We start from the raw sequence: 72,089 nt of genomic DNA on the forward strand, positions 1-72,089 counted from the left end.
CCCATATAAGTCTCCAAATGCAGAAACAATGTCAAAAAAATAAATTCGAATTCTCTTCACGTAGAGAAATAATAAAAAAATTTTATTATAGCCACCTAAATTGAGTTTTATTATTGTTTTTTTTTTTTAATCTTAAACCAACAAATCAGAAATTTCTTTTTGCAATGGCGGTTCGCCATAGCTCCGAAAACCTGAATCTCACAAACGCATAGGAGGAACTAATCTGCTCCATTTGTAGCGATACTGTGCAACATGACCGAGTTGAGACTCCGTGCAAGCACAGCTATCACAGGCAATGTATAGTTAGGTGGATAGAAACCATTGCTTCTTGTCCGACCTGCAGAGAACCAGTTATAGTGTCAGATTTCCCAAACGCGTCTAGTATGAGGCAAATGTCTACAAACACGGGGGCAAATCTGAACAGACCAAAATTCAACCGATTGCATCGACTAATTACCAGACTGCAGCTAGTGCTCAAACGTCAGTTGTTGTTGTTGTACTAACGACAAAGACACTCCCCGAAGGCTTTGGGGAGCGTTTTCGATGTTGATGGTCCTTTGCCGGATATAGATCCTGTTCGGTCCTTTAACAAAGCACAATTAAGGTACTAGCCCAACCATCTCGGGAACGACTTATATGACCACATTACTATGAGGAGCTTAGGGTCGCCAGAGCCTCGTCTTTAAATGAAACAGGATTCGCCGCTGGTAGGTGAGGCTGAAAATTGGGTTGGAGAAGCTATATATTGCGCTGGCAACCCCTTGAGAGGGTTGCGCTACACAACCCCTTGACTCCAGTAACGCCAATCACCGGGGGGACGACTCTATGGTGCGTGGCTTAATTCAAGAATCCCTGAATTGCTTCCACGAACAAATGACATTAAGCTCTCTACTCGAACACTTAAATATAGGAATGTACCCACGGGAGATGCCGTTGAATGATCCGGAGGAGCTTCATACTCGACCAAAGTGACGAAGGATCTCTACCCCGGACCCCGGCTTGTTTGTGGCGACACCACCACCAAACGGGGCGACTAGGCTGGGGGGAGTTATGTGAAGGCTTGAGACAGACATATAAGAATCATTTGTGCGACTACGGCAGAAAGGAAAATATAAGACGTCGAAAACAGCGCCCTAAGGAACATTCGTCCATTTCTGGACGAAATACTTGCCATGAATTATCGCCTGCGCTTCCACATGTCTGATCAAGAGCTTATGGAAACCATAGTTAGGAATTTAAAACCTGATCTCAGGCACGAATTATTACATTTGGACCTAACCAATTTACTACATTTGGACCTAACCAATTTATCGATTCTCCGTAGGGAATGTCACAGGCATGAAAAAAGCAGCGACGACCTGAAATCTTTTCAACCTGACCGAAAGTTTTTTCACGTTCGATGCGGCGTATGAAGAATTTTTGGGCCAGGAAAAAGAGTTTGCGTATGTTTCTTATCTCAGCAATTATGTACAAATCCCCAGACAATAGATCATTTATACAGATAGGTATAAACGATGAGCAAGTGTTACCCTGATACTATGTTCAAACAGAGAAATAAATTGAGAAAATTTCGATTTAAATTGAGTGGTGTTCATAAAACTCAAGTTAGCTTACACAATAGTAATTTGATAGCTGGTTGGCTCTTCTCTATAGCAACAACATACCTTTGTTCAGACTGTCAAAATCTGCGTGTTGGTATTAGGCGAATGGAATGGAATGAGAACATAAAACTTTGAAATTTTTGTGTGTTGTAAGAAAATGTGTTCAATATTTTGGTTTCATTTTGAATTTGCCATCTTCTTTTGACAATCCCTACTCCAGTGAAATGAAAAAAAATAAAACCAGCTGATGAGATGACCAACCATATAGTTGAGCCATGCGTAACTGACGTTTAAATCTACTCAATAAACACACTTTACAAGGTTACATTTGCAGTTGAAACAATTTATTACGCAATTTTTTTTTTAAATTGGCAATGTATTATTACAAATTATTACATAATAAATTGCGTAATAAATTGCGCAAATTGTATAAATTGCCAATCTGGTGTGTGTTTGTACATAATATTACTAGACAGCGGTGCAAACAAAACCGTGATAGGAGGCCAGCTGGCGAAAACAATGAAAGTTAACAATCCTTCGCCAGGTTTTAATGGCCAAGTAAAAACAGCGGTTGCCCAACGATAACAAATAATCGGGACAGTTTTAATATCAGTTAGCTATAATATTCAAGCGAAAAATATAGAATTTTTGATAGTTCCGTCAATTGCTCAGTCAGCCATATGCGGTATGGATCTTTGGAATGAGTTTGGCATCAGGGTAAAGTTAGATTCGCAGTGCAGTCTTGTAAACTCGACACGGAACGATGCTGATGAAGTCTTGTCTTTAAATTCTCACCAACGGAGACAACTAAAAGGTATAGTAAAGTCATACCCTTATTTTGAGTGTGATGGACTGGGTCTGACAGATGTAGTAGAACATGTTATCGATGCAAAGCCAATCAAACAAAGATATTATCCGATATCGCCGGCCGTCGAAAAGTTGTTATGCGAAGAAATCGATAGGATGTTGGAACTAGGGGTCATAAAAGAAGCTCCTTGCTCAGCATGGTCGTCGCCAGTAGTTTTGATTGTGAAACCAGGAAAGGTCCGTTTTTGTTTAGATTCGGAAATTTAACGAAGTGACGTTGAAGGATGCATATCCTATCCCAATTATTTAGGGATTGCTAGGCATGCTTCCCCCATTCACTGCATTTCCAAGATTGACTTGAAATATGCATTCTGGCAAATCAGTCTTGAGAACGGGCCCCTTTATCAGTTCAAAAGAGTGGCTTTTGGATTGTGCAAGGCGCCACAAACCATGTGTAGACTGATGGACAGAGTGATACCATATAATTTAAAAAGTCATGTCTTTGTATATTTGCATGGTATATTGGTAGTATCATCCACATTTAATGAACACTTGGTCCATTTGTCTGAAGTCACTGCGAAGTCTGGCTGGACAATCAACATCAAAAAGAGTAAATTTTATTTAATCCAGGTCAAAGATCTAGGTTTTATAGTGAGAAACGGAACTCTTTAGGTAGATCAAGAAAAAATTGCTGCGATTGAGACTAACCCTGTTCCAAAGACCGTATGTCAACTTTGAAAACTTCTCGGCATGACCGGGTGGTATCCACGAAATATCGAAGAATATTCTTTTTCTTCCAAAAAAAATAAAAAATTTGCGTGGAATGAATACGCCCAAAAAGCATTTGATGGCCTCAAAAAGAAATTAACTCCCGTCTCCGTATTAACTCATTCAAATTAAAACAAACCTTTTATACTACTACAATGCGAAGCGAGCCAAGTAGGGATAGGCGCATATCTGTTGCACGAATACGATAACGGTCAAGAGCGTCTATAGCCTCTATGTCGAAGATGCTAAATAAGGCCCCGCGAAATTTTTATACTCCATTCACAATTTTTGGATGTGATCAACCTTTCTTTGACCTACCGCAGAAGAGTCTTTGAAATATTTGTGCGAGAAGAGAATGAGTAGTGAGGTAATTTACCCATGTGGATGGACCAAGAGTAAACTATATGCCAACTTTCCATCGAAGAAGACCGCATTACTCCAAAGAGAATGCTTTATTGTCTGATTCGAAGGCTGAAGCGACCGCATTACTCCGAAGAGTATACTTTATTGCCGACTCCAACAAAAAAGCGACTGCATAGCATCATTAAGTATGCTTTATTGTCAACCTCCACAAAAGTGAATCCGTCGTAGTAAGGACAAACCAAACGAATCCAAAATACGACATGAAACCACAGCTGCCGCGATCCATCCAAATACCCAAGGTAGGATTTTGAACCTGAATACAAGCATCATACGATGCATTGCATCAGATTACAACTGGCTTGTTTTACACCCTGCGGTACAGTTTTTAACGAACTATATAGGGCCGCGCAGGCGGTACACAGCGTCCAGGATTTAGGATTGGTTAGCCTTTTATTTTGTCACTAATACGATGACTTCAATTTGTTACGGTTACATGCCAACCTAATAAAACCGCACTGCGTTTTTTTAGCGCACGAAAACAACCGGCGTTTTTTGCCCTAACCCAAATAAGCATGCGTTGCGACAATGTAAATCATGTGTGCAAACGTCAAATCTAAATGACACGCAGAACAAAAATTGGAAATCGAGTTAGGCTTTCACGCAGCAACATGAGACATTTTTGACAGAAAATTACTTGCGTGCGTTTATATTAGGTTGGCATGTTGGGGTGCACGTTAGTTTAGAACAGCGATGGGCAAAACGGCTCGTATGAGCCTTTTACTCATACGGGCATGCTTTGCACATTTAAGTGCTAGGTGAGGGACGATCAAGTGCAGGTATGTGGGGCGAAGAACACAGGAAGAGAATAATATACAAACACACATAAAATTGATAAAGAGAGAGTAGTTTTGGAAAATAGAGCTCCCACCGCTCTTATTATGTCCAAATTATTAAGCGTTTTAGGATAAACTAGCCTTTACCGGCGGCTTCTCTCGCACTAAAGGCCACAAATATGTAATGTCGCTTTTGTGATTCACAACTCGAACTGAATTTTCAGTTGTAACTTTAAAAGTTCCTTTATGATTCAAATCATAAACAAAGCAAGATTTAAAATTAGAAAAATGGTCGCCGTAAATTAAACACACATGCAACACATGCTCCAACAATTTTTTCAGTGTGGATTTAACGATATATGTATGTGAGCTTAAGAAATTTGAAAATTCCTCCATAATTTGAAATTTATAAATGAAAGCAGGTATGTTTATAATAAAACTGGTAAAGTTGGTCGTTGTTTATGTTATTGGTACATTTTTTTTGTAAACTGATACATTTCTTTCTAGGCTCACGGCAACACTGCCATCAAGTCTGAAAATGGTTTCGTTTTCCGACGGTTGTATACGAAACGTGCATTAGTACGTTTTTCTGCTACTACTCTTCTAATGCTACTACTTTAAAAATACTTTTTTAAATACTTTTATGTATATATTGCAAAATTAATCGGCTTGCATATAATTAAATATATGTGAAGGCGAAATGAATGTCAATATTGCGCTGCTTAACATAAAGTCGACTTCAGTCTATGGTTATTCCTTTTTTCGTATTTCTTGCCAAAAAATGTATGTTTTTGTTTTCGTGCTATTGCAACACAGTTTGGGTATTGGTTTTCGAGGTGGAGAGAGAATATTTTCATTTCAGTTTTTTAGTGTTTCCGCAACATTCTTGCGGTGAATATCGTTTAAGACGAAGAGTACGATATTTCCAATGTGTTTTTTTACTCCCCTAACACCCCAAAACACACAAACGTCTCACCAAGCAAACGCTGGCACTGAAACTGATTTAGGAGCCGAAAATAGGCTCATGCCTGGTTTAGAATATGAAAATATTAATAATCAACATAAACTAATTTAACTAGCAGTACAGAGACCTGTGGTATTATGATCGACTTTTACGATCGGTATACCTATCGCGAGTATATTCGTGGCCCCTAGCCGGCAGCGGCGATACTAATTATAACAGAGAGATGATACAATTTAAAAAAATGTTAACTGTGGGGCTTAAACTAAAACTCTTGTATACGAGTATATAAATTTTAACAGAGAGCTGTTACGCTGCACCAAATTTTGTTGGGGCACACCAAAAGATGTCAGTGAATAGGAAAATTTTATAAAAAATGTTTTCATGCTTAGTGATTCAGGAATTTTACCAACAACATTATGCAATAGGCTCATTCCATTTCAAGACACCCGGTCCGCGGAGGACATGATTTGTGGTTTCGATGAAATTTTAATATGTTGCTCTTTAGTCAAAATAATGAAATGAATTCGATAAAATGCAATTGATATCTTATTCACCTATTTCTTCAACTGTCAAGAACTTTGTCAAATATTAACCTATTCTCATGATTTCTTCTTTGAAATGTTCGTTATTACTTTTACTTTTATACAAATTTATCAAAAATAGCATATAGTTTAAAAAAAATTTCTTTTAGTATTTAGTAAAAATTTATCACTTTTTTCAAAAATTAATTTCTCAAAAAAGGATATTTTTTTTGTTTAAACTTTTTTTGTATTGTGTTCATATTTCAACTTGGCCAAATGCCTATTAGCCAAAACTCGCTGTTTTCGAGATATGAATTTTTGAATGTTAAACATTTTTTTATTGATGCAATGCATTACAGTATACAATAACTTTGTCAAAAATTAACCGATTCTCATGATTTTTTCTTTGAAATGTTCGGTTTTACTTTCAATTTTATATAAATTTATAAACAATTGCACATAGTTAAAAAAAAATTATTGTTTTAGTATTTAGTAAAAATTTATGACTTTTTTTCAAAAACTGATATTTCAAATAACAGTTATTGCTTTTTGTTTAAACTTTTTCTTTATCGAGTGAGAAGTTTATATTTCAACTTAGATAAATATCCATTAGCCAAAACTCGTTGTTTTCGAAATATGAATTTTTGAATATTAAACTTTTTTTTCGCCATATATTTTTTTTTTTTTTTTTATTTATTTATTAAACATTTTCTTAATGCATATTTTAAATAAATTACAATATTGAAAGAGCACACTCTATTACTATATAGCATAAGAAAAGTACATGGCATTTTTTATATTAAATTTTAAAAAAAAATTGATGCAATATATAACAGCATACAAGGCGATCAATGCCATATGCTTAAAATTAATTAAAACATCACATTTATTATTGAAACATTCATTTGTTATTATTTTTCATTCGAATGACATGATTTAATGTCATTCGGTAGTTCATTATAGGATTTAAGACCTTTATAATACAGATTACATTTGTCTGCTTCAGTTTTATAAGCCGGCAGATTAAAATCATTGTTATTGCGAGTATTTACAGAGTGCATATATTTTACATATTTTATGTTAGTCCTCAAATACGCAGGCAAAGTTCCTTCTATTACGTTTTTAATAAATTTCATGGTATAATAAAAAAGTTGCTGTCTAATGCTAAGCCAATTAAGAGAGCATAGCATGTCTCTGATAGGTGTGTCATACCGTTTTTTGAGAATTAATCTCATAGCTCGGTTCTGTTGCTTTTGTAGCTTGTATATCTGACTATCTCGCAAGATGAAAAATATAGTTGGGCAATAAATAAAATGAGGTTCGATTATAATCTGTAGGCGATGATTTTGTACCTTCTATTTAAATATTTGCAGGTTCGTTGTGTAAAATATAACTTTTTCGCTATTTTTCCTACCGTATAATCCACGTGCTCGTTGAAATTCAGCTTATCATCTATTTTTATTCCCAAGTATTTTATGGTGCTGACTTTTTCAATTAGTTCGTTATTTACATTTAAGTTTTGTAGCTCATTGTTTTGAAAGTTGCGTCTAGATATAACCATAAATTTCGTTTTATTGACATTCATTTAAAGTCTGTTTACGCATAACCAACCATATACGCTGTTAAGATCTTCTTGCAGCTTAGCATATATTTCAGTAATATTGTTCCCACTTATCATCAGCAATGTATCATCAGCAATGTATCATCAGCAAACAATTTTCTTTCACAGTGCTTAATGGAGCTAGTTATATCATTAATATATATATTGAACAGTATGGGTGCCAGCACAGACCCGTGAGGTAGACCAACAGGTACCTCCCTCTTATCCGATACGGACGTTCCAATCACTGTTCTTTGGTATCTGTTGATTAGGAAGTCTTGAAACCACTTTAGTTCTATACCAGAAACGCCAATGTAAGAAAGCTTTTTCAGCATTAAGTTTTGGTCGATCGTTTCGAATGCACGTTTTAAATCCAAAAACACAGCTAATATGTATTTTTTCCTGCATAAGTCTTCTTTCCAGTTAGCTACAACCAAATTCAAAGCACTTTCACAGGAATGTTTCTTTCGAAAACCAGATTGTTGAGGTATAATAATTACATTATCTTCTAAATATTTTACCAGCTGATTTTTTACCACTGTTTCCAAAATTTTTTCATCACATTGTAACGCGTTAATAGGTCTTATCTCAGCTTCGGTGGTATTTTTAACTTTTCCTTATGGCACAACTATAGAAGATTTCCATAAACTAGGAACGAGACCTTTATCTAAGATCTCATTAACAAATTGAGAATAGAAAAAACCTGTACACGTTATGGAGTCTTTAACGACTCCTTCCGACACAAGTTTCTTCCCTCCAATTTTATTTTTAAACTTACTTACTATATCAACTGTTTCTGAAGTGGATACTTTCTGAAACTTAAAAACATTAGGGCCATTTTGCTCATCTATAGTACCTTCATTACTAAAAGAAGTAGGAATATTCATGTTAATTTCCAATATACTATCAATGAAATACTTATTCAAAGGCTGCGCTATTTCATTTTCGTCTGTGTAAAGTTGGTCGTTTATTTTAATTTTTTTAATACCATTGTTTTCTTTAGCCATGCTTATGGAATTTTTCAAGATTTTCCACATGAACTTACTATCACCAACACTATGGTTGATTTTGTTTCCATGTACTTGGCTTTTTTTATCTTAATTAGCCGTTTATATTGGCGTTTCGCCCTATAATATTCACTCCATTCTCCAGTGGATAGGCTGATCTTGTAAAGATTTAGCTTACGTTTATTTAAGTTAGGCAGCTCAAAATCATACCGCTTGTTCATAAGTTTGACACTGACTTCTTTAGAGTATGTCTGCGTGGTCATTGCGCTTGATAGCGTATTATATAGGAATGTTGCCTTATTTTCGATACTCAGATTTTCAAAGTCGGCGTAGTTAAGCTGTCGTAATTCATTAACAAGGCTGTCGCTTGTATAATTTTCCCAGGAAATTATTGTTCTCTTCGTTCTCATCTGAAATAGTTTATGTAATTTGATTTTGAATTTAATCGTTTCATGATCTGAAATCTGAAACTCTTCTAATTTTAAACATGATATAGAGCTACTATCAGTAAATAACAAGTCGATCAATGTATCTGTCTTATCGCCCTTTCGTGTATAAAAATCTATTTTTTGCTCCATAGCAAAGGATGAAAATAAGTCAACTAACTGTTTACTATAAGTTGTGCTCTTGTAAAGATTTATATTGAAATCACCCACAAAGATAATATTATCCTGTGTTACGCAGTAATTATTTAAAATTTCGTGTAAGTACGTTATAAATTCTGCATCACTCGAGCTCAGTGAGTTATATATCAGAGCTATTTGGTATTGGGGGAAAATATTTTTAACTTTTAGTATAATACACCAGATGTTCTTGTTTAATGTTCTGTTGTAACTTATTGAGTATTCAATTGTTTTATATATAAATATATTAGCACACCGCCTGTGTGCCTGCTGTGGGAATTGCAGCGTACAAGTTTATATGTTTGTATCTGTAGCTCTTGATTCGTATTTCTTCAGTCGAACAAGTCTCCGAACAAAATATTAAATGTGGTTTATGTACATCTATCAGACGCTCTAGTTCAGCTTTATTGGCGACGATACTGCTAATATTTAAATATATACAACTTAGCTCCTCTGGTATTCGTTGCTAAACTCGTGCCTTATTTCTTGGCTGCGAATAATTTTTATACGCAGGACAATCTTTGCTGAAAGCGTAATGGCTAACATCGACGTCAATAACTTGTTTTTGAACAATTTCGCTGCTTTTTAACGTTTAACAATGTTAGATGTGCACTCTTTGCTATCATGGGGTCCAGCACATTTGCTACAAGCTACTTTATTCGTGCACTCAGCTGCTTTGTGCTTATATCCCAGACATTTAAAACACCTCAAAACACTTATATGCTCGTAAGCGACGCAAGTATCCCACTCTATATATAGTTTCTTTTGTTGCAACACATTATCGAATGTTACCGCATCTGTTTCCACTAACGCAATGTAGCTTACTTCTCTACGATTGGTATTTTCATACAGTTTTAACACTTTAAAATCCTTTCCGTTACATGAGTCATTTTGCTTAGTTAAGCATTCTACCAAACGCTCATTGCTAACTTTTTCAGTTAAACCAACAATTTTTATTTTCTTTTTTATTTCATCCTAATTTTTTGTTTTCTCTGCTTCGTAATCGTTTCCAATACCTTCTCTTACCTTTAGCTGGACTTTTTCACAGGCGTCTTTATTTTTACATTCTACAATAATGGCAGCACTATTTACTTCTTTAACATTTTTAACAAGGCCTTCGGTAGGTTCGAAAACTTTTTTTTAGAGCTTCCCTGGTTTCCTTAGCTTTTTTGCCCTTCTTTTTCGATTTAATGACAATTTTATTCTCATTTACTGAAGCGACCTGAGCATAAGATAGTTTTTCTGGCTGATTATTTGCTACGCGTAAATCTTTAAGCAATTCATTGCTCTTTTTTAATTCATTAGATAAATCTTTTACTATCTCATTCTTCATTGCAATCAATTTTACTTCTATGTTATGCTCTAAAAGGGAGTTGAAGTCCGTAATAATGCTACTTTTAATCTGGGAGAATTTATTACAAAATATCTGCTCGACTATCTGTTTAATATCAACGGCTTTCATTTTTGTTTCTTCACATTTATTAATCAAATGTTTGATTTTCACAAATTTTGTTTTGGTATCCGATAATGCACATACATTACAGAACCATTTTATGTTCATATTATCTTCTATTATCTTTTTTTCATTCCTTTTAATATTACTGCATTTCAAGCAGAAACTATAGCCACACCCACCAGAGCATGCTACTATGTCTTCTACCTGAAGCAGTTTCGCAATACATTCTTTGCACTCTGCTGGCATTGTAAATGTATATCTTTCTAAGGAAATGTAAAAGACATGCAACTTTACATGGCAACTTTGTGATACACAACTTTAAATATTCGCAAGACAGGTTTAAAAAAATAAACTAAAAAATATGTATAAATATTTATTTTTCTACCGTGATGGGAGCCCTGTTTTTGCCTGACACTTTTCACTCCTTTATGTCTTCCACTTGCCCTTTCTATCATTCACCTTTGTAAACAAATTCAGTGCTTATCGGGCGCTAATTTTTCGCGCTAAGTTAATGATAGCAAAGAAAAGTCAAAAACACAAAATAAAGGTCACAATTAGTAGCGACAGTATAGCAACAAAGCGGCTTGACAGGTTATTGATATTCTCACCCGTACTCAGCGTATCAGCAGGCGTTTGCGTGAAAGAGTGCTTGGCGATGTTTGCAGCGCGCCAACTCCGGTAATGGCAGCACAGCAGATAGCTTTTGCAAATTACCAACCACCTAAATACTCCACTCTCCCAAACTATGTTTTTAGAGCGTCCCGCACCTGTTTTTAGATGTTGTACGTTTTTTTTTAGCGCTTTTGTATGTTGTTTACTATTTTTTTTTTTTAATAAAAACACGGAGCACGTATCAAAACGACCGTCTTGTTCTTCTCTTCTTCTATTCTTATGTTGTAGAATGCATACGCCCAAAAAGCATTTGATGGCCTCAAAAAGAAATTAATTCCCGTCTCCTTATTAACTCACCCAAATTACAACAAACCTTTTATACTACTACAATGTGACGCGAGCCAAGTAGGGATAGCCGCATATCTGTTGCATGAATACGATAACGGTCATGAGCGTCTATAGCCTCTATGTCGAAGATGCTAAATAAGGCCCCGCGAAATTTTTAAACTCCATTCACAATTTTTGATGTGAGCAACCTTTTCTTTGACCTACCGCAGAAGAGTCCTTGAAATATTTGTGCGAGAAGAGAATGAGTAGTGAGGTAGTTTACCGATGTGGATGGACCAAGAGTAAACTGCATATATGCCAACTTTCCATCGATGAAGACCGCATTACTCCGAAGAGAATACTTTATTGTTTGACTCGAAGGCTGAAGCGACCGCATTACTCCGAGGAGTATACTTTATTGCCGACTCCAACAAAAAAGCGACTGCATAGCATCATTAAGTATGCTTTATTCTCAACTTCCCCAAAAGTGAATCCGTCGTAGTAAGGACAAACCAAACGAATCCAAAATACGACATAAAGCCACAACCCCCGCATTCATCCAAATCCGCAAGGTAGGATTTTTAACCTAAATACAAGCATCATACGATGCATGGCATCAGATTACAACTGGCTTGTTTTACCCCCCGCGGTACAGTACAACGAACATGATAGGGCCGCGCAGGCGGTACACAGCGTCAGCTCTGCGAGTAAACATCGCTCCAGGATTCAGGATTGGTTAGCCTTTTATTTCGTCACTAATACGATGACGTCAATTTGTTACGGTTACATGCTAACCTAAAAAGTTAGGTTTTCACGCAGCAAATTCAATTTGGGTTGCTCTCATACAAGTTGTATGTACATGAGACATTTTTGACAGAAAATTACTTAGGTACGTGCGTTTATATTTGGTTGACATGTTAGGGTGCACGTTAGTTTAGAACAGCGATGGGCAAAACGGCTCGTATGAGCCTTCGGCCGCCCTTATTTAAATAACCCTGGGCTACGCCATGCCAAGTCCGGGTGGTTGCCTGAACCGTGGCAACATGCCACGTTACTCACTCTTTTGCGCGTTTTTAGGTACAGCCTAATAAAATTACCACAACCATGTTTTGAAAATGGCAATAAGGCCATACTGGCTTTATTTCCATTAGCAATTGGAAATAAAGCCATATGGCTTTATTTCTCAAACTGATTGGAAATAAAGCCGTATGGCGTTATTTCGTATGGCTTTATTGCACCTCACCGTCATCCAAAGTATTTCTGCGCAGAATACTTTAATACATACATAGCCCCTTAAAAAATAAGTATTTATTTTGTAACTTACGTTTAACTCACGCCGACATATCGACCTCATAATCATTTTCATCTTCCTCCTCTACAAGTCGTGGGTTGCATGGGTTGTAAAGGTTCCAAGCCATTTTAAAAAATGTTGCTAAAGGGTCAATATTAATAGCCTTGCAATGCCGCAAAAAAATAAATTTTGCCAAATAGCCGCAAAAGAATTGCTTTTTGCGGTGGAATTGGGGCATAAAGACCTCAGGCATGCCTCCATAACCCTTCGATCGTATTTGTATGCTGGCCAGTTTCGGGGTCTTTAAAGTTGAGCGAGTGGTTCACTTTAAAATGTACATAACCCTCATCCTGTAAGCAATCATATGCCTATAAATGATATACATAAATATATATTTATAAATGAATGAAATATATAATTATCAAATCAACGAAACTAAATCGGACACAACTATTCTACCGGGTAAAATCCATTCTTTTATGATTTGCAGCAAAGTATCTTTGTCCCTTTTCTCCACAGGTACCATAAAACATCGGTTAGTTCCCCTCTCCACCCCACCGAACACCCATTGCCCTTCTACACGATGACCGTGGTGGTACTTCCGACGACCAAACTTACTTTCGTCGATTTCAACAATCACCCCGTCCCCGCCAATCTTAGTCTTATTTATGATCATACCATCAAACACCACCTCGCGACAAAAGCTGCTCCAATCGACCGTCGTATGTTTTGCTATCATGAGCTCATCCATAATGAAATCGAGGGTAGTGTTTTTAATCCATAAAATAAATTGAAATAACGGTTTTTTTCCAAACATCTGTTAAGGTCCAGCTAATCTTCCAACCAACCTTATAGAAATCAATAAAATCGATTAATGGCGCCTTACCATAACGCCATATCGAATACATTTATTTCAATAAAATTGTTGGTTAACGCTATAGAAAATTAATTTAAGCTTTAAATACCAACGTATTAACGAAATATACATACACATACATACATATGTACAAATAAATAGGCGTAATTTACTTAGTAAATATAGCACTTTTAAACATCGAATTTTTTAAGTATTTTACGGGATAGGAATACAAACAGCATATCAAATGAAAGGTAATTTTACTACCTATACAATGAATTTTGAAAATCGGTTCGATACTTAAAGAGAAATTTAGATTTAAAAAATGCTTCATATGAACTTTGACCCTTAATAACTCCGGTTATTATCATTTGCCCACAAAAAAAATTGTGTAGTTATACTCACCTTGACCATGTCTATCAATCCTCATACTCCTTTTTTTGATTTTGGAATTGTCCGTATACTGCACTTAAGCCGAAATATTTCAAGTGCGGCAACCCACGTCACATTGCTCGTCATTGCAGCACCGGTCCTGGCAGTTCCAATATTTGGGCAGGCCATGGTTCTACACAAATTCGTTGTGGCAGAGATTGTTGATGAAGTCATATTGGGAGTGGACTTCTTAGTTGACCATGACATCAGGATCGATATGCAGTGAAGGATTATGCGTTATAAGAACCAGGATGTACCACTCAACTCCAGTTTTGAGAAAGGGTTCAGCAGTAAGCGAGTGCTGCTGGAGGAGATGGGACAAAGACCACCAAAGTCAAAGGCAGTAGATCGGGCAAAGGCCCAATAAAGCGAAATCGAAGGTACCTGCGAGAAAAACAAACACTGGCATTGACAAACCCTAATGGACGCATTAAAACGACTGAAAGAATTTTCCATAAAGAATGCAAGGGTGGTTTCATGCCAGGGCGCACTACTGTTGTGAAACGTCAACATGATACTGATTATGCAAAGTCAATTCTTTAAGATCAAACTCTACGAAGTGGTTCATTGGCCAAACAACAGAGTGTGAGGGAACGAACCAGGGTAATGAGTAGTACGATGAAACACAGGTACGACGAGAACAAAAATTCGGAAGGTTTCGGTGCAGTTGGGAAGGCCCGTACAAAGTTGTGAAGAAGATCAGTGATACCATCTACCGCATACAAACCATTGGGAAACCACGAAATAGAAGGGTGGTTCAGTTGGAGATGCCTGCATCGTTTAGATCGAGATATTTGTTTGATCGAGACGGTCAGATTTAGGTGGAGGGCAGTGTGACGAATATTAGCAACATTAAAAGACACTATCATCTCTAAGCCGATACTAAGCAGTGACTTGTATGCACATCATCAAATCAATCATTATGTCTACCCATATATCTATACAAGCAGCGGAGAGGAGCGCACAAACTCATGCATATATCTGAGATACTCCCAAAAGTAGGCAATCATCGGTGGAACAATCATTATATCTACACATATGCACGTACCCGCAGCGGAGAGAAGCGCACAAATACATGCATATATCTTATCTGAGATGCTCACAAAAGTAGGCAATCATTTGTGCAAGTGTCACTCACATATACACGCGCATATGAGAAACGTGCATCTGTAGATATAGCTGGTTAACAAATAGAAACGCCTAGAGATATGCAAACGAGGAACCCGAAGAGTATAAAAGCAGCACCAGCTGAAGCATCGCAATCAGTTTGATTTAGGCACGCTATCTGTTGAGAAGTAGAAGTGTTATTGTGAAAGTAGTCTAATAAAGACCATTTTGCATTATTGAATATTGGATTTATTTATTCAACAGTTTAGTGATTCGAACGTTAGCAGAAGGTTGCAAATAAGCGGAATTTCCCTAAATTCGTTACAATACATAGGTCTTTATTTAACAGATTCTTTGTTTTTATTTTAGTTGCTTTCAAAAAACCATGAAATCCCAAATTATGAGTTAACTTTTGTTGGAACTAACTAAATTTATTTATAACTATTCATGGAGAATTACTCGAAAATATTTTTGCATTTCCAGATATTATGCTGATTTTACGTACTTTATGTCTTGTGCTGAACAAAAAAAAATTAAATTTGCCCCAAAATTGTAACTAAAATTTTTTATATTGTCTTTTATGCAAATTTATTTTATTTCTTATTTTATTTTATTATATAAATTTTTATTTCAACTTAGTTTATTATTATTTAAATGCAACTTGGCTGAATCGGAAAATTTCACGTTGTATATTAAACGAAAAAACGTCTCAAAAACGTTTTTAATTTTAGGTCAAAACGGCAACCGGCATCATACCAGCCATATTGCATAGGCCGTATGTTACCTACTAAGTATCTATATATTAATACGCTAACCAAATTTACATACAATCAATTGATAGGCTGTTTCGCATATTTAGCATACGTAAAATCATATAAAAGTTATATGAATCGATTCGTATGGATCAGACGCAGTGCATAGGCCTATTTTTGTAAACAAATATTACTCTATTTGTTTATAATTAATAGAAAAATTTTTTTGTAAATTCGAACAATCTCCCCAAATATCCAAATTTACTTTCTTGCATAAAAGCGCACCATCTGTACGACCAATTGTGTAGGTGATTCTCTAAGTCGCCTTCATAAATATTTAGACGGCGTCAAAATATGCGTATGCGCAGCCCTGCGCGGCGAAGTGGAAAACCCCAATGAGCGACCACTGCCATCGTCGTCAACGATGTTTGGAAAAAGCAGTCTTGTACTATCGACGGACAATCGCGGACGCGCTCCTTTTTGCACATATACATTTATTTTAAATATCTACTTTGAATTTACCTTTACATACATTTTATATATCTTATTTGAAGTCAAGAGTTAAAGGTTTGACAAAATTCAAATTTATTTCTGTTGAAGTTTGCATGAATTTAAGTAGCTATTAATAAATTGGAAAACGGTGAATTTTATAACTTTTTAAAGAAAAAACAAAAAACTGTAAACCTTTTTCGAATCGAATTTTCTCGTTCACCAAAAAAAAAAAACAAATAAAAAAAAAATTCTAATTAAATCAATACAGTGAGTGCATACATAAACAAAAAAAAAACAGAGTGCTTGGTTCAAAAAAATACACACATATACTTGCATTTAAAAACAAACAAAGAATTGCGAAAAAATTTTTAAATTAAAACCAAAAAAAAAGAAAACAAGTAAGAAAGGCTAAGTTCGGGTGTAACCGAACATTACATACTCAGTTGAGAGCTGTGGAGACAAAGTAAGGGAAAATCACCATGTTGTAAAAAGAACCTAGGGTAACCCTGGAATGTGTTTGTATGACATGTGTATCAAATGGAAGGTATTAAAGAGTATTTTAAGAGGAAGTGGGCCATAGTTCTGTAGATGGACGCTATTTAGGGATATCGCCATAAAGGTGGACCAGGCCTGACTCTAGAATTTGTTTGTAGGATATTGGTATCAAATGAAAGGTGTTAATGAGTATTTTAAAAGGGCGTGGGCCTTAGTTCTATAGGTGGACGCCTTTTCGAGATATCGCCATAAAGGTGGACCAGGGGTGACTCTAGAATTTGTTTGTACTATATAGGTATCAAATGAAAGGTGTTAATGAGTCTTTTAAAAGGGCGTGGGCCTTACTTCTATAGGTGGACGCCTTTTCGAGATATCGCCATAAAGGTGGACCAGGGGTGACTCTAGAATTTGTTTGTACTATATGGGTATCAAATGAAAGGTGTTAATGGGTATTTTAAAAGGGCGTGGGCCTTAGTTCTATAGGTGGACGCCTTTTCGAGATATCGCCATAAAGGTGGACCAGGGGTGACTCTAGAATTTGTTTGTACAATATGGGTATCAAACGAAAGGTGTTAATAAGTGTTTTAAAAGGGAGTGGGCCTTAGTTCTATGGGTGGACGCCTTTTCGGGATATCGCCATAAACGTGGACCAGGGGTGACTCTAGAATACGTTTGTACAATACGGGTATCAAATGAAAGGTGTTAATGAGTATTTTAAAAGGGCGTGGGCCTTAGTTCTATAGGTGGACGCCTTTTCGAGATATCGCCATAAAGGTGGACCAGGGGTGACTCTAGAATTTGTTTGTACGATATGGGTATCAAATGAAAGGTGTTAATGAGTATTTTAAAAGGGCGTGGGCCTTAGTTCTATAGGTGGACGCCTTTTCGAGATATCGCCATAAAGGTGGACCAGGGGTGCCTCTAGAATGTGTTTGTACGATATGGGTATCAAATTAAAGGTATTAATGAGGGTTTTAAAAGGGAGTCGCCCTTAGTTGTATATGTCAAGGCGTTTTCGATATATCGACCAAAATGCAGACCAGGGTGATCCAGAACATCATCTGGCGGGTACCGCTAATTTATTTATATATGTAATACCACGAACAGTATTCCTTCCAAGATTCCAAGGGCTTTTGATTTCGCCCTGCAAAACTTTTTCATTTTATTCTACTTAATATGGTAGGTGTCACACCCATTTTACCAAGTTTTTTTCTAAAGTTATATTTTGCGTCAATAGACCAATAAAATTACCATGTTTCATCCCTTTTTTCATATTTGGCATATAATTATGGCATTTTTTTCATTTTTCGTAATTTTCGATATCCAAAAAGTGAGCGTGGTCATAGTCGGATTTCGGCCATTTTTTACACCAATACAAAGTGAGTTCAGATAAGTACGTGAACTGAGTTTAGTAAAGATAAATCGATTTTTGCTCAAGTTATCGTGTTAACGGCAGATCAGAAGGACAGACGGTCGACTGTGTATAAAAACTGGGCGTGGCTTCAACCGATTTCGCCCTTTTTCACAGAAAACAGTTATCGTCCTAGATTCTAAGCCTCCACCAAATTTCACAAGAATTCGTAAATTTTTGTTCGACTTATGGCATTAAAAGTATCCTAGACAAATTAAATGAAAAAGGGCGGAGCCACGCCCATTTTGAAATTTTCTTTTATTTTTGTATTTTGTTGCACCGTATCATTACTGGAGTTGATTGTTGACATAATTTACTTATATACTATAAAGATATTAACTTTTCTTTTAAAATTTGATTTAAAAAATTTTTTTTTTAAAAAGTGGGCGTGTTCGTTCTCCGATTTTGCTAATTTTTATTAAGCAGACATATAGTAATAAGAGTAACGTTCCTGCCAAATTTCATCATGATATCTTCAAGGACTGCCAAATTACAGCTTGCAAAACTTCTAAATTACCTTCTTTTAAAAGTGGGCGGTGCCACGCCCATTGTCCAAAATTTTACTAGTTTTCTATTCTGCGTCATAAGTTCAACTCACCTACCGAGTTTCATCGCTTAATTAATATTTGGTAATGAATTATCGCACTTTATCGATTTTTCGAAATTTTCGATATCGAAAAAGTGGGCGTGGTTATTGTCCGATGTCGTTCATTCTAAATAGCGATCTGATATGAGAGCCCAGTAACCAACATACCAAATTTCATCAAGATACCTAAAAATTTACTCAAGTTATCGTGTTAACAGACAGACGGACGCACGGACGGACGGACATGGCTCAATCGAATTTTTTTTCGATACTGATGATTTTGATATATGGAAGTCTATATCTATCTCGATTCCTTTATACCTGTACAACCAACCGTTATCCAATCAAAGTTAATATACTCTGTGAGCTCTGCTCAACTGAGTATAAAAATTTTGGAAAATTGTGTGCGAACTCATCAAAAGTGCACAAACACTTATAATCACAAAAATGTTTGAAAATTTCTTTTGCGGTACACTTTTTTTTTAACAAGGAAATATCTCAAAAAGAAAAAAAGCTGTTGGAAATTTTTTTTAAATACAAAGCAATAAATATTGTGACGAATAATAGTAACATTATCATCTCTAAGCCGATGCTAAGCAGTGACTTGTATGCACATCATTAAATCAATCATTATGTCTACCCATATGTCCATACGAGCAGCGGAGAAGAGACGCACAAACACATGCATATAGCTTATCTGAGATGCTCACAAAAGAAGGCAATAATTTGTGCAAGTATCACCCATATATACTCGCGCATATGAGAAGCTATAAACGTAGTTATAGCTGGTAATTTTATAGCTGATAACTAACTAGTAAATTCTAGAATAGAAAAGCCTAGAAATATGCAACGAGGAAACCAGACAGTATAAAAGGCAGCAACATTAGAGGCACGACAATCAGTTTGATTTGAGACGCTATCTGGCGAGCTATAGAAGTGTGATTTTGAAAGCAGTCTAATAAAGGCCATTTTGCATTATTAAATAGTGGAGTTATTTATTCAACAGCTTAGTGTATCGAACGTTAGTAGAAGGTTGCAAATAAGAGGAATTTCACTAAATTGGTTACAACTGGTGTCAGAAGAGGAATTGTTGAATAAATTCCAAAGAATTCGAATACAAACATGGCAAAGTGGAGTGAATTGAAGATCCAGCAACTGAAGAAGGAGTTGGAGGCCGTAGATTGAATACAACCGGCAATAAACTCGAACTTCAGGCACGACTACGAAAGGCAATGGAATTAGAGGCAATTAACGTGGAAGAGTATATCTTTCCTCTTGATGGCGAGGAACAACAAAAATTGAAGAGAAAAATTAAACATCGCAAACAGTTACGAGCACAGACTTGAACACGATTTTGGCTGCAATATCTGCTCAAACATCGACAGTGGCATCTCAACTGGAATCATGAGACACGTATAACATCAGAGATGGAAACACAACTAGAATCCCAGGAGACACGTATAATATCCAAGATTGAAACTCAAGTGGAAGAACAAAAGGCATATATGGTATCTCAATTGGAAGCGCAAGAAGCACGTATATCTGAAATGTCGGCAGAAATTTTGGAACAGGTATCATCAAAGCGGGAAGCGCAGGATGAAAAAACGGCTCAATTTCAGGCAGAAATAGATGATTTAAATGGTCGTATGGAGCAGTTGCAACTAAATCGCCAAGCTGTTTCAGCAAGCAATCTGAAGGTAAAAACTCCATCTTTTGATGGCTCTGTTCCTTCCCAAGTCTTTAAGCTACAATCTGAGAAGACCGCAATAGTGAACAACTGGAATACTGAAGATAAAGTTGCTGCACTGTTCATGGCGTTGAAACGGCCTGCAGCTGAGATTTTACAAACCATTCCAGAGGGCGAACGGAACTGTTATGAAGCATTGATGGGCGCTCTAGAGAGGCGATTCGGAACTGAGCATAGGAGACAGATATACCAAATGGAGTTACTGAACCGCTTCCAGAGGCCTGGTGAAACATTGCAAGAGTTTGCGTCGGATGTTGAAAGGCTGGCACATTTAGCGAATGCGGACGAACTCGTAGAATACACTGAAAGGGTAAAGATTAAGAGCTTTATAAATGGCATACGGGACGTCGAAACAAAGCGAACTACATACGCAAACCCAAAGCCAACATTCGCAGAAATGGTATCACATGCTCTGATTCAGGAAACAGCGTAGCTTCTGTGTAAGCCAGTTTTCAAAGCACGCCGTGTGGAAGTAGAAAGGCCAGAGTGGGTAGACGCAATTTTAGAAGCTTTAAAAGGAACGCAACAGAAGAATAATGGTGCAATCAAATGTTTCAAGTGCGGTACCCAGGTCACATTGCTCGTCATTGCAGCACCGGTCCTGGTAGTTCCAACAAGGGTGGTCGTAAACGCAAAGCTGGAGGAGACAAGCAAGAGCGAGTCGGATGTAAAGATCGAAAACTTGCCCCAGCTATTGAATGTCCTGTGGTATCTGTGTCGCAAATTGGAAGGAAATCAAGCAGTCTTACCGCCAGAGGGAATGCCGATCGCAAAGAACGTGTACTGACTGTAGATAAGGGCGCATCTTATTCCTTATTCCGATCGGATTTGGTCAATAGGAGACTAAAGCCATTACCTGGAGCAAGGTTGCATACGGTCACTGGCGAGTATAACCAAGTTCAAGGAGAAGTGGTATGTGAGGTATTAATTGGAAAGGTCATGGTTCTACACAAATTCATTGTGGCGGAGATTGTTGATGAAGTCATATTGGGAGTGGACTTCTTAGTTGACCATGACATCAGGATCGATATGCGGAGAAAAGTTATGCGCTATAAGAATTAGGATATACCACTTAACTTTAGTTTGGAGAAAGGGTTCAGCATAATCGAGTACTGGCGGAGAAGACTCGACAAAGACCACGAAAGTCAAAGGTAAAGGTTGATGGAACTAATGAGCCAAATAAAGGGAAATCAAAAGTACCTGCGAGAGAAACACTGGCAATGACAAACCCTAATGGATGCACTAAAACAACTGAAAGAATTTTCCAGAAAGGATGCAAGGGTGGTTTCAAGCCAGCGCGCACTATTGTTGTCAAACGTCAAGACGATACTGATGATACAAAGTCAATCCGTCAAGATCAAGATCTGCGAAGTAGTTCTTCATTGGCCAAAAAACAGGGTGTGAGGGAACGGCCCAGGGTAATGAATAGTAAGATGAAACACAGGTACGACAAGAACAATAATTCGGAAGGTTTCCGGGAGATTTGGTACCGTTATACAACCCTTACCGGCGGGAAGGTGTTCCATCCAAATGTTGGTGCAGTTGGGAAGGCCCGTACAAAGTTGTGAAGAAGATCAGTAATACCATCTACCGCATACAAACCATTGGGAAAACACGAAATAGAAGGGTGGTTCATTTGGAGATGCTAGCAGCGTTTAGATCGAGAGATTGGTCTGATCGGGACGATCAAACTTAGGTGGAGGGCTGTGTGACGAATATTACCAACACTAAGGGATACTATCATCTCTAAGCTGATTCTAAGCAGTGACTTGCATGCACATCATTAAATCAATCATTATGTCTACCCATATGTCCATACGAGCAGCGGAGAAGAGACGCACACACACATGCATATATCGTATCTGAGATGCTCACAAAAGAAGGCAATCATTTGTGCAAGTATCACCCATATATACACGCGAATATGAGAAGCTATAAACGTAGTTAAAGCTTGTAATTTTATAGCTGATAACTAACTAGTAAATTTTAGAATAGAAAAGGCTAGAAATATGCAACGAGGAAACCAGACAGTATAAAAGGCAGCAACAGTAGGTGCACGACAATCAATTTGATTTAAGACGCTACCTGGCGAGCAATAGAAGAGTAATTTGTAAAGTAGTCTAATAAAGGAAATTTTGTATTATTGAATAGTGGAGTTATTTATTCAACAGTTTAGTGATTCGAACATTAGTACAAGGCTGCAAATAAGAGTAATTGCACTAAATTCGTAACAATATTAAAAAATCAGCGTTACATGCAACCAAGCAGCAGCACCAACAGCAGGCTAAGCAGCATAATCATCAACAAGCGACCAGGCAACAACAACAATATAAGGAGCAACAAAACATACAGGAATTGGTGGATAGGTGGTTTTTTATTTTTCATAAGAAATATAAAAAATAATAAAACTTTTTCCTTCAAAAGTTAAATTATTTTGTAAACTGCAAAAAATATACATATACAAATATATCCACATATATATATATGAATATTGCGGAAATTTTCTTACAGTTCAGTTTCCTGCAAAAGTTTTGCAACCAAAAATTGGTAGAAAATATTCCGCTATACCAATAAGCAAAATCCGCCAATTATATATATATATATATATATATATATATATGTAAAAGTTTTCAGTGGTATTCAACCAACAAAAAATGCAGTTTACTTGCCACCTCAAACCCTATGTGCAAGAAGAACATCAGCAACAATTTCTTCTACAGCTGAATTTACCCCCTTGTGCGCACAGATCGTTGAACGTGGTGATACAGTTCAACTTCCTAGTCATTTTTTCTGCTTCGAAACATATAGAAAAGTATAATATTCATGCGTATGTACATCCTTACATACATGTACAAACAATTTCAAGTTGCTTTTCCAACATTCTTATTTATCCACTCTGAGAACATCATACGTGCTCACTCACACGTTCAAGTGGCTCTTCCAGCGACATTCTCCCAGCACGTATAGCTACATTAGCAACGAGAGTTGCCACTGTTGATCAGATTTCTCAACCTCTCTCACCTTAACAATTTTTTCATCTTTCTTTGCTGCACTCTCCCAACACTACAAGCAAGCGTACTTTGTTCACAAAAGAAACGCGACGTTAAAGCGACGAAGAAGCAAATCAAAACAAACCCTGTTTGTAAAAAAAATAGAGCAGCTTCTTTGATTTACGTGAATACGTTCGCACAAACAAACATATATACATACGTTTGTATATTGCGCATGTACATTTGTACTTATTCTAGCGCATAAAACTAAGTTTGAGATATTTTCGTCCCTATAGGAACTTTCCAAAAAATATTCACACAAACTTCAAAGTACATATTATTATATACCAGTAATTTACAAATACACGTTCATTTCCACACGTTCATTTCCACACGTATATTTACACGTATATATAAGTAAAAAGTGTTTGTGATTTTTTTTAAATTTATTTTTTTGTTTTTACAAAACATTATACATACGTCCCGTTGTCCCTGCTTGACTCTATTTTTCAAAAAAAAAGAAAAAAAAAAACACCGCTACCAATCTAAATTCCCTTTTTTAAATTTCTGTGGTACGAAGAATATTTCCTTTTTCGAACTTTGCGAACGTTCCCTGAGCGTACAAATAATTTATTCCGTTTTTTAGATGAAAACCCAAAAGTTTTACTTTAAATGCCACTCAGTCCCCCAAAAACATCCGAAACCGGGACAAAACCAAAAGATGGCCCAAACGAAGAAACGGTGAAGGAAAAGGCAACATCCCCCCGCACAAAATTCAAATCAATTGACACATCCTCGCAAAAGCTCATCGCGGAAAGTGACAGTCTCATGAGATACTGTGACAAATTTAACGAGGCACCGATTCAAGACCACACTGAATCGTATCTCATGATAAGGGACAAATCACTAGATGATCATTGGGTACGGTTTCAATCGGTTTGCGATCTGGTATTTTCGAAACCAGACGAAAGTTTCCCTGAAGGTTTCAAGAGTTCAGTACAAAGCAAACAATGCACTTGCCTTGATATGTGTGAAATAACCAAAGCACAGATTGCCGATCAACTTTCGTTGATCAAAATGATGGCAACGCCGAGTCCACCACCCCGCGTGGAACAAACTTCGGCTGATGCAAATATTTACCCCAAAGTCCCAGCATGCGACACTGAGACCTTTTGTTTTGGCTATGAAGAATGACCCGCTTTTCGCGATATGTTTACAGCGGTGTACATTAATCACCCAAGTCAGAAATTGTACCACCTCCGTTACAAAACGCAAGGCAAAGCCGGCTCCATCGTAAAGCAATATCCCTTGAGCGATGATAACTTTGACCTTGCCTGGGAAGCTTTACGGCCACGATATGAAAACCAATGCATCCTGGTTGACAACCCGATAAAGTTCTTACCGACTCTTGCCTTTATTACATCCGAAAACAGTGAGCTACTTCAGAGATTTCAAAATACAATCAACAATTGCCTATCAGTCCTTCACTCCCAAGGAGTTACGACAGAGAGTTGGGATCCGATTCTGGTGTACATTTGTTCATCAAAACTCCATGAAACAACCCTGACACTTTGGGAACAATCTCTCTCTTCTCGAAGAGATTTACCCTCATGGTCACAAATTAACGTCTTTCTTACCTCGAGATATGAAGTCGTTGAAAGAGTCAATAGGCTTCAACCAAGCAAACAAAAACCGGTCGTTCATCAAAGTTCGCCGCAAAACAGGTCCTTCAACAGGACGCAAACCCTAGTGGCAGAATCTAAAAAGGAATCTTGCCAATGATGCAAGTCCCCGCACCTTATTAGATTCTGTCCACAATTCAAGCGAATGTCTGTGCAAAACCGGACACATATTGTAAAGCAAGCTAAGCTGTGTAAAAACTGCCTTAGCAGCACGAGCAAGTGGTCATGTTCGACGTGTCATTAACGGCATCACACGCTGTTGCATGCGAACCCACAAGCTCCACGTTCCACTCCGCGAACGAATGCACCAAACGTGCAGCAAACAACTGCTGAGTCTACATCTCCCGCTCGACAAACGCAGAATAGCTCCGATTCTAGCGAGCTACGCTGTTGTTCAAAACACGCACCGGTTCAATCATTGCATGCAGCCAATGATAACCAAATTATCCTTCCTACTGCTATAGTCGCAGTCGAACACGGAGGGGAATTATTTCAACTGAGGCCCTTATCGATCAGGGCTCGGAAAGAACTTTCATTTCCTCGAAAGTTCATAAACGGTTGAAACATCCATTCGAACATTCAAAGTTCGAAATCTCCGGCATGCGTAGAAAAGTCGTACAAAAGTCCTCCAAGCTTTATCCTTTGACACTAGTTGCATCCAAGACTATGAAAGGGATAAAGGCTCATGCCATTGATTTGCCGCATTTTTCAAATAATCTGCCCACATCCACCATAAGTCGTAAAATCTGTGTTTAGGTCACAGACCTAAATATATCTGCTCCCCCTACCCCAGCGGGTTAGGTGATCAGAATATACCCGCGGTAGGTATGCCTGTCGTAAGAGGCGACTAAAATACCAGATTCAAGGGGCTGTGTAGCGCAACCCTTCAGGTTGCCAGCGCAATATATAGCTTCTTCAAACCCAATTGTCAACCTCACCTATCCGCGGCGAATCCTGTTTCACTAACAGACGAGGCTCTGGCGACCCAAGCTCGTGGAACTTGGGGGTGGGGAGGGAGGGAATGGCCTGAAGGTTTAATGTGGCCAGATAAATCGTTCCCAAGATGGTCGGGCTAGCACCTTAATGGTGCTGTGTTACCGGAGCGTACCGGATCTGTATCCGGCAAAGGACCATCACATCGATAACACTCCCCAAAGCCTTCGGGGAGCAACCTTATCGCTACAACAACAACAACAACAACATCTGCTCCCCCTCGTAACATAATTCACTGCCACCCACACATGTTTGCAGTCACTAGCACACAGGCATATGTGAGTGGTATTACGTATGTGTATTTTACATTTACCGCTGTGAGCCCGCGGTATAGCAACTTCGTTGCCGGGAAACACAACGAAGGTGCTTTATCGCGGGTTAATAGGTTTTGTTGCAAAGAGGTTCGTCATTGCTTCAATCCAGCAGCCAACGAAGCTACACGGTGTCATCTCACGTCACGCAAGTGCTAATTTTTTTGTAAGCCATACTTTTATATTTGGCGGCCACCGTGGTGTGATGGTAGCGTGCTCCGCCTATCACACCGTATGCCATGGGTTCAACTCCCGGGCAAAGCAACATCAAAATTTTAGAAATAAGATTTTTCAATTAGAAGACAATTTTTCTAAGCGGGGTCGCCCCTCGGCAGTGTCTGGCAAGCGCTCCGATTGTATTTCTGCCATGAAAAGTTCTCAGTGAAAACTCATCTGCCTTGCAGATGCCGTTCGGAGTCGGCATAAAACATGTAGGTCCCGTCCGGCCAATTTGTAGGGAAAAATCAAGAGGAGCACGACGCAAATTGGAAGAGAAGCTCGGCCTTAGATCTCTTCGGAGGTTATCGCGCCTTACATTTTTATTTTTATACTTTTATATTCACAACTTTTGTTAAAGAAATCTTTCTTAACGCTTGTTGGTTTTTTCCCTCAAAATATTTTAATAAACTAGCTTTATATATTGTCAGTGAATTAATCGAACTCCTTTGGGTGTTTTTATTTCATTTCTTCCTTTTTATTCCGCCTAAATAATCCACGAACAAATATGTGGATGCGCGTCGTTGCCACCACGCTTTTGTACATGGTCCATCTGCGCCGAAAATAAGAGAACCAGATATTTTACAATACAGTCCATTCCACTCCTTCAGCGAGCATCGAAGAAGCAGTTCATTACAATCGTGATAATATAAAAATCAGCCTTTGCACACAACAACCTTTTGGCAACACCAACATCAACAACAACTATATCCACAAACTACAAATTCTCACTACGTATCAACAATTAATCAAAAGGTACGTGGTTTATTCCGTGCTAGGTAGTGTTTTTTTTTTTTTTTTTGTTAATAAAAACCTCAAAATAAAATTATAGTGTATAATTGTAGTGTTTCTTTCTATTAAATAGGAAAAAACGCTTAACGCAGTTCTTAAATTTTGTGCACCAGGCCTTGTGACTATCCGGAACAATCCCCCACCCGCGGTAAGATTGTCCGGACACAGCTCAAGGTAGCACAACACTGCTCGAAAGGTTAACATAACCTTAAACACCGCTTTGCGCTATTTTCATTTTCCATAATTTTCATTTCACATATTTAAATTTTGATTTTTTAAGTTATTTAAACCCAACTTTAATTTAATTTACTTGCACAAATTCAATTAAACAAATTTTTCCACAAAATCACTTGCATTTACACCGGCAGTACGACTGCAATTTATTTTGTTGTTACAGTGCAAAGTACACTTATTTTTAAAATGCACATATGGTTGTTGTTTGGGTGGCCAATAGGCTTATTCCTTGTACAATTATTTAAGAAATTGAAGAATTATTATTCTCACTTGCGGCAATACACAAATCAGTTTTGACTGATCTAATTTTGTGATACAAAAGCTCACAGTCCTTGGTTAAATTACCAAAAGGTCCGTAACGAGTGTTTCGTTTTTCTTGTCACTAACACTATTTTTCACGAGCCATTACTTATTGGCTTAGACAAGTCATCAACAAATCTGCATTAGCACATTCTTTAACAATTACGTGGGTGCGCGCCGTTGCCACCACGAAATTGAAGATTCCTTGAACTTATCCCACTTAGCACACAAGCCTCAATACAGTCCTTTTTTCACTTTAGCCATAGCTAATCGGCTTACACAATTAATTGGTAAATTAGTGTATACATACGCTTACACCAAATCTTTTCACTTATCTTATTATCACTTCCAAGTTTCGGTCCTTTGGCAACATTTTCACTCACTACTCTCTGCAAGGGCAATTTCTTCTTAGTTTTTTTTATAAATTTATCGGTTTTCATTTTTATACACAATGGAGACCTATACACGCCAAGCAGATGCAGTGAAGGAGTATAAAAATGACTTCCACGATATGTCACCTTCACAACACAGTAAACACTCCCTAATATACCAATGGGATGAGTGAAAAAGTCTGGAATATTATGTGCGCGTGCCAGCGTGTGATACGGATATTTTCAAGGGAGACTATACTTCAAGGCCCGTCTTTTAGGGACATGTTCACTGCCATATATATTAATAATAGTAAACTCCATGCAGTACAAAAGCTATACTATTTAAGGCAAAAAACCCAAGGGGAGGCCAAAGAAATAGTGGAACGGTGTTCCCTAATGAGAGACGGTTTCGATACAGCGTGGAAAAATTTATGTGACCGATACGAAAGCAAACGTATCTTGGTCAATGCCCAATTAAAAATTCTTTTTAGTTTAAAAGCAGTTGAGAGTGAATGCGGTAGCTCCATTAAAAAACTGCAACGTGAAATAAACAATTGTATCTCAGCGCTTCAATGTCACAAGATTGACATATCAAACTGGGATGCAATTCTAACGTATTTGTGCTCCACAAAACTGCCAGAAACCACACTGGCTCTATGGGAACAAACCATAGAAAATAAAACAGAAATTTCAAAATTGGCAGACATGGATAAATTCTTATCCAGCAGATTCCAAACGTTGGAAACTGTCGTAGATATAAGAGGGGATACGATTTCAAAACCCTCTAGGCCACAAGCTTCTCGTTCCTCAGCAGATACATCGTCGAAACGATTGGGGTCGTAACAGGCTAGTGTAGCCAAACCCACGTGCAAGATGTGCAAAAGTTCCGCACAACGCTTCGCAAAATGCAGAAAAATTTCTGCGCTTAACGCCAAATAAACGGTTTGAGCAAATTAAAAGCATTCGCGGATGCTTAAACTGCCTTTCGGCTGGACATACTGTCACAAAGTGCACCAGTCAAGTGAACTGTGCCACATGTCATTTAAGACACAATACGCTGCTTCGCATTCCGAATCAGCCCAAAACCACAAATTCAGTAGATACGATCGGATCATCAACGTCAAGAAATGCTCAAACGCATCGCAATGCTGAAAAAGAAAACAGTTCGATTAATAATGTGAACTCATGCTTCGCAAATACAAGCAAAGGAGTGCTATTAGGGACAGCACAGGTAAATATTCATTTAAATGGTGTTGTCTATTCAGCGAGAGCCCTAATAGACTCGGGATCTGAATGCTCATTCATAACCGAGAAACTCAAGCGCAGAATAAATTTGCCAACTAAACGCATTTATGCCCTAGTTTCGGGCATCAATAATACAATGTCTGCACAAGTAAAGGAAGCGTGCAACATACAATTGCGGTCACCAACAGACCCATTAATCGAGATCAATACGATCATGCTGGTTTTACCACAATTAACAGGGAATCTTCCAACGTGGCAAATAAACGCAATGACTAGGCAAGCATTCCCTGACTTAGTACTGGCTGACAAAAGATTCTTTGTCAATGAGCCAGTCGATCTAATTCTGGGCGGAGACATATACCCCCAAATTATAATAGGCGGCATTAGGAAAGATGTGCTAAACACATAGCACAGAAAAGGGTGTTCGGCTGGATTTTGACAGGCCGGACAGATGCGGTTGATACAAATAAAACTCTGGTTTCATATTTCAACAACTGGCAGCCTTCTGGGAAATAGAGGAAATTCCAAAGAAGAGGAGCATGAATAACGATGACACTTACTGCGAGGAGCTACACAAATCCACACCAGTTCGGAACAACGATGGCAAATACGTAGTCTCCTTACCCTTTAGGAAAGAGTTTAACATAGGCTCCTCATTGAGAAGTGCGTGTTCTCAATTCTATCGCAACGAGACACAACTTGCGAAAAACCCAGTCCTTCAAACGGAATACAATAGAGTTGTATCCGAATATGAAACTTTAGGGCATATGCAACAGGTCAGTAATATCCCGCCAGACTTAACCGACTGTTAATTCCTCCCTCAACATTCTGTTATAAAGGAGAGAAGTACAACAACAAAAGTCAGAGTTGTATTTAATGCATCTTGTCCTACCACTAATGGCAAAAGTCTATATGATGCCTTATATCCAGGGCCGAGTTTTCAATCCGACCTAACAATTCTTATACTACGTTGGCGGCTCACAGTGTTTCGTGTAGAACAAGCTAGCTGGACAAAAACAAAGTTCTTATTCCAAGAAAAGTGTAATGAGAAATGAAAGAAAACAAACAAAATAACGGGATTTTTGCTTTTCTTTGATATGTTTGCTCATATATATTGAGTAATTGAAGTAAGAAGGCAGGAGTGGCCGTAAAATGCATTGAATAATTTGCAAAATTCTTGTTGAATAATAAGCTTCATATTTCTTTTAAGTGAACACTTGTATATATATTTTTGATGAATTCCAAGCTCGAAGGGAAGTAAAATTTTTTAATAGTAATTCTTTCGCAACTAGAGTATTTTCAATATATTTAACATTCCGTTATTAAGAAGAAATTGTATTTTTTCTCTATATTTTCAACTTTACGGAAAAAAAGTTACATACATCCGCGGACATCCGGGCTAAATTTTACATATGTTATAGTCGCAAGTATTCTCGTGGAAAGAAAAAACCATTGCGAATTCTTTGCACATTATTATTATTATTATTATTATTATTAAGACACAAGTAAGACAGAGTCTTTTAATGTGCCACATTTCATTTGATACAATACTTTCTTAAGATTAAGGATTAGGGATAAATGACTTAAATATACAAGTTATTTGAACTTTACAATAAATTTCAAGATACATAGATCAATAGCCAAATAAACATAAAAGGAATAAAGGAGAACATAGAGAAAGGAGGAAAGAAAGAAAGGGTGTATTCAATATTATTAGGTACACATGCAGAACTTCAGTGATATCATAAGTTGAATTTTGAATAATAATGGTATAAAAGTAGCATTCGATAGTATCTGATAATCACAATTGTGAAACACCCTGTTAAATTTAAGATTGGGATTGAATAGCCAGTTTGAATTGCCGTGGATTTGCTACCATTTTTAATTTGTTAGGCAGTGAGTTCCACAACTGAATGGCTCTAGCGAAAAACATTATTGAGGTAGCCGAATATTTAAAGTGTGGTACTATAAGATTGCATGTTCTAGTTGAGTGTGCAAAAGTTAATTTTGAGAAGAGATAACTCGGACAACGGGTATGGATTAGCTTATGTATAAATAACAATAAACGGCATTCAAAAAATTTTGATAAACTGCAACCAAGAATTTGTACGGATAGTTCGGATATATGGTCATATTTTCTTTTTAGGTGTACATATCTAGCTGCATTGTTTATTAGTAATTGTAATTTATTCATGGAACCCTTATCAAGGCACCCATATACTAGTTCTTGATATGAGATTATGGGCACTAATAGAGTCTTAACAAGTTTTAGCTTAATATCCAGAGGGATATAAGCTGCGGTTCTCCAAAGCTGTCTTAATACAGAATACGACTTAGAAATTGTTGCATTTATATGATCAACGCATGAGAGGGAGGTATTCAACCTAAAGCCTAGGGTTTTAACAGAATTCTCATATTTGATAATTGTACCATTCAGTCTAAGAGGAGAAACATCATCCATGCTATATGAACAATGAGATAGGGCAATAGCTTGTGTCTTGGACGCATTAAGGTTAAGCCTATTATGCTTCGACCATAGATAAATAGATTCCAGATCTTCGTTTATTCTGAACACCAAATCCTCTCTAAGCCCCAGAGGTGCAGATAGATATATTTGTGCATCATCAGCGTAAAGATGAATAGAAACATTTTTACAGCACTTAACAATGTCGTTGATGTATAGACTAAATAAAATGGGACCAAGAATAGATCCTTGGGGTACCCCAGCTGTAATTGGCACCAAATCAGAGCAACTATTTTTTAGTACAACCTTTTGCCATCTGTTCGTAAGATAGCTTGCAATCAATCCAACTGCATCGTGGTTAAATCCAAAGTACGCGTAAAGTTTTTGCAAAAGAATCTTATGACAAATAGTATTAAAAGCTTTAGAAAAGTCTAATAATGTAAGAATAGTAAGATCTCCTTGGTCAAAGAATGGTCTAATATCTTCCATCACTTTCAACACGGCTGTTGAACAGCTATGTCCCTTTCGATAAGCGGACTGATACTCAGATAGGAGTCCGCTCTCTGATAGATACCCTCTCATTTGATTTAAAATTAATCTTTCAAAAACCTTTGATAATGACAGGTGTTATATTAGCTACTTTCCAAATGTCAGGGAACCTTGAAGTTGTCAATGAAAGATTTAATATGTGAGTAAATGGGCCAATAATATAGGGCAGAATTAACTTTATAAACTTTAAACTGATACTGTCCTCACCTACCGCATTTGATTTAACTGAAAGTATACACGGTATAACTTCAGATTCACTAATATTTTTAAAACTAAATTTAATATCGCTATGAAGAACAAGTTCACAATTCTGTTCAAATCGAGCGCTATCAACAGGCATCTTTATTGAAAAATATTCGTTCATATCGTCAGGATCAACCATACACTCTGACTTCATTTCCGATTTTACCCCGAGACTTCTTAGATTGTTCCACAGCAGTTTTGAAGGAAGCTTGACGTTGAGTTTGCTCTGGAAGTAAGATTTCTTAGCTCTGCGGGTTGCTTCAGTAGCTCTGTTACGCATTAGTTTGAACATTATCCAATTCTCCTCAGTTCTGTCTTTTTTCCAAGCAGAATAACACCTGTGCCTCGCATTTATGGCTTTACGTACCCCCGTAGTGAACCATGGCTGCTTATTTTTACTTATTTTTTTTTTTTTTAAAGGGACTTATTTATAATAGAGGTAACTAACCAACATGCAGAAATAACCAACTTTTTCGTTTAAGTCAGCTAAAAACCAACAGTCATTCCATGGTAGGACGGACGCTTCAGTAGCTAGCTCATTAATATTAATATTGCGAAAATCACGAAAGTGTATGAAATCTGGTGGTCTGTATACGTGAGAATTCAACTCTATATTGTAATTTAAAAATAACAGGTCATGGTCGCTCACACTGCATAAAGAGAGTTGCTCAAAATGCAGTATGGACGACCCATCTGATACACAAAATAAGTCAAGCAAACTAGGCTTACATTTGGGGCCAAAATATTTAAAAATTTTTTTTTGTAGATTTAGTTATATCTACACATAAAATAGGACGTATGTATGAACCAGCTCGGACGAGATATTTGAACCTTTAAAGCTGATCTACAAACGGCAAAACCAATTCCCAGGTACAGGGAATACACACGTAGCCATAAAATACACAAAAATAAACGCGCAAGGTCAACAAGAGCACACCAAAAGCAAAAAGACGAAGATCACTGACTTCAACCTGCCACAACCTACCGCACCAGTCACCAAGGCATAAAAACAGGTACATACAAAGCAATCCTAATGCAGGTATAACCACACAGGAACGCTACACAAAACAAACCCATTTGGTAGCATCTACGCCAATACCTGAATGTAATATAAATACTGCACAACTGATAACAAATCAGAACGATCAACGACACTTGTTAGTTTATTGCCTACAAACTTGACGTATACTTTAATCAGCAAGTGGGGTTGCGATGGAAGCTCCGGCCATAGCACATATAAGCAAAAATTTACATGCAGTTCTGACACTGATGAGTTTTTGTTTATATTTTCTTTCGTTTCTCTTCAATTACAGGATGAAAAATTTAACATTGTTTGGCAGAATCCTCGACCATCTTCTACCATGTATTGTCGTCCAGTTAAATTTATTTTTTCTAAAGAAACAAACGATTTTATTGTTTTTGAAACGAACAAAGTTTTAGAGGAGAAAAATGCGTTGTTCCAACAAAGTACATGCTCGAACAATACGAAGTTTCCGTAAATCACAATATGCTTCTAACAATGATTGACGGAAAAGTTTGCAATGCTTTGACTGAAACTTCTTCCGCACAAAATTGTTATATTTGTGGTGCCACTCCAAAAGATATGAATAATGAGTTACCGTACTTTACGCCTAACCGAGATAATCTTGGTTTTGGTTTGTCTACTCTCCATGCATGGATAAGATGTTTTGAATGCTTGCCTCACATAAGTTATCGCCTCGAAGTAAAAAAATGGCAGCTTAGGAATGAGGCAGATAAAGAGAGTGTAAAGCTAAGTTCCAACGAAATCCAGAATAAATTTAAAAGTGTACTTGGATTGATAGTAGATAAACCAAAACTAGGTTCCGGCAATGCCAATGACGGCAACAATGCTCGTAGGTTTTTCCAAAATTCTGAGGCTAGTGCTGAGATTACGGGATTGGATGTAACACATCAAAAGATTCGACACTCTTCTTTGCGCATTAGCATCTGGGTAAAATATAAATATCCAAAAATTTGAAAAATTTGCAGTCGAGACTAAAAAACTATACATATATCTCTATGCATGGTTTAACATGCCTGTTACAGTTCATAAAATCTTAGTGAATAGTACTGATATTATAAAATTAGCAATTTTATCTATTGACTGACTTCAGAAGTCTTAAATTTACTGTCCCCCGATAATGTTGAGGAGTCAATAAATACCCCAGTTGTTTCAAGCTTCCATAGGAGTGTTGCTGATGCTCATGACTATTCCACAAGTGACTCATCGAATGAAAGTGATGATAGCGAATAACAACATAATTATAAAAGATAACCTACCCTATAACTTTTTGTTGGGTCAGGTTTTATTTAATTTAAATCTATTGTCTTTTCTACGTTGTATGATACTTTACTTTTAAGTTTTTGTAATAAGTAATTTTCACATAATTAATTAAATTATTTACATTGTTATTATTATTATTGTAATTCACTTTTACATTCCTGACTGGTACTATAAAATAATTTTGTAAAAATTGTAGTGCCAGGATAAATACTCAAATAAATACAAAATATGTATGTACATATGTAGAGTCACTCAAATAAATAGGTAGACACCCCTTTTTGGACAATTCTTACAATTTTCGCTTTCGCAAATTTATTTTAACTTATTTCCCATAAGAAAATTTGTCACGATCTATAAAAAAAACTAAATTATATTTAAAAAATGTATGAAAAATTCGACGAATATTCATAAAAAATTTTAATTTTTTTTCCCAATTTTTAGAATTTTTTAGAGTATTGAGATTTGTAGTCCATCCAATTTAAGTACCATAAAGTAATATTCTTAAGTCCTTTAAATTTTTTTGGATCTATGTCACTTATTCACATGAGTTACTGTATATAAAATAAGCAAATGTATGCATATGAAGTAAAATTTTGGAAAAAAATAAAAAAAAAGAACATATGACGTAGTTGTAATAAATGACTGCATATGAAACGGAAAATCTCATAAAATAATTTTGTCCAGCTAGCTTGTTCTACACGAAACACTGTGCGGCTGTGCAAATACGTATTTAGCAGCGACATAGAAAAATGTACCGCCAAGTATGGGTTAATGAAAATCAAATAAAATTCCAGCGAATTGTATTTCGCAACTACTCCAAGGATCCAATCAACTTTTATGAACTGAAAACAGTATCATTTGGAGTGAATTGCGCTCCCTACCTTGCGATTCGAATACTACACCAACTGGCTGATGACGTAGAGACCACGGATCCAATGGCAGCAGATATCTTTGGAAATTGTATGTACGTTGAGGACGTACTCGCCGGTGGACACAGCATCGAAACTGCGATAAGGGCAAGGGACCAGATATCATCGGCATTGCAATCGGCAGGTTTCCCATTGCGAAAATGGACGTCCAACTGCAAGAAAATTCTGCAGGGTATACCAAAGCCGCATTTATTAACAGAGGACTTCCTAGAGTTTGAAGGTACTAGTACGGTTAAAGAACTAGGCATTAAGTGGAACGCGCATTCCGACCTATTCTATTTTACTGCTAAACCTTTTGAAAACAGCGATGCCATCACAAAAAGGGTTATACTTTCTGCGATTGCAAAGCTGTTCGACCCTCTTGGCTGGCTGGCACCAGTGGTAATTGTAGCCAAGATTATACTGCAAAATATTTGGTTGGAAGGCACGGGTTGGGACGAAAACGTATCACAAACTACTCTAGATCGTTGGACCGCATTTATGCAAGAATACGGAAAAATCAAAGATATCCGCATACCGCGATGGGTTCATTTTACTCCAAAGGACAGCGTCGAAATACATGGATTCAGCGATGCTTCGGAAAAAGCATATGCAGCCACAGTTTTCCTGAGGGTTCAGACAAATGATCGAGTATTCACCAATCTGTTAATTGCAAAGACAAGAGTAGCCCCGGTCAAAACTATATCATTGCCACGGTTGGAACTCTGCGGCGCAGTCCTACTTGCAGAAATCATAGAGTCGGCCCTAGAAAATATGCAACTTTCCAATATTAAAGTAACCCTTTTGACAGATTCGACTATAGTACTGGCATGGATCCGAAAGCCCCCATGTTCGTGGTCAACGTTTGTGGCACATCGAATAACGAAAATCATCGACAAAGTTGGAGACAAAGTATGGCGGCATGTAGACTCCGCGTCAAATACTGCAGATTTGGCGAGCAGAGGTCTCCTCGCTTCGGATCTAATTGACAATCCTTTGTGGTGGCAGGGACCTTCTTGGCTACAAGAAGACAACGAAAATTGGCCAACACAAGAAGAGCATTATAACACAAATATCGAAGAAAAGAGGGTGAACGTTCATGCAATATTGGTCGAAAATAACTTTGATATTCTGGACAGGTTTTCCGATTTACCAAGGGCTTTGCGGGTTATATCCTATATTCTTCGGTTTTTCCAGAATTCGCACCCAACAACTAAAGCCTCCTTTAAAAGGGATTCTCATTCGATAGCTCCTGACGAAATAGAAAAAACTTTGAAATTGAAGTTAGGAAAGATAATAAATGGAAATAGTGAGATTTTACCCCAGGACCCATATATAGACGAAGAAGGCATTCTTCGAACTGGGGTGGCGGACTGGGGCATCCACAGACATGTCTCATAACGAAAGTCATCCCATTATCCTTCCTTACACTTGCAGGTTATCCAGACTTATAGTTCAATCCTCCCATAAGACCACCCTGCATGGAGGGAATCAGCTGATGCTACGTCATATCCGCACTCAGTACTGGATCCCACGCATTAAAATCATGATAAGGTCTGTTATCCACAACTGTAGGGTCTGTACTATTCACAGGAAGCGGACCCAAACGCAACTTATGGGGATCCTTCCGAAGGAGCGCACCACCTTTACGAGGGCCTTCACCAACACTGGGGTAGATTTCGCGGGACCATTCGATATAAAATCCTACCGAGGGAGGGGATGCCGAATTTCAAAGGGATATGTTTGTCTGTTCGTCTGCTTTTCCACAAAGCCATCCATCTAGAAGCGACAAACGACCTTAGTACCGGGTCCTTCCTAGCTGCCTTCGCCAGATTTGTATCCAGACGAGGCTGTCCGAAAAACGTTTACTCCGACAATGGTACTAACTTTGTCGGAGCTTCGCGATCTTTACGATCCGAGTTTAAAGCATTTCTGCGTGAAGCAAGGGACGGAACATTGAATAAATATAGCCATCACACTTTAGAATGGCATTTGATACCGCCAAGCGCTCCTCACATGGAAGGTTTGTGGGAAGCGGGGGTAAAAACTTTTAAGACCCATTTTAAAATGATCGCGTCCGATCATAAATATACCTTCGAAGAGCTAACAACCCTCTTATGTCGAATTGAGGCCTGCCTCAACCCTAGACCCCTCAGTCCCTCATCCAATGACCCCTCCGATCTGGAGCCGCTTACTCCAGGCCATTTTCTCGTGGGTGGACATCTTTTAGCCCCACCTGAACTCTATTGTAGTGAAAATCCTGCCTCAATCGTAAACCGATGGCAAAATATGAAAGCCCTTCATCAAACATTTTTCAAAAGATGGAAAACGGAATATCTCACCGAGATCCAGAAACGGTATAAGTGGAAACATCCGCAATCCAACTTAAAACCCGGGTACCTGGTCGTCATCAAGGAGGATAACCTACAACCGAATGAGTGGAGAATGGAGAGAATCGTCAACACACACCCAGGTTCCGATAACCGTGTACGTGTTGTTGACGTCCATACAATGAAAGGCCAAATTACGAGACCAATCGCGAAACTGGTACTACTTCCGCCCAACGACGAGAAAAATGAACTTTAATAGTCCATACTCCTCTATCCCAAACAACCCAGCTCTCGTTCATCCCGAACGAGGCCAACACACCGATAACCCAGCTCTCGTTCCCCGGAACGAGGCCATCACACCCTAACGCAGATAAACTACCTGCCACATACAATTGAATCAGCAATTGCAATCGGGAAACTGAATGGCATATAATTATACATTAAGATCACTTAACTCCAAAGGTGATTGGAAAACGATATTCAGTCCATTCTTTCCCTTGGTCTTTGTAAGTGAGGTTATACGACTATGTGGCAGGACTACAACCTTACATATTACTTTACACTATTTCCGAAGTTTATCATTAGTCAAGTTCTTTCCGTCATATTTACAAATACATTGTTCGAAAAACAGTGACAGAAGGAAGGACAAAAAAAAAAAAAACAAAAAATGTTTCCACCGGTCCCACCTTTTGCCAATAAACCTTCCAAGGTTTGAATACTAGCCTTCCATGATCCAATTACTATGTTCCCCAATGACGACAGAGATTTTGACACTCCCAAGTTTACAAATCTGAACGGGTTGCTTTACGAAGTAGGAAAAAGGGGGAAGAATTCAATCCTCCTCATGGAAAATTTTAGTAGAAAGGCACCTTAAGTAGTATATTAGTAGTGGCAATATATTTGTAAATGCCAACAGGTTTCAGAGGAAATAATTCATTTTCTAGTAAATATTTCGTGAATTGATAAAAGTTATGTTGCTTTAGAATTTTATCCAAAATACACTATATCAAAATTTTGTTTCAAAACCTCCCTATGTAAGCATAAGATCAATGTATTTTCACATAAGATGGAGTCGATGAAAGGCATTCTGAGATAGGGCGACAGAAGGGTTAAGCTTGGTGCGGTCCTGCCACGCAGGGAGTATTCAAATTTTGATTCTGAAATTTCGGAAAGCTTCTTCACGTTAAGTATTCATGGAAGTGTTCCGATTCCTCAAATTCTCAATGGAGATGAATGTTCCGAACATAAGAAATGCATAAGTTAGCATGGTCAAATGTACTCATATTTCGTTATGGCATATCTACTATTTACTAGTGACATTTTTATGTGAATCGGTTTACTGGCCGAGTATTTGACGTTGAACGATGAATTGGTTTAGGTTTCGTATGGTCTTAGGTTTACGCAAGTGCGCGATTCCTTAATGTCCGTGCTTTTCATAAAACCTATGTCCAGCCACACCAATAGATCTTGGCATGGTTAATAAATTCATCAAAAATTAAATAAGTGTGCTAAGGAGTTATTCAGTTCAGTATATATCGGTTATTCGTAAACTGATCGCTTTTTATTTCTACTACTAATATTTTGTCGAATAATCGGCATACCCATGGAAAGATCACCACAGATGACTGGAAAACAGTCTATATTGGTCTATATAGTCTCTCCCTATAGATACTAGATTCACAACCACTTGGTCGCAACATCAATAGTTCTCAAATGCACCAGAATTTAGGAAGTGCAATTGTCGTTACACGGTTGCGCATTTGTGTCTTTAATAGTTATTTATTGTAGGTACACACATTTGTATTTCGATTCTAACTCCAACAACTTAACAAATTTTAATTAAAAAATACATCATATCGGATTTCCGTTAAATTTCACTACTACCACCTAATCATTCTATGAGAGAAGCAAAAAATCGTTGCGGTGCATAAACTAAATTTCAGTGCTCTCTTTAATTCAAAATTACACAAAATATTTCAGTATTAAAGAAATATGAGTGATCCAAGGACACATTATGTTAGTTGAGATAGATGTATTTTGACGAAAGCGTTATGTCCATAACATTATGTGTAACAACCGTGTAAAATGTTACCTCTTAGCCGGAGCTTTGAATTTGACGCTTTCATACAACTATACATGAAATTTCATATATGTATACATGTAAGGTAGGGGTCCTCATTTGTCTCACTTATCCAGTCAGGTAAAGGTGTTAGTAGTTGATAAAAAGTGCCCGAGGCGTTTCAATCCACTTTTGGCTTCTAAAATGAAAAAAAAAAAATTCAGCGTTATTCCTATATTGGCTGAGATCCTAAAAGATTGTGCCAAACGAGGAACGAGCAGACGTAACCTCCAGTCCACCTTATGCATCATTTAAATCATCGTCAAACTTTAACTTACTTGGAGTTCCACCTTTTGTGTTAGAATAATTAATAAACGCCTGATCATGCTTAAAACGTCAAAGAACAAATGCAATGCATGCTGCACTACGTCACGATTGCCAGCGCGACATTTCTCCACAATGTTCTGGGTATCAAACACCACTTAGGCGGCCATTACAAACACACCGATATAGAGTTGGGCCACCTGAACAAAATATGATTGGAAAAACATACTGAAAAGGCTTAGTATTGCCATGGTGTTTATGACTCTGATTAAAAGTCCACCCAAAATAGGTATTTTCCACGTTCTGTTAATAATGCACCAATTTAGAGGGATAGTGGACAAACCCTTCATAGGGTGATAAGTCCAGACGATTAAAACAGGTATGCGCTCGAGGGTAGTTGTTAGTGTGCCCCCGTTTTCTATTGTAAACATTTGTGGACCGTTTGAGCCATACAACTCTTTAAAGCCATTCATTGGAACGCGTGATGTACCAGTCACAAATTGTAATAAACGCGAACGCATCTCATTTGAGAACGATAATACCGCACGCCAAAACCATTGAGTTATTATATGATTTTGATGATAGTCTCCCTTGTAAAAGTGTATTTTCACGCCAATCTTTAACATCAATATTTTGTATGCCACCCATCAGCAACTCCAATTCATGTTCATCAAATATTTTAATCAAATTTAGTGGAATTATTGAACCAAATCCATCTAAAAATGATGACATTTGTTCTTTGACTCGTGCAACAAAACGCATTCTATAACAAGTTTGATATGTTCATCTTTGTTTCCGTCAGTAACTTCAATATTAGAGCCACCTGGCTCTAATCGTGTTGACTCTTTTGGCCAACCGTGTGTTCATCTAATGAAAATGTCAATTCCAATTGTCTAGGAACATTCTCTTTTATCCACATTAATGAATTATAATACTCGGCATCAACTGATTCCATATCTTTTAAAGCGCTGGCCTTTTGCAGCACCATTTTATAAAATGGACGTATGAAAAACGCATCCAGCAATTTCCCATGATAAACAGCCATGCGAGCAATGCGACCAATGAATTTAAAATAACATAAATGTTCCTCCTGCCCAAACAGCTACCATTATTAATTTGTAAAGTATAGCTATCCATTGCTGAATACTCAAACAGTCCATAATACGGGTTAAACATTTCCTTCGATAATAAATGGAACCATTCCCTTGCAAGAATATACAGTATAAACCCGTTTCAAATTCTACCCATAACTTAGTTTTTAACAAATCTGTTATAGCCACATAGCTTATAATTCGATAGGCATCCTCCAAAATAGAACTGCACGTATTCGAATTGGACAAACAATTCTCCTCGCACTTTCCTTTTTTATGAAATTTTTGATTTCAAAGTAATCTCAGAGTATTTTTGTACAATTCGTTGGTTCTAGGTGTTTTCGTTTTTCTTGCCAAATCGGCATACATTAACCCCAATTCGTCCGGGCCAAAGGAAACTGGTGGAAGTTCCTGTGGCTTTGGTTAGAATATTGCTATATCGCGTTCAGTCAGTGGCTGAAATCCGGGTATATTACGAGCAAACTCTGCCTGAGCAAATTTTGTGTGGAATGCCGCCATCAGTGGCAAGGCTCAACAATTTCATAAATGTGCATTCGCTTGTTTAAAATATACTGATATGAATGTTGATTGTACTAATAATAACTGAAAATAAAAAGAGCAATTCATTAATCAAAATATAACCAAATCTACGAGTATACTCACAGCCGCGTGTTAGGTTAGGTTAGGTTGGGTGGTAGCTTCCCTGATAGGGGAAGCTCACTTGGACAACATGACGGTCCGTTGTGATACCACATATAATAAACTAAACTAACGGTGACGTAGATATAACTACTTAAAGAATCGTTGGGTAGCAACGATAAAGTTCCGAATGATCCCGATCTCAACCTTGGAGCTCCTCGGGAGATCCAAGTGAGTCACGACCGAAATACTTTCGCCTAGTTCTGGCAAAAGCTGGCCAGTCAAGCATAAAGTGATTTGGTGATTCCACCTCATCATCCTCCATACAGCTGCATCAGGATGGAGTTTCCAATATATTGAGACGTACCGCATGGATACCCATGGGACAGTGCCCTGTCAAAATCCCAATGACCATTGATAGGTGAGCCTTAGTGAACCCAATTATTTCAGCAGACCTCCTGCCATCCACTTTCGGCCAGAAAGGTCTTGATACCCTGCAAGACGTAGTGTCCGCCCAACGTTTGCTGAGCTGACTCGAGGCCCAGCTATGGAAGAGCAATCCACAAGTGGGGAGTGGAATCCCGAAATCCCTACAGCCATCTTCATCCGGTTCAGTTGTAACGATTCGGGCTAAGAGATCCCCTTGACAGTTACCCGGAGTATCACTATGGCCCGGGAGACCTCGCATCCAATGGCAGCAGATATCTTGCGAAATTTTATGTACGTTGAGGACGTACTCACCGGTGGACACAGCATCGAAACTGCGATAAGGGCAAGGGATCAGATATCATCGGCACTGCAATCGGCAGGTTTCCCATTGCGAAAATGGACGTCCAACTGCAAGAAAATTCTGCAGGGTATACCAAATCAGCATTTATTAACAGAGGACTTCCTAGAGTTTGAAGGTACTAGTACGGTTAAAGCTCTTGGCATTAGGTGGAACGCGCATTCCGACCTATTCTATTTTACTGCTAAACCTTTTGAAAACAGCGATGCCATCACAAAAAGGGCTACACTTTCTGCGATTGCAAAGCTGTTCGACCCTCTTGGCTGGCTGGCACCAGTGGTAATTGTAGCCAAGATTTTAATGCAAAATATTTGGTTGGAAGGCACGGGTTGGGACGAAGACGTATCACAAACTACTCTAGATCGTTGGACCGCATTTACGCAAGAATACGGAAAAATCAAAGATATCCGCATACCGCGATGGGTGCATTTTACTCCAAAGGACAGCGTCGAAATACATGGATTCAGCGATGCTTCGGAAAAAGCATATGCAGCCACTGTTTTCCTGAGGGTTCAGACAAATGATCGAGTATTCACCAATCTGTTAATTGCAAAGACAAGAGTAGCCCCGGTCAAAACTATATCATTGCCACGGTTGGAACTCTGCGGCGCAGTCCTACTTGCAGAAATCATAGAGTCGGCCCTAGAAAATATGCAACTTTCCAATATTAAAGTAACCCTTTGGACAGATTCGACTATAGTACTGGCATGGATCCGAAAGCCCCCATGTTCGTGGTCAACGTTTGTGGCACATCGAATAACGAAAATCATCGACAAAGTTGGAGACAAAGTATGGCGGCATGTAGACTCCGCGTCAAATACTGCAGATTTGGCGAGCAGAGGTCTCCTCGCTTCGGATCTAATTGACAATCCTTTGTGGTGGCAGGGACCTTCTTGGCTACAAGAAGACAACGAAAATTGGCCAACACAAGAAGAGCATTATAACACAAATATCGAAGAAAAGAGGGTGAACGTTCATGCAATATTGGTCGAAAATAACTTTGATATTCTGGACAGGTTTTCCGATTTACCAAGGGCTTTGCGGGTTATATCCTATATTCTTCGGTTTTTCCAGAATTCGCACCCAACAACTAAAGCCTCCTTTAAAAGGGAATCTCATTCGATAGCTCCTGACGAAATAGAAAAAACAACACAAATATTGATAACAATACGCCAAAGGCAACATTATCAAGAATAGTACGCAAAATTTGAAGTTAGGAAAGCTAATAAATGGTAAGAGTGAGATTTTACCCCTGGACCCATGTATAGACGAAGAAGGCATTATTCGAACTGGGGGGCGGACTGGGGCATCCACAGACATGTCTCATAACGAAAGTCATCCCATTATCCTTCCTTACACTTGCAGGTTACCCAGACTTATAGTTCAATCCTCCCATAAGACCACCCTGCATGGAGGGAATCAGCTGATGCTACGTCATATCCGCACTCAGTACTGGATCCCACGCGTTAAAATCATGATAAGGTCTGTTATCCACAAATGTAGGGTCTGTACTATTCACAGGAAGCGGACCCAAACGCAACTTATGGGGATCCTTCCGAAGGAGCGCATCACCTTTACGAGGGCCTTCACCAGCACTGGGGTAGATTTCGCGGGACCATTCGATATAGAATCCTACCGAGGGAGGGGATGCCGAATTTCAAAGGGATATGTTTGTCTGTTCGTCTGCTTTTCGACAAAGCCATTCATCTAGAAGCGACAAACGGCCTTAGTACCGGGTCCTTCCTAGCTGCCTTCGCCAGATTTGTATCCAGACGAGGCTGTCCGAAAAACGTTTACTCCGACAATGGTACTAACTTTGTCGGAGCTTCGCGATCTTTACGATCCGAGTTTAAAACATTTCTGCGCGAAGCAAGGGACGGAACAATGGTCAAATATAGCCATCACACTTTAGAATGCATTTTATACCGCCAAGCGCTCCTCACATGGGAGGTTTGTGGGAAGCGGGGGTAAAAAGTTTTAAGACCCATTTTAAAATGATCGCGTCCTATCATAAATATACTTTCGAAGAGCTTATAACCCTCTTATGTCGAATTGAGGCCTGCCTCAACTGTAGACCTCTCAGTCCCTCATCCAATGACCCCTCCATCCTGGAGCCATTTTCTCGTGGGTGGACATTTTTAGCCCCATCTGAACTCTATTGTAGTGAAAATCCTGCCTCAATCGTAAGCCGATGGCAAAAGATGAAAGCCCTTCATCAAACATTTTGCAAAAGATGGAAATCGGAATATCTCACCGAGATCCAGAAACGGTATAAGTGGAAACATCCACAATCCAACTTAAAACCCGGGTATCTGGTCGTCATCAAGGAGGATAACCTACAACCGAATGAGTGAAGAATGGGGAGAATCGTCAACACACACCCAGGTTCCGATAACCGTGTACGTGTTGTTGACGTCCATACAATGAAGGGACAAATTACGAGACCAATCGCAAAACTGGTACTACTTCTGCCCAACGACGAGAAAAATTAACTTTAATAGTCCATACTCCTCTATCCCAAACAACCCAGCTCTCGTTCACCTCGAACGAGGCCAACACACCGATAACCCAGCTCTCGTTCCCCGGAACGAGGCCATCACACCCTAACGCAGATAAACTACCTGCCACATACAATTGAATCAGCAATTGCAATCGGGAAACTGAATGGCATATAATTATACATCAAGATCACTTAGAGCAAGCACATAACTCCTTACATATTACTTTACACAATTTCCGAAGTTTATCATTAGTCAAGTTCTTTCCGTCATATTTACAAATACATTGTTCGAAAAACAGCGATAGAGGGAAGGACAAACCTTACATATTACTTTACACTATTTCCGAAGTTTATCATTAGTCAAGTTCTTTCCGTCATATTTACAAATACATTGTTCGAAAAACAGTGATGGAGGGAAGGACAAACAAAAAAACAAAAAATGTTTCCACCGGTCCCACCTTTTGCCAATAAACCTTCCAAGGTTTGAATACTAGCCTTCCATGATCCAATTACTATGTTCCCCAATGACGACAGAGATTTTGACACTCCCAAGTTTACAAATCTGAACGGGTTGCTTTACGAAGTAGGAAAAAGGGGGAAGAATTCAATCCTCCTCATGGAAAATTTTAGTTGAAAGGCACCTTAAGTAGTATATTAGTAGTGGCAATATATTTGTAAATGCCAACAGGTTTCAGAGGAAATAATTCATTTTCTAGTAAATATTTCGTGAATTGATAAAAGCTATGTTGGTTTAGAATTTTATACAAAATACACTATATCAAAATTTTGTTTCATAACCTCCCTATGTAAGCATAAGATCAATGCATATTCACATAAGATGGAGTCGATGAAAGGCATTCTGAGATAGGCCGACAGAAGGGTTAAGCTTGGTGCGGTCCTGCTACGCAGGGAGTATTCAAATTTTGATTCTGAAATTTCGGAAAGCTTCACGTTAAGTAATTATGGAAGTGTTCCGATTCCTCAAATTCTCAATGGAGATGAATGTTCCGAACATAAGAAATGCATAAGTTAGCATGGTCAAATGTACTCATATTTCGTTATGGCATATCTACTATTTACTAGTGACATTTTTATGTGAATCGGTTTACTGGCCGATTATTTGACGTTGAACGATGAATTGGTTTAGGTTTCGTATGGTCTTAGGTTTACGCAAGTGCGCGATTCCTTAATGTCCGTGCTTTTCATAAAACCTATGTCCAGCCACACCAATAGATATTGGCATGGTTAATAAATTCATCAAAAAATTAAATAAGTGTGCTAAGGAGTTATTCAGTTCAGTATATATCGGTTATTCGTAAACTGATCGCTTTTTATTTCTACTACTAATATTTTTTTCGAATAATCGGCATACCCATGGAAAGATCACCACAGATGACTGGAAAACAGTCTATATTGGTCTATGTAGTCTCTCCCTATAGATACTAGATTCGCAACCACTTGGTCACAACATCAATAGTTCTCAAATGCACCAGAATTTAGGAAGTGCAATTGTCGTTACACGGTTGCGCATTTGTGTTTTTAATAGTTATTTATTGTAGGTACACACATTTGTATTTCGATTCTCACTCCAACAACTTAACAAATTTTAATTAAAAAATACATCATATCGGATTTCCGTTAAATTTCACTACTACCACCTAATCATTCTATGAGAGAAGCAAAAAATCGTTGCGGTGCATAAAGTAAATTTCATTGCTCTCTTTAATTCAAAATTACACAAAATATTTCAGTATTAAAGAAATATGAGTGATCCAAGGACACATTATGTTAGTTGAGATAGATGTATTTTGACGAAAGCGTTATGTCCATAACATTATGTGTAACAACCGTGTAAAATGTTACCTCTTAGCCGGAGCTTTGAATTTGACGCTTTCATACAACTATACATGAAATTTCATATATGTATACATGTAAGCTAGGGGTCCTCATTTGTCTCACTTATCCAGTCAGGTAAAGGTGTTAGTAGTTGATAAAAAGTGCCCGAGGCGTTTCAATCCACTTTTGGCTTCTAAAATGAAAAAAAAAATTCCGCGTTTTTCCTATATTTCCTGAGATCCTAAATGATTGTGCCAAACGACGAACGAGCAGACGTAACCTCCAGTCCACCTTGTGCATCATTTAAATCATCGTCAAACTTTAACTTACTTGGAGTTCCACCTTTTGTGTTAGAATAATTAATAAACGCCTGATCATGCTGAAAACGTCAAAGAACAAATCCAATGCATGCTGCACTACGTCACGATTGCCAGCGCGACATTTCTCCACAATGTTCTGGGTATCAAACATCACTTAGGCGGCTATTACAAACACACCGATATAGAGTTGGGCCACCTGAACAAAATGTGATTGGAAAAACATATTGAAAAGGCTTAGTATTGCCATGGTGTTTATGACTCTGATTAAAAGTCCAGCCAAAATAGGTATTTTCCACGTTCTGCTAATAATGCACCAATTGAGTGGGATAGTGGACATAACCTTCATAGGGTGATAAGTCCAGACGATTAAAACAGGTATGCGCTCGAGGATAGTTGTTAGATGTGCCCCCGTTTTCTATTGTAAACATTTGTGGACCGTTTGAGCCATACAACTCTTTAAAGACATTCATTGGAACGCGTGATGTACCAGTCACAAATTGTAATAAACGCGAACGCATCTCGTTTGAGAACGATAATACCGCACGCCAAAACCATTGAGTTATTATATGATTTTGATGATAGTCTCCCTTGTAAAGGTGTATTTTCACGCCAATCTTTATCATCAATATTTTGTATGCCACCCATCAGCAACTCCAATTCATGTTCATCAAATATTTTAATCAAATTTAGTGGAATTATTGAACCAAATCCATCTAAAAATGATGACATTTGTTCTTTGACTCGTGCAACAAAACGCATTCTATTACAATTTTAATATGTTCATCTTTATTTCCGTCAGTAACTTCAATATTAGAGTCACCTGGCTTTAGATCGTGTTGACTCTTTTGGTCAACCGTGGGTTCATCTAATGAAAATGTCAATTCCAATTGTCTAGGATCATTCTCTTTTCTCCACATTAATGAATTATAATACTCGGCATCAACTGATTCCATATCTTTTAAATCGCTGGCCTTTTGCAGCATCATTTTATAAAATGGACGTATGAAAAACGCATCCAGCAATTTCCCATGATAAACAGCCATGCGAGCAAGGCGACCAATGAATTCAAAATAACTTTAATGTTCCTCCTTGCCCAATCCGCTGCCATTATTAGTTTGTAAAGTACAGTTATCCATTGCTGAATACTCAAACAGTCCATAATACGGGTTAAACATTTCCTTCTATAATAAATGGAACCATTCCCTTGTAAGAATATATAGTATAAACCCGTTTCACCCTCAAATTACAGACAGAGCTTTTAATTCGATAGGCATCCTCCAAAATAGAACTGCGACGTATTCGAATTGGACAAACAATTCTCCTCGCATTTTCCTTTTTTATGAAATTTTTGATTTCAAAGTAATCTCAGAGTATTTTTGTACAATTCGTTGGTTCTAGGTGTTTTCGTTTTTCTTGCCAAATCGGCATACATTAACCCCAATTCGTCCGGGCCAAAGGAAACTGGTGGAAGTTCCTGTGGCTTTGGTTAGAATATTGCTATATCGCGTTCAGTCAGTGGCTGAAATCCGGGTATATTACGAGCAAACTCTGCCTGAGCAAATTTTGTGTGGAATGCCGCCATCAGTGGCAAGGCTCAACAATTTCATAAATGTGCATTCGCTTGTTTAAAATATACTGATATGAATGTTCATTGTACTAATAATAACTGAAAATAAAAAGAGCAATTCATTAATAAAAATATAACCAAATCTACGAGTATACTCACCGCCGCGTGTTAGGTTAGGTTAGGTTGGGTGGTAGCTTCCCTGATAGGGGAAGCTCACTTGGACAACATGACGGTCCGTTGTGATACCACATATAATAAACTAAACTAACGGTGAAGTAGATATAACTACTTAAAGAATCGTTGGGTAGCAACGATAAAGTTCTGAATGATCCCGATCTCAACCTTGGATAGCTCTTCGGGAGATCCAAGTGAGTCACGACCGAAATACTTTCGCCTAGTTCTGGCAAAAGCTGGGCAGTCAAGCATAAAGTGCTTTGGTGATTCCACCTCATCATCCTCCATACGGCTGCAGCAGGATGGAGTTTCCAATATATTGAGACGTACCGCATGGATACCCATGGGACAGTGCCCTGTCAAAACCCCAATGACCATTGATAGGTGAGCCTTAGTGAACCCAATTATTTCAGCAGACCTGCCATCCACTTTCGGCCAGAAAGATCTTGATACCCTGCAAGACGTAGTGTTCGCCCAACGTTTGCTGAGCTGACTCGAGGCCCAGCTATGGAAGAGCAATCCACAGGTGGGGAGCGGAATCCCGAAATCCCTACATCCATCTTCATCCGGTTCAGTTGTACCGATTCGGGCTAAGAGATCCGCTTGACAGTTACCCGGAATATCACTATGGCCCGGGACCCAGATAATCTTAATTGTAAAATAATTCGATGCAATCGCAAGCGAGGTCAGGCACTCCCAGACCACCCTCGATCGCATTGTAGTTGAGCTCAAGGCCTTTATAGCCGCTTGGCTATCAGAGTAGATGTTAAATTCCCTAACCGTAGTAGCGCTGGATAGCATTTCATCCACCGCATCCTTAATCGCAGCAACTTCCGCTTGGAATACACTGCAGCGATCAGCCAACTTAAACTTGCGGCTTACATTTAGCTCTTGACAAAAGACCCCCCGCCAACCTTTCCGTCCAACTTCGACCCATCCGTGAACAAGTTAACCGGTCCCATGCCCCAGATAATTCCTCTTCTCCACTCCTCCCTCGGGGGAATGACTGGGGTGAAGGTTGTATAGGGAGCGGCCACCGGCATGCAATAGTCCGTCCTGTCCGGGATAAAGTCGAAACTAGTAAGAAGGCTAGAGTGTCCGAAATCAGAAAGCATATAACCCATATCACGATGCCTGACCAACGACCGGGCCGCGGCTGCCTTTCCCGCAATATCTACTGGATGTATATTCTGCATGAAATTCAGTGCCAAGGTAGGTGTTGTTCTCATAGCGCCACTGATACCAATAAGCGCCGTCCGTTGCACTGACACTAACATTTTGGAGGTGCTCGCCGTGTCCAGTGCTTTCCACTAGACCAGCACCCCAAGGAGCAGAATCGGTTTGACCAACATCTCATAAAGCCAGTGTACTACTCCTGGCGAGAGCCCCCATCTCTTTCCGATAACCCCCCTGCAGCAGTACAAGGCAACTGCGGCCTTCCTGGCCCTATCTTCCACATTGGGCCTCCAGGACAGCTTCTTGTCCAGAACAATTCCCAAATATTTAACCCTGTCAGTAAGTACCAACGGTACCCCTCCAATCGAAGGAGTTCTGAAGTCGGGTATCTTATATCTCCTTGTAAAAAGAACCAATTCTGTTTTTCCCTGGTTGACCGCCAATCCACATGATTCAGCCCACCTAGCCACAGTATCCAGGTAGCCCTGCAGAACATCGCGCAGGGTGCCCAGAAATTTGCCCCTGACTAGGATAGCGACGTCATCTGCATAGGCAACCACCCGACAACCATTGGCTTCCAGCTCCACAAGAAGCTCCTTGACTACCACAACCCAGAGCAGAGGAGATAGGACACCCCCTGTGGCGTGCCCCTGCACACCTTCCTCCTAATTATGGCCCCTCCCCACTCCGTTGCGACAATTCTGCCGCATAGAAGTTTGCTAATAAATTCAACCAGAGCCGCTACGACTCCTAAACCCACCAGAGCTCTTTCGATTGCCCCCGGTAAGACATTGTTAAAAGCCCCCTCGGGCACCCAGAGCATACTCTTTATGTTCTAGAGACCCCTCTATTTGCTTTACAATCGAATGGAGAGCCGTTTCCGTCGATCTGCCTTTGCAGTACGCATGCTGTGAGGCCGACAGTAACCCCCAGGTATCCTTTCCCGTAGGTACAGGTCAATCAGCTGCTCAAACGTCTTAAGAAGAAACGACGAGAGACTGATTGGCCTGAAATCCTTAGGTGACACATGAGAGCTCTTGCCGGCCTTCGGAATGAAGATGACCCTAAAAGTGTGCCACGACTTAGGAATATAGTTAAGCCTGAGGCAGTTAGTGTAGATGATGGCCAACCAGCGACAGGAAGTCCATAAAGGCCTTTTGGAGTTGCGCAGGAATGATACCATCCGGGCCGGGTGACTTATAGGGCTTGAACGAATTTATAGCCCAGGATATTTGACTTTCCCGTAGTGGGATGGCAGGCATTTCTGCATGGCCAACAACCGCCGACCAAGCAAGCGAAGATCTCTGTGCAACTGGGACATTGGGAAAATTATTGTCCAGTAAAAGTCTCAGAGACTCCTCGCTACTCATCGACCAGTCCCTATCATCATCTCTCAGATACCCCCGAGGGGCGGGATTCCTAGAGAGTATTTTTCTAATCCTCGTGGATTCATTGCAGCCCTCTACGTTTTCGCAGAAGCTTCGCCATGAATCTCGCTTGGCTATCCTTATTTCATATTTATAAATCCCCAGACTCACCTTATAGAGCTCCCAGTCCGGTCGGGCTAGCACCTTAATGGTGCTGTGTTACCGGAGCGTATCGGATCTGTGTCCGACAAAGGACCATCACATCGATAACACTCCCCAAAGCCTTCGGGGAGTAACCTAATCGCTAAAACAACAACAACAACAGGCAGACCGTGGTTACGTCAGCATTGCTGAAATTAGAGAGAATAAAAGCTTTAAATTCCTTTTTAATAAGCACACAGGATCTATGCCTACCTGCCTCCCCATGCACCAAGGTGTTGAATTTTCCTGTCCTTAATTCAGAAATTTTTCCGCCGTTACTACTCAGCCACGGCTTCTGGACAAGGACTATATCCACTCCGCCTTTCTCTAGACAGAGCAACAAGTTTGCGGAAACCGCCTTAGAATGCTGAAGATTGATTTGACGGATTTCCATCAACACCGCCCTTCTTCTTCTGAACCCCATCCTTGGCGGCTTCGCCCTCGGAGACTAGGAGATCCTCCTCCCCCCCAAACAGACGACTTACACTGATGACGGATCCCGCCATCGATGATTCGCCCTCGGAGGCTAGGAGCTCCTCCTTTGCCCTATCAGCCAGACGACTAGCACTGATGACAGATCCCGCTATTGACGGGACGTGCAACAACCACATGCAACAACCACAAGGCTCTCGTTCGGAAACGTCAAGCACCTACAAGCTTCAGGGGCGGCCGACTCCGGGTTACTCTAGTGGCATCAACCATAACGCGATCACTTATCCCCATTACGCCGACGGCAATAGTCCGCATTGAAGCCGGAGGCCGTTTTCATTTGGTCCGCGCCCTTTTAGGCGCGTGCTCTCACACCCAATATAGATATTTTGTAATTTTCAAAGCGCATACTCTTATATATAAGTAAATATTGCACGGAACTAAAAACCACGCACTTTACTTAATTATTACCTTTCTCTTTCCACAGGAGAGCGCAAGGTGAGACGAATCAGACAGCGTCTGCACCTGCACATCGACGCATCGCCTTACGGGACGTGCGATGACGTGGCGTTCCTCCATTTCTATTTTTTTTCTTTGTTGCTTACGGCAAGGGGCCGGTATTTTTAGGTCACAGACCTAAATATATCTACCCCCCCCCCCCCCCCCCCCCCCCCCCCCCTCGTAACATAATTCACTGCCACCCATACATGATTGCAGTCACTAGCACACAGGCATGTGTGAGTGGTATTACGTATGTGTATTTTACATTTACCGCTGTGAGCCCGCGGTATAGCAACTTCGTTGCCGGGAAACACAACGAAGGTGCTGTATCGCGGGTTAATAGGTTTTGTTGCAAAGAGGTTGGTCTTTTTTCAATCCAGCAGCCAGCGAAGCTACACGGTGTCATCTCACGTCACGTAAGTGCTAATTTTTTTGTAAGCCATACTTTTATATTCACAACTTTTGTTAAAGAAATCTCTCTTAACACTTGTTGGTTTTTTCCCTCAAAATATTTTAATAAACAAGCTTTATATATTGCCAGTGAATTAATCGAACTGCTTTTGGTGTTTTTATTTCATTTCTTCCTTTTTATTCCGCCTAAATAATCCACGAACAAATACGTGGGTGCGCGCCGTTGCCACCACGCTTTTGTACAATCTGGGAGCAGCTTAAACTCCTTGAACTCGCTGACCACAGTTGCCACATACCAGGCCAGACTGACATAGTCATTGGCAGCGAAATACTTCCACAAATTTTACTGGTAGGTATAAAAAAGGTGTGCGGTAGCATACTTGCGCAACACACCATTTTTGGTTGGATCCTCAGTGGTCCAGTAACTGAAAATTGTGTGTCATTCTCGACATAAGTCCAAGCGTCAAACGAGACACTCAGTTGTTAACTGAGAAAATTTTGGGAAGAGAAGGAAATTCCAGAACCTCCACAGATATCCCCAGAGGATCAAGCGTGTAAACAGATATATGCAACGACCACGACACGTGCACCAAACGGTCGATACATTGTTTGACTTCCATTCAAGGAAGAGTTTCCTCAAAAACTCTCTCTCGGCAAATCCCGCCCGTCTCCCCTACAGAAGTTTTTCAGTATGGAGTGATCGCTTTAGAAAAAGGGGGAGTTAGATACAATGTACAACAATGTGTTGCAAAAATATCTCGACCTTGATCATATGGAATCTATCGACCCATGCGAAATAACTTAGAATGACAACGTCTTCTCGTTCTACTTGCCACATCATGCGGTAGTCAAACCAGATAAAGTCACCGCCATAGTTCGTGTGGTTTTCAACGCCTCTAAAAATCTATGTCAGGCAAATCCCTGAATGACGTGTTATACAAAGGTCCAACTCTCCAACCAGATCTCATGCTACTAATCCTACAGTGGCGCATGCATAAGTATGTGTTCAAAGGAGAAATTGAAACAATGTACCATCAGATCCTCATACACGAGACGCAAACATATGTCGACGACATTCTCTCAGGAAGTCATACCATCGATAACGCCACTGAATCACTCGTTCCAGTGATAAAATCCCTTAAATCAGCTGGTTTCATATTAAAGAAATTAACGGCTAATCACCCAGCCATATTGTAACAGTTTCCGAAGAAGGATCTTCTAGACTCCACCAAATTTGAGAGCACTTCCAATACCAAAACTCTTGGCATTCGATGGAACGCGCTCACGGATAAATTTTCATACACCATTCTGCCGGAACCCACCCAAAATGCGGTCTCAAAGCGACAGATTTTATCTTCTGTTGCAAAACTTTTTGACCCGGCAGGATGGCTGTCGCCAGCTATGATCCAGGCCAAGATGCTTCTTCAAAATGCGGTCACAAAGCGACAAATTTTATCTTCTGTTGCAAAACTTTTTGACCCGACAGGATGGCTGTCGCCAGTTATGATCCAGGCCAAGATGCTTCTCCAAGAAATCTGGCTGGATTGCAGCGATTGGGATGAAAGCGCCAAGCCCGCAACATTGTCAAAATGGCAACATTTCGCAGAAAATATGCCAGCCATCTTCCACATCGAAATCTCTCGATGGGTTAATTGCGCAGAGATTTACATCCGCACACATGTGGACGCCCAAATAAAATCTTCTCTTTTGGTTGCGAAAGGCAAAGTTGCCCCCATAAAAACTTTAAGCTTACCCCGCGTAGATCAATGTAGTGCAGTCTTACTCGCCAAACTGGCTTCAACTGTTCGAAACCAGCTCGACTTACAAGCGCTCACTCCGGGTCACTTCCTTCGAGGTGCACCGCTATTAGCCATTCCTGAGCCAAACGCGGAAGACCGGTCCTGGACAAATTGATGGGAAAACTCAAACCGCTTCATCACCAATTCAGTCGACGCTGGAAAGAGGATTATCTGAAGGACCTTCAGAAACGCTACAAATGGCAAACGCCACAGCGAAATCTTCAACCAGGCGACCTCGTCGTGATCAAAGAGGATTCGCTCCCACCCACTGAGTGGCGTCTGGGACGAATCGAGAACGTTCGCCTCGGCCCTGACAACCATATTCGGGTTGTAGAGGTTCGCACCCAAAATGGGCGTGTCATGCGCCCCTTAGTTAAACTATGCTTCCTCCCAATGGAGCACTCTTCGAAGTGCTCTAACTTATATACATTTTCTTTGTATAATTAACTTTCAGTATTTACTCTCCGCATACCATACGCTGTATCCAACTACTTATCGTTTCTCTCTCTATTCTTTACTTTCAGGACGACACATAATGGCATCGAGACCGGCATGCCCACTGGCTCCCACGGCAGAGACCGACAACTGCGTTCAGTCTCGGCTCTGCCACCGCTACCACGCGCTGCGAACCTGCCCGGCCTTTACGGCGATGGGGCCACCGCACCGTACAACAGTGGCTAGGGCACAGGGCTTTTGTTTTAATTGTTTAATTGTTTAGCCCTCACGCATACAACAGGGGAATGCGACTCCCGAGGGTCGTGCAAAATTTGTGGCCTGGCCCACCACACCCTCTTACACGAGGGACCGAAAGGCGCTTCCCAAGGCAGTCGGTTCTATGTACCGGAGCCACTCGGGATTTTTCCCGACCAAGGACTGTCATTTCAGTGTGACCCCATTTAATTTGTTTCGTCCCTCCCACAAATTGTCATCCTCCCAGCAGCTCCTTGCAGCAGGACTGCTACATATTCTCTTACTCCGGGAAGGTATCAAACCCAATCCGGGTCCGTCTCCTGACCCCGGTCCTGAGAAATGGTTTTGCTGAATTTGCCAGAAAAGAATCTTTTTAGGACGGTCATACTCTGTTCAGTGTGTCTCGTGCAAGGGATGGTTGCATCGGACAGGTTGTTCTGGGCTTGATCCCAAAACCCGACGTCCACGTAACTTTTATAAATCTTTTGTGGCTCCTTGCTGCTCACGCCCAAGGGCGTCCCGTAGTCTACGCCTAAGCGTATCCCCACTACTTTCCAGCAGCTTCGCTGCTCAGCAAGCCACAACAAGTACCCGCTGCTGCTCGCGCCCCACGGCGCCAACAACTCAAAGAGCTGATAACACTCATAACTACTACCTTCGTAGTAGAGCTGGTAGCAATGCTGAGCATCAGCCCCTGCCCCCGTCTTCTTCTCCCCCCTCTTTTCTGGCAGCAATCGTGCAGGTCAGGGAAACAGACTCTTAGTCCCTGCCTCCGTTTGCACCGTCTGCCAGTATATATAGGTTTGCGGCATCCGCTCAATGCAGCTCCTGCCTTGGGTGGTGCCACTTTCCTAGATGTTCTGGTCTCCGCGGCGGCAACCCCTCGACGGGTTTTATCGCGCCATGTTGCCAGGTCGCAAACCCAAATCATCCGGGTACCCCAATGCTTGCCCAAGGGCGCCCAGTCCCAAGGCCACAACAGCAATTGCGTCCTGGCCTTCCACAACCTAGGCGTAGTCACCCGTCACTTACCCCTAGAGTGGCGGCGTCACCCCCCATGCACTTCAGAATTCTGCAGTTCAACTGTAACGGACTAACTGGGAAGATTACGGAGATAGTCGATTTCATGAAGCGGCACAACATCCGCATTGCTGCGATTCAAGAGACTAAACTCACAGCAAGATCTGCATTGCAGACCTGCTCTGGTTATAATGTCCACAGGAAAGACCGCGAGAGCGGAAATGGAGGCGGCCTCGCGTTTATTATACACCACTCTGTGCAATATTATATATTTGATCCTGGCATCGACCGCAGGGACAATTTCTTAGAACGTCAAGGCCTATCTGTCCGGTCAGGCGATGCAAATCTAGAAATCATCAACATCTATATCCCTCCTGTCACCTGTTGCCCCAGTGGATACCGCCCTAATATCGAGGCCTTACTCACTGGCAACAATCGCATTATCTTAGGCGATTTCAATGCCCATCACGACCTATGGCATTCAAACTTGCGGACGGACAGTAGGGGTGAGATGTAGGCGGATCAAATAGACGAAACGACGTTCTGCACAATAAACGGAGACGCCCCCACACGTATGGCTGGAAGCTGTCATAGCTCGCCAGATATCTCAATCGTGAGCGCAGAACTCGTAAACTGCGTCAACTGGCAGCCGATGGTAACATTGGCATCCGACCACCTGCCCATACTTATTTCGTTCGAGCGTACCGCCGACTTCATCGTCACCGAAAAACGGACTTTCATAAACTTCAAAAAAGGAAAGTGGGAAGAATATAAATCTGCAACAGACAGCAGCTTTGCTGCCCTCCCCATCCCGACTGATGCCCGCCAAGGGGAGCGTGCCTTCCGTAAGGTCATTGAATCCGCCTCGGCACATTTCATTCCCGCGGAGAATTCCCGAAATCCGGCCCCACTTCCCGGCGGAGGCCGCGAGTTTAGCGAGGGAACGCGACCTTATAAGACAGCTTGATCCAGGCGACCCCCAAATAAGGGATATAAACCAACGCATCAGATTGCTTGTGGGCGAACACAAGCGGGCGAAATGGGAAGAGCACCTAAGAGGTTGTAACCTCTCTACCGGTGTAGGTAAACTTTGGTCCACCGTAAAGTCCCTATCGAATCCGACTAAGCACAAAGACAAAGTTTCCATCGCCTTTGGCGATAAGGTGCTGTCGGATGCGAAAAAATGCGCGAGCGCTTTCTGCCGACAATATATAATGCATCCTACGGTCGACAAAGATAGACGGAAAGCCAATAGACACGCACATAAACACAAACTCAGCGCGTTACCAATTACCATCACCGCTAGAGAGGTTGAGGACGCCATTGGTCGCGCTAAACCATCCAAAGCAGTGGGCCCAGACGGCATAGCCATGCCGATGCTTAAAAACCTAGGGAAACAGGGTTTCAAATATTTAGCGCATGTCTTCAACCTGTCTCTTTCCACCTTTGTCATACCCGAGAAATGGAAAATGGCCAAGGTGGTCCCGCTACTAAAGCCTGGGAAACCAGCTAACGTAGGTGAGTCATATCGTCCGATATCTCTCCTATCGCCAGTGGCAAAGACGCTTGAAGCCATTTTGCTCCCTTATTTCCAGGCACATTTGCAGCTAGCCCCTCATCAGCATGGCTTCAGAAAACTCCATAGCACTACCTCCGCGCTAAATGTCATTAGCACCCAGATAAATTGCGGTTTGAATCAATATCCCCACCATAGAACAGTACTCGTAGCATTAGACCTATCAAAAGCTTTTGATACGGTCAACCATGGCTCGTTACTGCAAGACCTGGAAGGGTCTACCCTTCCCCCATGTCTTAAAAGGTGGACCGCAAATTATCTGGGTGGTCGGCAGGCATCGGTGCAATTCAGAAACGAAACATCAAAACAAAGGAGAATTAAACAAGGGGTGCCACAAGGTGGTGTCCTATCCCCGCTTTTGTTTAATTTCTACATATCTAAGCTACCTTCACCACCGGAAGGAGTCACAATCGTTTCCTACGCCTATGACTGCACAATAATGGCCACAGGCCCAGGCCCAGAGATCCATGAGCTATGCAATAAAATAAACGGCTATCTCCCTGATATCTCCAGTTTTTTCGCCTCGCGAAACCTGGCATTGTCACCGACTAAATCTTCCGCGACCTTATTTACAACATGGACGCCCCAAATGTCGACCATATTGAACATCCACGTCGATGGCACTACGCTACCGACTGTCCTACACCCCAAAATCTTGGGTGTGACGTTTGATCAGGATCTACATTTTGGTGCGCACGCAACCGCAATTGTTCCAAGAATTCAGAGCCGTAATAAAATCCTCAAATCCCTTGCTGGCAGTACCTGGGGAAAAGATAAAGAAACGCTCTTGACCACATACAAAGCAATTAGCCAGCCGATTACGTGCTACGCGTCACCCATATGGTCGCCAAGCCTAAAAACCACCCACTGGAAGAAACTACAGGCCTACCAAAATACTGCTCTCAAATCGCCACGGGCTGTCTTCTTATGTCCCCAGAACACCATCTGCATAATGAGGCGAGAATACTCCCCATCAGGGAGAGAAATGAGATGCTGACCAAACAGTTTCTGTTGAATACCCAGAAACCTGGGCATCCCAACAGACATCTGATTGACGAACCAGCACCGCCTAGGGGCCTAAGGAGTCATCTCCGTAAGCATTTTGAGGAAATACGGCACCTGAGAACCCAGCCGTATGAAGCGAAAAAACACAAGCAGGTCCTTGGTGAACTCCATAGACAGGCGTCGGACCTTTATGTCGGGAATTGAAGAAAAATATCCAGAACTCGCAGAAGAGGAACGCATACTCCCCAGGGAAACGCGTGTCACTCTTGCTCAACTTCGTTCTGGATACTGTAACAGGTTAAATTCTTACCTATCCAGAATCAACCCCGACATACAAAATGTATGCCCCGCTTGCAATGTGTCCCCACATGACACCAACCATCTCTTTAATTGTAATGTGGAACCAACGCCTCTAACACCCCTTTCCTTATGGTCCACCCCTGTTGAGACGGCAAGTTTCCTTGGACTCCCGTTAGAGGATATTGATGACAATTTGTGATCGGTCGCGGCTATTAGGTGGGGCGAGCATTGCTACAACAACAACAACAACAACAGGGACCGAAAGGTCGACGTGGGCAGCACAAAGCTCCATCACAGAAGAAGCCAAACACCCAACCGGCGGGGAATCCCAAACACAAGATAAAGCAACACGGAGAGAGGCAACTTACCTACGCCTGCAGGGCTCAAAAGGCGCGCCCTGCAAACAAACCAGCCGCGACCCAAAACATTCAAATACAGCCAAGCGAACGATCACGCGCACTCCCCAAGGCCTACAAACGGCGCAATGCCAGCAGCGCAATGCTGGTCGCGCCTTCGATACGACCTGCAAGAACTGCAGAAGGTGCTCTAGCGCCTCCCTGCAGGGCGGGCAGGATGTTTAAGCCGTCTACATCACAATAATTAGACGACGGCGCGCCGTGGAAGACGCCAACACTAACAAACGACCACTGTCATCGTCGTCAACAATAATGGCACGAACCAGTCTTGCACTATCAACCGGCAACCGCGGACGCGCTCTTGTATACATTTTTTCTATTTTAATATTTAAAGTCTAAAGTTAAAGTTTATAACAAAATTAAAACATACTTACGTATATAAGTTAATTTTTATCGTAATAAACAAGTGAACACTTCATTAAAAATTATAACTCCATTTGAGAAAAACTATAAACCTTTTTATTTTCGATCAAGTGAGTGTAGCGAAGAAAGACCAAAGTTAATCCAGCATTATCAGTGATTTGCAATAGATGGCGCAACGCTGAATAAATATAGTTGGTAAGAAGGAATAGAAGTAGCATATTTGCAAGTCAAACAAACCACCGCTGTATGGCTAAATGGTTAGCGCAGCGTGCTTAAAGCGTACTGATGATGAAAGCTTAGCAACTTTCGAAATGGATCTATCTGCGCAGCTATGGCGGGTTGTCTGAAAAAATGTCTACTTACTATTCCAAAAACAAAATACAATTTTTCAATTATAGAAAAATTAAAAAATAAAAATAATTATCATTAGAAAAAAATTATTGTTCTGGCCTTGAGCTCGAATCGAACCTTGAATCATAAATATTTTTGTTCGATATCTTACATATTTTAAAATTCTACTGAACCATTTAGTTTGTCGATATCATACTCATGTCAAATTTGGTTTGACGGTACACGCCAGCTTGTAGTATTAGGTTACATATGTATGTATGTAGGTATAGATTGAAAGGTAGGTTGTGTAGAATGAAATCAGGGATCGGATGCAAGTTCATTATACTCAGTTGAGCAGAGCTCACAGAGTATATTAACTTTGATTGGATAACGGTTGGTTGTACAGGTATAAAGGAGTCGAGATAGATATAGATTTCCATATATCAAAATCATCAGCATCGAAAAAAAAATTTGATTGAGCCATGTCCGTCCGTCCGTCCGTCCGTCTCTCCGTTAGCCCGATAACTTGAGTAAATTTTGAGTTATCTTCATGAAATTTGGTATATAGGTTCCTGGGCACTCATCTCAGATCGCTATTTAAAATGAACGATATCGGACAATAACCACGCCCACTTTTTCGATATCGAAAATTTCGAAAAATCGAAAAAGTAAGATAATTCATTACCAAATACGGATTAAGCGATGAAACTTGGTAGGTGAGTTGAACTTATGACGCAGAATGGAAAACTAGTAAAATTTTGAAAATGGGCGTGGCACCGCCCACTTTTAAAAGGAGGTAATTTAGAAGTTTTGCAAGCTGTAATTTGGCAGTCGTTGAAGATATCATGATGAAATTTGGCAAGAACGTTACTCTTATTACTATATGTCTGCTTAATAAAACTTAGCAAAATCGGAGAACGACCACGCCCACATTTAAAAAAAAAATTTTTTTTAATTCAAATTTTAAAAGAAAAGTTAATATCTTTACAGTATATAAGTAAATTATGTCAACATTCAACTCCAGTAATGTTATGTTGCAACAAAATACAAAAATATAAGAAAATTTCAAAATGGGTGTGGCTCCGCCCTTTTTCATTTAATTTGTCTAGGATACTTTTAATGCCATAAGTCGAACAAAAATTTACCAATCCTTGTGAAATTTGGTAGAGGCTTAGATCCTAGGACGATAACTGTTTTCTGTGAAAAAGGGCGAAATCGGTTGAAGCCACGCCCGGTTTTTATACACAGTCGGCCGTCTGTCCTTCCGCTCGGCCGTTAGCACGATAACTTGAGCAAAAATAGATATATCTTTACTAAACTCAGTTCACGTACTTATCTGAACTCACTTCGTATTGGTGTAAAAAATGGCCGAAATCCGACTATGACCACGCCCACTTTTTCGATATCGAAAATTACGAAAAATGAAAAAATACTATAATTATATACCAAATACGAAAAAGGGATGAAACATGGTAATTGTATTGGTCTATTGACGCAAAATATAACTTTAGAAAAAAACTTGGTAAAATGGGTGTGACACCTACCATATTAAGTGGAAGAAAATGAAAAAGTTTTGCAGGGCGAAATCAAAAGCCCTTGGAATCTTGGAAGGAATACTGTTCGTGGTATTACATATATAAATAAATTAGCGGTACCCGACAGATGATTTTCTGGATCACCTGGTCCACATTTTGGTCGATATCGCGAGAACGCATTCACATATACATCTAAGGGCCACTCGCTTTTAAAACCCTCATTAATACCTTTAATTTGATATCCATATCGTACAAACACATTCTAGAGTCACCCGTGGCCCACACTAATGGCGATATCTCGAAAAGGCGTCCACCTGTAGACCTAATGCCCACTCCCTCTTAAAATGCTCAGTAACACCTTTCGTTTGATACCCATATCGTACAAACATTCTAGAGTCACCTCTGGCCCACCCTAATGGCGATATCTCGAAAAGGCGTCCACTTATAGACCTAATGCCCACTCCCTCTTAAAATGCTCAGTAACACCTTTCGTTTGATACCCATATCGTACAAACATTCTAGAGTTACCCCTGGCCCACCCTAATGGCGATATCTCGAAAAGGCGTCCACCTATAGACCTAATGCCCACTCCCTCTTAAAATGCTCAGTAACACCTTTCGTTTGATACCCATATCGTACAAACATTCTACAGTCACCCCTGGCCCACCCTAATGGCAATATCTCGAAAAGGCGTCCACCTATAGACCTAATGCCCACTCCCTCTTAAAATGCTCAGTAACACCTTTCGTTTGATACCCATATCGTACAAACACATTCTAGAGTCACCCCGGGCCCACCCTAATGACGATATCTCGAAAAGGCGTCCACCTATAGACCTCATGCCCACTCCCTCTTAAAATGCTCAGTAACACCTTTCGTTTGATACCCATATCGTACAAACATTCTAGAGTCACCCTTGGTCCACCTTTATGGCGATATCTCGAAAAGGCGTCCACCTATAGAACTAAGGATTACTCCCTTTTAAAATACTCATTACCATCTTTCATTTGATACCCATACTATAAATAAATAAATAAATAAAATAAAAATATCATACAAACACATTCTAGGGTCACCCCTGGCCCACCCTAATGGCGACATTTCGAAAAGGCGTCCACCTATAGACCTAATGCCCACTCCCTCTTAAAATGCTCAGTAACACTTTTCATTTGATACCCATATCGTACAAACACATTCTAGAGTCACCCCTGGTCCACCTTAATGGAGATATCTCGAAAAGGCGTCCACCGATAGACCTAAGGCCCACTCCCTCTTAAAATGCTCAGTAACACCTTTCATTTGATACCCATATCGTACAAACACATTCTAGAGTCACCCCTGGTCCACCTTAATGGAGATATCTCGAAAAGGCGTCCACCGATAGACCTAAGGCCCACTCCCTCTTAAAATGCTCAGTAACACCTTTCATTTGATACCCATATCGTACAAACAAATTCTAGAGTCACCCCTGGTCCACCTTTATGGCGATTTCTCGAAAAGGCGTTCACCTATAGAACTAAAGCCCATTCCCTTTTAAAATACACATTACCACCTTTCATTTGATACCCATATCGTACAAACACATTCTAGAGTCACCCCTGGTCCACCTTAATGGAGATATCTCGAAAAGGCGTCCACCGATAGACCTAAGGCCCACTCCCTCTTAAAATGCTCAGTAACACCTTTCATTTGATACCCATATCGTACAAACAAATTCTAGAGTCAGCCCTGGTCCACCTTTATGGCGATATCGCTAAATGGCGTCCATCCACAGAACTATGGCCTACTCTCTCTTAAAATACTCTTTAATACCTTCCATTTCATACACATAACCACATTCCATGGTTACCCTAGGTTCATTTTCCTACATGGTGATTTTCCTTATTTTGTCTCCATAGCTCTCAACTGAGTATGTAATGTTCGGTTACACCCGAACTTAGCCTTCCTTACTTGTTTTTATACTCAGTTGAGCAGAGCTCACAGAGTATAATAACTTTGATTGGATAACGGTTGGTTGTACAGGTATAAAGGAATCGAGATGGATATAGACTTCCATATATCAAAATCATTAGTATCGAAAAAAAATTTGATTGAGCCATATCCATCCGTCCGTCCGTCCGTTAACACGATAACTTGAGTAAATTTTGAGGTATCTTGATGAAATTTGGTACGTAGGTTCCTGGGCACTTATCTCAGATCGCTATTTAAAATGAACTAAATCGGACTATAACCACGCCCACTTTATCGATATCGAAAATTTCGAAAAACACAAAAAGTGCGATAATTCATTACCAAAGACGGATAAAGCGACGAAACTTGGTAGGTGAGTTGAACTTATGACGCAGAATAGAAAATTAGTAAAATTGTCAATGGGCGTGGCACCGCCCACTTTTAAAAGAAGGTAATTTAAAAGTTTTGCAAGATGTAATTTGGCAGTCTTTGAAGATATCATGATGAAATTTGGCGGGAACGTTACTCCTATTGCTATATGTATGCTTAATAAAAATTAGTAAAATCGGAGAACGACCACGCCCACTTAAAAAATTTTTTTTTTTTAATCAAATTTTAACAAAAAATTTAATATCTTTACAGTATATAAGTAAATTATGTCAACGTTAAACTCCAGTAATGATATGGTGCAACAAAATACAAAAATAAAAGAAAATTTCAAAATGTGCGTGGCTCCGCCCTTTTTCATTTAATTTGTCTAGTATACTTTTAATGCCATAAGTCGAATAATAATTTAAATTTGGTAGGGCATAGATTCTATGACGGTAACGGTTTTCTGTGAAAAAGGGTGGAATCGGTTGAGGCCATGCCCAGTTTTTATACACAGTCGACCGTCTGTCCTTCCGCTCGGCCGTTAACACGATATAAAATCGATATATCTTTACTAAACTCAGTTCACGTACTTATCTGAACTCACTTTGTATTGGTGTAGAAAATGGCCTAAATCCGACTATGACCACGCCCACTTTTTCGATTTCGAAAATTGCGAAAAATTAAAAAAATTCCATAATTCTATACCAAATACGACAAAAGGGATGAAACATGGTAATTGGATTGGTTTATTGACGCAAAATATAACTTTAGAAAGAAACTTTGTAAAATGGGTGACACCTACCATATTAAGTAGAAGAAATTGAAAAAGTTCTGCAGGGCGAAATCAAAAGCCCTTGAAATTATGGAAGAAATACTGTTCGTGGTATTACAAATATAAATAAATTTTCGGTACCCGAGAGATGATGTTCTGGGTCACCCTGGTCCACATTTTGTTCGATATCTCGAAAACGTTTTCACATACACAACTACCACCACTCCCTTTTAAAACCCTCATTAATACCTTTAATTTGATGCCCATATCGTACAAACACATTATAGAGTCACCCCTGGTCCACCTTTATGGCGATATATCGAAAAGGCGTCCACCTATAGAACTAAGGCCCACTCCCTTTTAAAATACTCATTATCACCTTTCGTTTGATACCCATATTGTACAAACCCATTCTAGAGTCAACCCTGGTCCACCTTTATAACGATATCTCGAAAAGGCGTCCACCTATAGAACTAAGGCCCACTCCCTTTTAAAATATTCATTAACACCTTTCATTTGATACCCATATCGTATAAACGAATTCTAGAGTCAACCTTGGTCCACCTTTATGGCGATATCTGGAAAAGGCGTCCACCTATAGAACTAAGGCCCAGTCCTTTTTAAAATACTCATTATCACCTTTCGTTTGATACCCATATTGTACAAACCCATTCTAGAGTCAACCCTGGTCCACCTTTATAACGATATCTCGAAAAGGCGTCCACCTATAGAACTAAGGCCCACTCCCTTTTAAAATATTCATTAACACCTTTCATTTGATACCCATCTCGTATAAACGAATTCTAGGGTCACCCTGATCCACCTTTATGGCGATATCTCGAAAAGGCGTCCACCTATAGAACTAAGGCTAACCCCCTTTTAAAATTCTCACTAACACCTTTCCTTTGATACCCATATCGTACAAACAAATTCTAGAGTCACCCCTGGTCTACCTTTATGGCGATATCTCGAAAAGGCGTCCACCTATAGAACTAAGGCTTACGCGCTTTTGAAATACTCATTAACACCTTTCATTTGATACCCATATCGTACAAACAAATTCTAGAATCACCCCTGGTCCACCTTTATGGCGATATCCCTAAATGGCGTCCACCTATAGAACATGGCCCACTCCCTTTTAAAAACCTCATTAATACCTTTAATTTGATACCCATATCGTACAAGCACATTATAGAGCCACCCCTGGTCCACCTTTATGCCGATATCTGGAAAAGGCGTCCACCTATAGAACTAAGGCCCACTCCCTTTTAAAATACTCATTATCACCTTTCGTTTGATACCCATATTGTACAAACGTATTCTAGAGTTAACCCTGGTCCACCTTTATAACGATATCTCGAAAAGGCGTCCACCTATAGAACTAAGGCCCACTCCCTTTTAAAATACTCATTAACACCTTTCGTTTGATACCCATATCGTAGAAACAAATTCTAGAGTCACCCCTGGTCCACCTTTATGGCGATATCTCGAAAAGGCGTCCACCCATAGAACTAAGGCCCACTCTCTTTTAAAATACTCATTAACACCTTTCGTTTGATACCAATATTGTACAAGCGCATTCTAGAGTCACCCCTGGTACCAATATTGTACAAACGCATTCTAGGGCCACCCTGATCCACCTTTATGGCGATATCTCGAAAAGGCGTCCACCTATAGAGCTAAGGCCCACCCCCTTTTAAAATTCTCACTAACACCTTTCATTTGATACCCATATCGTACAAACAAATTCTAGAGTCACCCCTGGTCTGCCTTTATGGCGATATCTCGAAAAGGCGTCCACCTATACAACTAAGGCCCACTCCCTTTTAAAATACTCATTAACACCTTTCTTTTATTATCCATATCGTACAAACAAATTCTATAGTCACCCCTGGTCCACCTTTATGGCGATATCTCGAAGAGGCGTCCACTTATAGAAATAGGCCCACGCATTTTAAAATTCTCATTAACATCTTTCATTTGATACCCATATCGTACAAACAAATTCTAGAGTCAGCCCTGGTCCACCTTTATGGCGATATCCCTAAATGGCGTCCACCTATAGAACTATGGCCCACTCCCTCTTAAAATACTCTTTACTACCTTCCATTTGATACACATGTCAAACAAACACATTCCAGGGTTACACTAGGTTCATTTTCCTATATGGTGATTTTCCCTTATTTTGTCCCCATAGCTCTCAGCTGAGTATGTAATGTTCGGTTACACCCGAACTTAGCGTTCCTTACTTGTTTATAATAAATTTAAGTTGTGAAATTTAAAATGGATATGATTGGGTAAATCTATTTTTTTTTTGTTGCTTTCTGAGGCAATAGTAGGTATTCTCTTGGGCTAAAGGAGCAAATGTGCAAGATTTCTTTTAGCAGGATGGGTGGGTTATGACGGAAGTGCAAAAACCATTTCATCGTTCAGCAGCGCGGCCGGTAGAGTTTAACAATGACAAATGGTATGACGATGGAGATAAGCAGGTTGGTAACTTTGTGTTTTTAGGATCTGGTAAGGTTTAGGCAAGTTTAATTTTTAGCGAGTTTAACCTTTTTTAGCCAAATAATTTTTTTTAAATCTCCGTTTGAAATATTTATGTGAAGCCGAGAAAAAGTCAGTGTAGGAGAAAGTACCCACCCTAATTCGCAAACAGAGTACCCGCTCTTTAAACCCTATACGTACTCGGAGAACAAAGTTGTTCGTTGGTCGGTGTCCTGGTGTATGGTTGAGTTCATGAGGATCTCTCTTCGAGGGGATTAAGACTCACCTAAGCCCACTTTCCTTCATAGTTCATTACATAAATGGCGCCCGACGTGGGGCCGACGAAGGTTACGTTTTCATAATTTTTTTATATTTTTTTGTTCTTTAATTGCTCATCAGCATCCTTGGGGTTTAATGATCTGGAGAATTTTCGGTGTGAACCGGAGAACCTTTACCAGAATGTCGTAGGTTCCAAATGCACTTTTATCGGAGATATTGATGACATTTGGCTTATGTCGAAGTCATACCAGAAAAAAGTAATATTCATACATTGTTTTTTTTTTTTTTGTGAATTTTGGTAGAACTTCGCTCGAGATTTTTTCTACTGGGTTACCTCGGTAGACTATTGCCTTGTTAACCGCATCATTTTGTTATGCAGTACAGTTGTGGTGGTTGGAGTTTTACTTAGTTGGTAACTACCCACTCGCAACATAACTAGACTCGAATTTCTAGAAGACGTAGTTTGTTTTGTTATCGATTTTCATACCATTTCCAGGGTAAATTGATAGTAGTTGATAGCAGTTTTAATGCCCCATATAAGTCCCCAAATGCAAAAACTATGTCAAACAAATACATTCGATTTCTTTTCACATGGAGAAATAATAAAAAATGTTCCTTAATTTTTATTTGATTAAAATTGTTTTAAGATAGAATTCCATATAAGTGCGGTTATAGCCACCTATACTGAGTTTTGTTATTGATATAAATAATAAATAGTTTGCAGAATTTTACAGCGAATTTATTAGTTTTTTTTCGTTAATTTTAAATCAACAAATCAGAGAATTTTTTTTGCAATGGTGGTTCGTCACAGTTCCGAAAATCTGAATATCACAAACGCAGAAAATGAACTAATATGCTCCATTTGTAGCAATACCGTGCGACACGACCGAGTTGAGACTCCGTGCAAGCACAACTTGTATACTTAGATGGATAGAAACCAATGCTTCTTGTCCGACCTGCAGAGAACCAGTTACATTGTCAGATTTCGAAACGTGTCTAGTGTTACGCAAATGTCTAGAAACACGGGAGCAAATCTGAACAGACCAAATTTCAATCGATCGCCGCGACCAGACCGGCAGATAGTGCTCAAACGCCAGTCACCGCGGTAGACGACCCTATGGTGCGTGGCTTAATTCAAGAATCCCTGAATGGCTCCGCGAACAAATGACTGCTCAAACGGGTAGTGAGTTAAGCACTCTACTCGAACACTTAAATTTAAGAAGTAGACGCGAACGTTCGTCGAATCAAGACATCCCACGGTGTCCACAGGAGATGCCATTGAATGCTCCGGAGGAGCTAATGTGTCTGTCGAAGACTTAATATATCGGCTTAATGCGCTAACACGGCAGTCCTTGAACGGCGTCTTCGATGTTTTATGGCGATATGTGCATATGTTGTTCAGTAATAATGCGGAAGCTTGGTTTTGGCGACACCACCACCAAACGGAAAGATTCGACTGGGAGAAGTTATGCGAAGATTTGAGATGGAAATATAAGGATTAGTTGTGCGGCTAAGACAGAAAGGAAAATATGCGACGTCGAAAACAGCGCCCTACAGAACCATTCGACCAATTTTTGGACGAAATACTGGCCATAAATGATCGCCTGCGTTTCCCTATGTCTGATCAAGAGCTTATAGAAACCATGGTTGGAAATTTAAACCTGACCTCAGGTACGAATTATTACATTTGGACATAGCCAATTTATCGATTCTCCGTAGGGAATGTCACATGCATGAATATTTCATAGCCAGCGTGGTTACTAGCCATAAAAATCGAAATTTTACAACGAAAAGAAATATCGCCAATGTAGCTGAAGGAATTTACGATCATAACCTCGCAAATACCGCATTCATTATCGAATTGGCAGCGGATAACCGTAAGTGTTGGAATTGTGACTATATGTGCCATAGGTATCAGGACTACACGAATCCAGTGCGACGGGTATTTTGTTAGGGTTGTGGGTAATTAGACACGTATAAGCCGAGTTGTAAGAATGCAGAAATTTGCGTCAGGATGTCCATCGACAGGATATGCGAACCAGCAGCCTCGGATTTAGAAAATAGTCAAATTTTAACGAATCCTATCACCCATATTACAAAACCATCAGGTTCGTTTGCCGAATACAACCGGCGACGAGCTGTATTCTTTTCAACCTGACCGAAAGTTGTTTCACTTTCGACGCGGCATATGAAGGCTTTTTGGGTTAGGAAAAAAAGATTTTTCATAAGTTTCTTTTCTCAGCGATTATCTACAAATCCTCGGACAATAGATCATTTATACATATAGGTATCAACGATGAGCAAGTGTTAGCCTTACTAGATAGCGGTGCAAACAAACCGTGATAGGAGGCCAGCTGGCGAAATGAATGTAAGCTAACAATCCTTCCGCGTCAGGTTTTAATTGCCACGTAAAAACTGCGGATGGTCAACGATAACAAATAAGCGGGATAGTTTTAATACCAGTTGGCTATAATGGTCAAGAGAAGAATACAGAATTTTTGATAGTTCCGTCAATTGGTTCCGGTATGGATTTTTGGAATGAGTTTGGCATCAGGGTAAAACTCGATTCGCAGTAGAATCATGTAAATTCGACCGAGAACGATGCTGATGAAATCTTGTCTTTAAAATCTCACCAATGAAGACAACTAGAAGGTATAATAGAGTATTTTCCTAGTTTTGAGAGAGATGGACTGCGTTTTACAGATGTAGTTGAACATGGTATCGATACAGGTGATGCAAAGCCAATCAAACAAAGACATTAGCCGATATCTCTGGCCGTCGAAAAGTTATTATGCGAAGAAATTGATGGGAGGTTGGAACTAGGAATCATAGAAGAAGCTCCTTGCTCATCATGGTCATCGCCAGTAGTTATAATTGTGAATCCAGGAAAGGTCCGTTTTTGTTTATATTCGCCTAAATTTAACGAGGTGACGTTGAAGGATGCATATCCTATCCCAAATACTGAGGGATTGCTAAGCAGGCTTCCTCCCGTTCATTGCATTTCCAAGATTGACTTGAAAGATTCATTCTGGCAAATCTGTTTTGAGAACAAGCCCCTTTATCAGTTAAAGAGAAAGCCTTTTGGATTGTGCAACGTGCCACAAACCATGTAGAGACAGGGTAATACTATATAATTTAAAAACTCATGTCTTTGTATATTTGGATGACATATTGGTGGTATCATCCAGCGGCCGCCGTGGTGTGATGGTAGCAATGTTCGCCTACCACA

General features: G+C 39.8%; 2 pseudogenes; both read right to left on the reverse strand.

Annotated features, from left to right (window-relative positions):
- Nucleotides 1–41,273: 41,273 nt before the first annotated feature.
- On the reverse strand, nucleotides 41,274–48,291 carry LOC137235298 (E3 ubiquitin-protein ligase Nedd-4-like; annotated as a pseudogene).
- A 151-nt stretch (nucleotides 48,292–48,442) lies between these two features.
- On the reverse strand, nucleotides 48,443–55,123 carry LOC137235299 (E3 ubiquitin-protein ligase Nedd-4-like; annotated as a pseudogene).
- Between the last annotated feature and the right edge of the window lie 16,966 nt (nucleotides 55,124–72,089).

This window comes from Eurosta solidaginis, chromosome X (genome assembly GCF_040869045.1).
Source record: "Eurosta solidaginis isolate ZX-2024a chromosome X, ASM4086904v1, whole genome shotgun sequence".
Taxonomy (NCBI): domain Eukaryota; kingdom Metazoa; phylum Arthropoda; class Insecta; order Diptera; family Tephritidae; genus Eurosta; species Eurosta solidaginis.